The sequence below is a fragment of the Hordeum vulgare genome, chromosome 5H (assembly GCF_904849725.1).
Source record: "Hordeum vulgare subsp. vulgare chromosome 5H, MorexV3_pseudomolecules_assembly, whole genome shotgun sequence".
In the NCBI taxonomy this organism is placed as follows: Eukaryota; Viridiplantae; Streptophyta; class Magnoliopsida; order Poales; family Poaceae; genus Hordeum; species Hordeum vulgare.
Window position 1 is genome coordinate 542,836,433 of NC_058522.1, and position 72,089 is coordinate 542,908,521.

General features: G+C 44.2%; 3 protein-coding genes across 6 annotated transcripts; 2 read left to right on the forward strand and 1 right to left on the reverse strand.

The window, feature by feature from the left end:
• Window positions 1–23,564: 23,564 nt before the first annotated feature.
• LOC123398713 (putative RING-H2 finger protein ATL71) lies at window positions 23,565–24,747 on the forward strand. Its single transcript, XM_045093162.1, has one exon. The coding sequence runs from the start codon at window positions 23,856–23,858 to the stop codon at window positions 24,465–24,467; it is 612 nt and encodes a 203-aa protein (XP_044949097.1). The 5' UTR covers window positions 23,565–23,855; the 3' UTR covers window positions 24,468–24,747.
• An 8,320-nt stretch (window positions 24,748–33,067) lies between these two features.
• Window positions 33,068–34,806, reverse strand: LOC123398717 (isopentenyl phosphate kinase-like). 4 transcript variants are annotated; one of them, XM_045093168.1, is made up of 5 exons: window positions 34,672–34,804; window positions 34,332–34,568; window positions 33,800–33,897; window positions 33,614–33,656; window positions 33,068–33,378 (listed from the first exon to the last, which is right to left on the reverse strand). In XM_045093168.1, the coding sequence occupies exons 1-5, from the start codon at window positions 34,739–34,741 to the stop codon at window positions 33,320–33,322; spliced, it is 507 nt and encodes a 168-aa protein (XP_044949103.1). In that variant the 5' UTR covers window positions 34,742–34,804; the 3' UTR covers window positions 33,068–33,319. The 4 variants fall into 4 exon arrangements, with proteins under 4 accessions (XP_044949103.1, XP_044949104.1, XP_044949100.1 ...); XM_045093169.1 differs by lacking the exon at window positions 33,614–33,656 and having other exon boundaries at window positions 34,672–34,803; XM_045093165.1 differs by lacking the exon at window positions 33,068–33,378 and having other exon boundaries at window positions 33,397–33,656; window positions 34,672–34,806.
• A 5,895-nt stretch (window positions 34,807–40,701) lies between these two features.
• On the forward strand, window positions 40,702–42,625 carry LOC123452600 (MD-2-related lipid-recognition protein ROSY1-like). The gene is made up of 4 exons (XM_045129279.1): window positions 40,702–40,878; window positions 40,988–41,089; window positions 42,042–42,199; window positions 42,346–42,625. The coding sequence occupies exons 1-4, from the start codon at window positions 40,782–40,784 to the stop codon at window positions 42,451–42,453; spliced, it is 465 nt and encodes a 154-aa protein (XP_044985214.1). The 5' UTR covers window positions 40,702–40,781; the 3' UTR covers window positions 42,454–42,625.
• The last annotated feature ends 29,464 nt before the right edge of the window (window positions 42,626–72,089 follow it).

Here is a 72,089-nt window from a genome sequence, read left to right on the forward strand (position 1 = left end):
ACCGAAAAAGTTTCGGGCTCATCGGTAGTGTACCGGGAGTGCCGGGAGGGGTGCCGGGGACCATCGGGAGGGGTGTCACGCCCCAAGGGGTCTCATGGGCTATGGGAAGAGATAAACCAGCCCCTAGTGGGCTGGAATAAGTTCCCACTAAGGCCCATAAGGTTTGAGAAGGAAAAAACACAAGGTGGAAAGAGTTTCCAAGTGGGAAGGTGGAATCCTACTCCAAGTAGGATTGGAGTAGGACTCCTCCACCTCCAATTTCGGCCAAACCTTCAGGTTTTGAGGCTGCCTCCTCCCCTCCCTCCCACCTATATATACGGAGGTTTTAGGGCTGATTTGAGACGACTTTTCCACGGCAGCCCGACCACATACCTCCACGGTTTTTCCTCTAGATCGCGTTTCTGCGGAGCTCGGGCGGAGCCCTGCTGAGACAAGGTCATCACCAACCTCCAGAGCGCCGTCACGCTGCCGGAGAACTCTTCTACCTCTCCGTCTCTCTTGCTGGATCAAGAAGGCCGAGATCATCGTCGAGCTGTACGTGTGCTGAACGCGGAGGTGCCGTCCGTTCGGTACTAGATCGTGGGACTGATCGCAGGATTGTTCGCGGGGCGGATCGAGGGACGTGAGGACGTTCCACTACATCAACCGCGTTCACTAACGCTTCTGTTGTACGGTCTACAAGGGTACGTAGATCTCTCATCCCCTCTCGTAGATGGACATCACCATGATAGGTCTTCGTGTGCGTAGGAAATTTTTTGTTTCCCATGCGACGTTCCCCAACACTCGCATCATGAGCTAGGTTCATGCGTAGATGTCTTCTCGAGTAGAACACAAAAGTTTTTGTGGGCGGTGATGTGCGTTTTGCTGCCCTCCTTAGTCTTTTCTTGATTCCGCGGTATTGTTGGATTGAAGCGGCTTGGACCGACATTACTCGTACGCTTACGAGAGACTGGTTTCATCGCTACGAGTAACCCCGTTGCTCAAAGATGACTGGCAAGTGTCGGTTTCTCCAACTTTAGTTGAATCAGATTTGACCGAGGAGGTCCTTGGATGAGGTTAAATAGCAACTCATATATCTCCGTTGTGGTGTTTGCGTAAGTAAGATGCGATCCTACTAGATACCCATGGTCACCACGTAAAACATGCAACAACAAAATTAGAGGACGTCTAACTTGTTTTTGCAGGGTATGCTTGTGATGTGATATGGCCAACGATGTGATGTGATATATTGGATGTATGAGATGATCATGTTGTAATAGATAATATCGACTTGCACGTCGATGGTACGGCAACCGGCAGGAGCCATAGGGTTGTCTTTATAACTAACGTTTGTGCTTGCAGATGCGTTTACTATTTTGCTAGGACGTAGCTTTAGTAGTAATAGCATGAGTAGCATGACAACCCCGATGGCGACACGTTGATGGAGATCATAATGATGGAGATCATGGTGTGACGCCGGTGACAAGAAGATCGTGTCGGTGCTTTGGTGATGGAGATCAAGAAGCACGTGATGATGGCCATATCATGTCACTTATCAATTGCATGTGATGTTAATCCTTTTATGCACCTTATTTTGCTTAGAACGACGGTAGCATTATGAGGTGATCTCTCACTAAAATTTCAAGACGAAATTGTGTTCTCCCCGACTGTGCACCGTTGCTACAGTTCGTCGTTTCGAGACACCACGTGATGATCGGGTGTGATAGACTCAACGTTCACATACAACGGGTGCAAAACAGTTGCGCACGCGGAACACTCGGGTTAAGCTTGACGAGCCTAGCATGTGCAGACATGGCCTCGGAACACATGAGACCGAAAGGTCGAGCATGAATCGTATAGTTGATATGATTAGCATAGAGATGCTTACCACTGAAACTATTCTCGACTCACGTGATGATCGGACTTGAGATAGTGGATTTGGATCATGTACAACTCAAATGACTAGAGAGATGTACTTTCTTAGTGGGAGTTCTTAAGTAATATGATTAATTGAACTAATTGTCATGAACATAGTCTAATGGTCTTTGCGAACTACGATGTAGCTTGCGCTATAGCTCTACTGTTTTATATGTTCCTAGAGAAAATTTAGTTGAAACTTCATAGTAGCAAACTTTGCAGACTGAGTCTGTAAAACCGAGGATTGTCCTCGTTGCTGCACAGAAGGCTTATGTCCTTAATGCACCACTCGGTGTGCTGCACCTCGAGCGTCGTCTGTGGATGCTGTGAACATCCTACATACACGTTTCTGATGACTACACGATAGTTCAGTACAAAATACTTAATGGCTTAGAAGCAAGGCGCCGAAAACGTTGTAAAACGTCACGGAACATAAGTGATGTTCTAAAGAGATGAAACTGTGATTTCATGCTTGTGCCCTTGTTAAGAGGTACGAGACCTCCGACAAGATTCTTTGTCCACAAAGCACAGGAGAAAAGGCTCAATCGTTGAGCATGTGCTCAGATTGTCTGAGTACGACAATCGCTTGAATCAAGTGGGAGTTAATCTTCCAGATGAGATAGTGATAGTTCTCCAAAGTCACTGCCACCAAGCTGTGAGAGCTTCGTGATGAACTATAACATATCAAGGATACATACAATGATCCTTGAGCGATTCGCGATGTTTGACACTGCGAAAGTAGAAATCAAGAAGGAGCATCAATAGTTGATGGTTTGTAAAACCACTAAGTTTCAAGAAAGGCAAGGGCTAGAAGGGATACTTCATGAAACGGCAAAACAGTTGATGCACTAATGAAGAGACCCAAGATTAAACCCAAACCCGAGACTAAGTGCTTCTGTAATGAGGGGAACAATCACTGAGGCGGAGCAACTCAAGATACTTGGTAGATAAGAAGGCTGGCAAAAGTCGAAAGAAGTGTATTTGATATACATGATGTTGATGTGTACTTTACTAGTACTCCTAGTAGCACGAGGGTATTGGATACCGGTTCGGTTGCTAAGTGATTAGTGACGCGAAATGAAAGCTACGGCATAAACGGAGACTAGCTAAAGGCGAGGTGACGATACGTGTTGGAAGTGTTTCCAAGATTGATATGATCAAACGTCGCACGCTCCCTCTACCATCGGGATTGGTGTTAAACCTAAATAATTGTTATTTGGTGCTTGCGTTAAGCATGAACATGATTGGATCGTGTTTATTGCAATACGATTATTCATTTAATGAGAATAATGGTTACTCTATTTTCTTGAATAATCACCTTCAATGGTTTATTGAATCTCGATCGTAGTGTTACACATGTTCATGATATTGGTGCCAAAAGATACGAGTTGATGATGATAGTACCACTTACTTGTGGCACTGCCGCTTGAGTCATGTTAGTATAAATTGCATGAAGAGGCTCCATGCTGATGGATCTTTGTACTCACCTGATTTCGAATCACTAGTGACATGCGAATCATACCACATGAGCAAGGCCTTGTTTTCATTGAGATGAAATAAGATAGTAACTTGTTGGAAGTGATACATTTTGATGTATGCAGTCCAATGGGTGCTGAGGCACGCAGTGGATATCATTATGTTCTTACTTCACTGACGATTTGAGTAGATACAGGGGTATTTACTTAATGAATCACAAGTCTAAAATGTTGAAAAGTTCAATTCCGTTTCAAAGTGAAGTTCGTCGTAACAAGAGGATAAACTGTCTACGATATGATCATGGAAATGAATATCTGAGTTACGAGTTTTGGTACACAGTTAAGACAATGTGGAAATTGTTTCGCAGTTCATGCCACCTGGAACATCATAGTGTGATGATGTGTCTGAACGTCATAGCCACGCACTATTTGGTATGGTGCATACTATGATGTCTCTTATCGAAATTACCACTATCGTTTATGGGTTATGCATTAGAGACAACCGCACTCACTTTAAATAGGGCACCGCGTATTTCCATTGAGATGACACAGTATAGACTGAGGTTTAGAGAAATCTAAACTGTCATTTCTTGAAAGTTTAGGGTTTCGACACTTATGTGAAAAAGTTTCAGTCTGATAAGCTCGAACCCAAAGCGGATAAATGCATCTTCATAGGATATCCAAAACAGTTGGGTACATCTCCTATCTCAGATCCGAAAGCAAAGTGTTTGTTTCTAGAAACGGATCCTTTCTCGAGGAAAGGTTTCTCTCGAAAGAATTGAGTGGGAGGGTAGTAGAACTTGATGAGGTTATTGAACCATCACTTCAACCAGTGTGTAGCAGGGCACAGGAAGTTGTTCATGTGGCGCCTACACCAATTGAAGTGGAAGCTGATGATGATGATCATTGAGCTTCGAATCAAGTTACTACAAACCTCGTAGGTCGACAAGGTCGCGTACTGCTGCAGAGTAGTACGGTAACCCTGTCTTGGAGGTCATGTTGTTGAGCAACAGTGAACCTACGAGTTATGGAGAAAGCGATGGTGGGCCCAGATTCCGACAAATGGCTGGAAGCCATGAAATCCGAGAGAGGATCCATGTGTGAAAACAAAGTGTAGACTTTGGTAGAACTACTTGATGGTCATAGGACTATTGAGTAAAAATGGATCTTTAAAAGAAGACAGACAATGATGGTGATAAGTCACTATTAAGAAAAGCTCGACTTGTCGCAAAGATGTTTTCGATAAGATCAAACAGTTGACTATGATGAGACTTTCTCACTCGTAGCGATGCTAAAAGTCTGTTAGAATTATGTTAGTTGTTGATGCATTATTTATGAAATATTGCATGTAGGATGTCAAAACATTATTTTCTCGACAGTTTCCTTGAGCAAACATTGTATGTGATACAACCAGAAGGTTTTGTCGATCCTAAAGATACTAGCAAGTATGCAAGCTCCAGTGATCCTTCAATGGACTGGTGCAAGCATCTCGGAGTTGGAATATACACTTTGATGAGATGATCAAAGATTTTGGGTTTGTACAAGGTTTATGAGAAACTTGTATTTCCAAAGAAGTGAGTGGGAGCACTATAGAATTTCTGATAGGTATATGTGGTTGACATATTGTGGATCAGAAGTAATGTAGAATTTCTGTAAAGCATACAAGGTTGTTTGAAAGAAGTTTTCAAAGGAGTACCTGGATTACGCTACTTGAACGTTGAGCATCAAAGATCTATGGAGATAGATCGAAAGCGCTTAATAGAAGTTTCAACAAGATGCATGCCTTGACAAGTTTTTGAAAGAGTTCAAAATAGACCAGCAAAGAAGGAGTTCTTGGTTGCGTTGTGAGGTGTGAATTTGAGTAAGACTCAAAACCCGACCACGGCAGAACAAAGAGAATAGACGAAGGTCGTCTTCTATGCCTTAGCCGTAGAATCTAAAGTATGCCATGTTGTGTACCGCACCTGAAGTGTGCCTTGACTCAAAGTATGTTGAGAGGTACAGAGAGTGATCCATGATTGAATCACTAGCAGCGGTTGAAATTTATCCTTAGTAACTAATGGACTAAGGAATTTTTCTCGATTATGGAGGTGGTTAAAGAGTTTGTCGTAAAGGGTTACGTCAATGCAAGCTTTGACACTAATCCGGATAACTATGAGTAGTGAAACGGATTCGTATAGTAGAGTAGATATTTGGAGCATTTCCGAATAGCACGTAGTAGCAGCATCTATAAGATGACATAAAGATTTGTAAAGAACGCACGAATCTAAAAGTTTCAGAACCGTTGACTAAAACCTCTCTCACGAGCAAGACGTGATCAGACCCCATGACTATATGGGTATTGGATTCGTTGGAATCACATGGTGATGTAAACTAGATTATTGACTCTAGTGCAAGTGGGAGACTGTTGGAAATATGCCCTAGAGGCAATAATAAATTAGTTATTATTATATTTCTTAGTTCATGATAATCGTTTATTATCCATGCTATAATTGTATTGATTGGAAACACAATACTTGTGTGGATACATAGACAAAACACTGTCCCTAGTAAGCCTCTAGTTGACTAGCTCGTTGATCAAAGATGGTCAAGGTTTCCTGGCCATAGGCAAGTGTTGTCACTTGATAACGGGATCACATCATTAGGAGAATCATGTGATGGACTAGACCCAAACTAATAGACGTAGCATGTTGATCGTGTCATTTTGTTGCTACTCTTTTCTGCGTGTCAAGTATTTGTTCCTATGACCATGAGATCATATAACTCACGGACACCGGAGGAATTCTTTGTGTGTATCAAACGTCGCAACGTAACTGGGTGACTATAAAGATGCTCTACAGGTATCTCCGAAGGTGTTCGTTGAGTTAGTATAGATCGAGACTGGGATTTGTCACTCCGTGTGACGGAGAGGTATCTCGGGGCCCACTCGGTAATACAACATCACACACAAGCCTTGCAAGCAATGTAACTTAATGTAAGTTGCGGGATCTTGTATTACGGAACGAGTAAAGAGACTTGCCGGTAAACGAGATTGAAATAGGTATGCGGATACTAACGATCGAATCTCGGGCAAGTAACATACCGAAGGACAAAGGGAACTACATACGGGATTATATGAATCCCTCGCACTGAGGTTCAAACGATAAGATCTTCGTAGAATATGTAGGATCCAATATGGGCATCCAGGTCCCGCTATTGGATATTGACCGAGGAGTCTCTCGGGTCATGTCTACATAGTTCTCGAACCCGCAGGGTCTGCACACTTAAGGTTTGACGTTGTTTTATGCGTATTTGAGTTATATGGTTGGTTACCGAATGTTGTTCGGAGTCCCAGATGAGATCACGAATGTCACGAGGGTTTCCGGAATGGTCCGGAAATGAAGATTGATATATAGGATGACCTCATTTGGTTACCGGAAGGTTTTCGTGCATTACCGAAAAAGTTTCGGGCTCATCGGTAGTGTACCGGGAGTGCCGGGAGGGGTGCCGGGGACCATCGGGAGGGGTGTCACGCCCCAAGGGGTCTCATGGGCTATGGGAAGAGATAAACCAGCCCCTAGTGGGCTGGAATAAGTTCCCACTAAGGCCCATAAGGTTTGAGAAGGAAAAAACACAAGGTGGAAAGAGTTTCCAAGTGGGAAGGTGGAATCCTACTCCAAGTAGGATTGGAGTAGGACTCCTCCACCTCCAATTTCGGCCAAACCTTCAGGTTTTGAGGCTGCCTCCTCCCCTCCTCCCACCTATATATACGGAGGTTTTAGGGCTGATTTGAGACGACTTTTCCACGGCAGCCCGACCACATACCTCCACGGTTTTTCCTCTAGATCGCGTTTCTGCGGAGCTCGGGCGGAGCCCTGCTGAGACAAGGTCATCACCAACCTCCGGAGCGCCGTCACGCTGCCGGAGAACTCTTCTACCTCTCCGTCTCTCTTGCTGGATCAAGAAGGCCGAGATCATCGTCGAGCTGTACGTGTGCTGAACGCGGAGGTGCCGTCCGTTCGGTACTAGATCGTGGGACTGATCGCAGGATTGTTCGCGGGGCGGATCGAGGGACGTGAGGACGTTCCACTACATCAACCGCGTTCACTAACGCTTCTGCTGTACGGTCTACAAGGGTACGTAGATCTCTCATCCCCTCTCGTAGATGGACATCACCATGATAGGTCTTCGTGTGCGTAGGAAATTTTTTGTTTCCCATGCGACGTTTCCCAACAATTTGATCATCAGTAGACACGTCCGTTATGCGTAGATCTTCCCTCTCTTATTTCTTGTACTCGTAAGTTTAGCCACCAAATATATGCTTAGCCGCTGCTGCAACCTCACCACTTAACCATGCCTCGCCCATTAAGCTTTGCTAGTCTCGATACCTTTGGAAATGAGATTGCTGAGTCCCCTGTGGCTCATAGATTACTACAACACCAGTTGCAGGTACAGGTAAAGGTTACTGGACGCGAGCGCGATGATTGTTCATTTGGAGTTGCTTCTTCTTCTTCTTCTTCTTCTTCTTCTTCTTCTTTTTCTTCTTCTTCTTCTTCTTCTTCATCGATCTAGGATGGGTTCCAGGCCGGCAGCCTGGGATAGCAAGAATGGACGTCGTTCTTATTTTTCTCGTTTGTTTTTCGTCCGTAGTCGGACCCTGCTCTTACTCGTGATGATTATGTAATGTACTGAAGTGACTCTGATGTAGCTTGTGGCGAGTGTAAGCCAACTCTTTATATATCTCTTCTTTTCAGTACATGTACTTGTAACGATTTCCATTCTTGCGACACGACGAGATGCGCTTCTATCCCTGACGAGGCCTTCATGCCAAATTGAGGATAGGGTCGCATCTTGGGCGTGACATCTCAATAGAAGTGTAGGTGGTTCTCTCTCAGAAAATGGATATGGGAAGTGGTAGCTTCATTTTAATTGTTATATTGGAGCTGGTGGAGCGGGTGGGGTATATATAGCCATCACCAAGAATCTGACCGTTACACAACTTCAGCACTACTCGGTGGGACTAAATGAAACAACTCGATGATACCGATTACTACAGAAGTCCTGAACATTAAACTTTTTGGTGAGACCGGATGAAACATCTCGGAGGGAGCAATGAGTGATGACCTAAGAACATTCCGCACTTCAGTGAGACCGATCGATTTCACTCGGTAGTTCCAAAATAAAATCGATAAGTAACACAAGGTTGACAAGTGCACTTCGGTGTCACCAATCGGCTTACTCGAAAATTCCAAGGTGAAGTCAATGGGTAACAAAATGTCGGCACGGTCACTTCAGTGATACCGAAGGGTCATCTTGATACGACCAATTTGTTAGGGTTTAGGCAAAGTATTTGTCACGTGTATCTCGATAGGTCTAGGTGTATGAGTTTCGGTGAGTCCGAGATATGCTTTAGGTTTTGTACAGATAGGATCTGGAGGGTGTGGTTGAGGGTTTTGGAGTAATATCAACAAGCACTTGAGAAAATGACTCATGGTCAAAACCTCACCCCCTTCTAATGGTGTCGACTTTCCTATGGACTCAATGTGATCTTGGATCACTTCACCAAAAATGCAGAGTCTTGGAGCTTTTGTCAATTCATCTCCTTCGCATTTTGAGGGATCCCCAATCTCATCCATTGCCATACCTAATTAAACTTCCCTAAAATATGCTTTAAATAGGCATTAGTTCAATGTGTTGGGAAACGTCGCATGGGAAACAAAAATTTTCCTACGCGCACGAAGACCTATCATGGTGATGTCCATCTACGAGAGGGGATGAGTGATCTACGTACCCTTGTAGATCGTACAGCAGAAGCGTTAGAGAACGCGGTTGATGTAGTGGAACGTCCTCACGTCCCTCGATCCGCCCCGCGAACAATCCCGCGATCAGTCCCACGATCTAGTACCGAACGGACGGCACCTCCGCGTTCAGCACACGTACAGCTCGACGATGATCTCGGCCTTCTTGATCCAGCAAGAGAGACGGAGAGGTAGAAGAGTTCTCCGGTAGCGTGAAGGCGCTCCGGAGGTTGGTGATGATCTCGTCTCAGCAGGGCTCCGCCCGAGCTCCGCAGAAACGCGATCTAGAGGAAAAACTACGGAGGTATGTGGTCGGGCAGCCGTGAGAAAGTCGTCTCAAATCAGCCCTAATTGCTCCATATATATAGGAGGAGGGAGGGGGACCTTGCCTTGGGGTCCAAGGGCCCTCAAGGGGTCGACCGAGCCAAGGGGGGAGGACTGCCCCCCCAAACCGAGTTGGACTTGGTTTGGTGGGAGGAGTCCCCCTCCCTTCCCACTTCCTCCCTCTTTTTTTTTCTTTTCCTTTGATTTCTTTTTCTTGGCGCATAGGCCCCCTTAGGGATGTCCCACCAGCCCACTAAGGGCTGGTGTGTCTCCCCAAAGCCTATGGGCTTCCCCGGGGTGGGTTGCCGCCCCCCCCCCCCCCCCCCCCGGTGAACTCCCGGAACCCATTCGTCATTCCCGGTACATTCCCGATAACTCCGAAAACCTTCCGGTAATCAAATGAGGTCATCCTATATATCAATCTTCGTTTCCGGACCATTCCGAAAACCCTCGTAACGTCCGTGATCTCATCCGGGACTCCGAGCAACATTCGGCAACCAACCATATAACTCAAATACGCATAAAACAACGTCGAACCTTAAGTGTGCAGACCCTGCGGGTTCGAGAACTATGTAAACATGACCCGAGAGACTCCTCGGTCAATATCCAATAGCGGGACCTGGATGCCCATATTGGATCCTACATATTCTACGAAGATCTTATCGTTTGAACCTCAGTGCCAAGGATTCGTATAATCCCGTATGTCATTCCCTTTGTCCTTTGGTATGTTACTTGCCCGAGATTCGATCGTCAGTATCCGCATACCTATTTCAATCTCGTTTACCGGCAAGTCTCTTTACTCATTCCGTAATACAAGATCCCGCAACTTACACTAAGTTACATTGCTTGCAAGGCTTGTGTGTGATGTTGTATTACCGAGTGGGCCCCGAGATACCTCTCTGACATATGGAGTGACAAATCCCAGTCTTGATCCATACTAACTCAACTAACACCTTTGGAGATACCTGTAGAGCATCTTTATAGTCACCCAGTTACGTTGCGACGTTTGATACACACAAAGCATTCCTCCGGTGTCAGTGAGTTATATGATCTCATGGTCATAGGAATAAATACTTGACATGCAGAAAATAGTAGCAACAAAATGACACGATCAACATGCTACATCTATTAGTTTGGGTCTAGTCCATCACGTGATTCTCCCAATGACGTGATCCAGTTATCAAGCAACAACACCTTGTTCATAATCAGAAGACACTGACTATCATCGATCAACTGGCTAGCCAACTAGAGGCATGCTAGGGACGGTGTTTTGTCTATGTATCCACACATGTAAATGAGTCTTCATTCAATACAATTATAGCATGGATAATAAACTATTATCTTATTACAGGAATTATAATAATAACTATACATTTATTATTGCCTCTAGGGCATAATTCCAACGGTCTCCCACTTGCACTAGAGTCAATAATCTAGCCCTCACATCACCATGTGAATTACATTGTAATAAATCTAACACCCATAAAGTTCTGGTGTCGATCATGTTTTGGCCGTGGAAGAGGTTTAGTCAGCGGGTCTGCTACATTCAGATCCGTGTGCACTTTGCATATATTTACGTCCTCCTCCTCGACGTAGTCGCGGATGAGGTTGAAGCGTCGTTTGATGTGTCTGGTCTTCTTGTGAAACCTTGGCTCCTTTGCTAAGGCAATGGCACCAGTGTTGTCACAGAACAAGGTTATTGGATCCAGTGCACTTGGCACCACTCCAAGATCCGTCATGAACTGCTTCATCCAGACACCCTCCTCAGCCGCCTCCGAGGCAGCCATGTACTCCGCTTCACATGTAGAATCTGCTACGACGCTTTGCTTGGAACTGCACCAGCTTACTGCACCCCCATTAAGAATAAATACGTATCCGGTTTGCGACTTAGAGTCGTCCGGATCTGTGTCAAAGCTTGCATCGACGTAACCTTTTACGGCGAGCTCTTCGTCACCTCCATACACGAGAAACATATCCTTAGTCCTTTTCAGGTACTTCAGGATATTCTTGACCGCTGTCCAGTGATCCACTCCTGGATTACTCTGGAACCTACCTGCCATACTTATGGCCAGGCTAACATCCGGTCTAGTGCACAGCATCGCATACATGATAGAACCTATGGCTGAAGCATAGGGGACGGAGTGCATATGCTCTCTATCTTCATCAGTTGCTGGGCACTGAGTCTTACTCAATCTCGTACCTTGTAACACTGGCAAGAACCCTTTCTTGGACTGTTCAATTTTGAACCTCTTCAAAACTTTATCAAGGTATGTGCTTTGTGAAAGTCCTATCAGGCGTTTTGATCTATCCCTATAGATCTTAATGCCTAGAATGTAAGCAGCTTCTCCTAGGTCCTTCATAGAGAAACTTTTATTCAAGTAACCTTTTATGCTCTCCAAAAGCTCTACGTTGTTTCCAATCAGTAATATGTCATCCACATATAATATTAGAAACGCCACAGAGCTCCCACTCACTTTCTTGTAAATACAAGATTCTCCAACCACTTGTATAAACCCAAATGCTTTGATCACCTCATCAAAGCGTTTGTTCCAACTCCGAGATGCTTGCACCAGTCCATAAATGGATCGCTGGAGCTTGCACACCTTGTCAGCATTTTTAGGATCGACAAAACCTTCGGGTTGCATCATATACAACTCTTCCTTAAGGAAACCGTTAAGGAACGCCGTTTTGACATCCATCTGCCAGATTTCATAATGGAAAAATGCAGCTATTGCTAACATGATTCTGACGGACTTAAGCATTGCCACGGGAGAGAAAGTCTCATCGTAGTCAATCCCTGGAACTTGTGAAAAACCCTTTGCCACAAGTCGAGCTTTATAAACGGTCACATTACCGTCAGCGTCCGTCCTTTTCTTAAAGATCCATTTGTTCTGAATAGCCTTGCGGCCTTCAGGTAGTATCTCCAAAGTCCACACTTTGTTCTCATACATGGATCCTATCTCAGATTTCATGGCTTCTGGAATCTGGGCCCACCATTGCTTCTTCATAGTTCGCAGGTTCATTGTTGTCTAACAACATGATTGATAAGACGGGATTACCGTACCACTCTGGAGCAGCGCGTGATCTCGTCGACCTGCGTGGTTCAACAGAAACTTGAACTGGAGTTTCATGATCATCATCATTTAACTTCCTCCTCAACCGGCGTCGCAACGACAGAGGTTTCCCCTTGCCCTGCGCCACCATCCAGAGGGATGAGAGGTTCGACAACCTCGTCAAGTTCTATCTTCCTCCCACTCAATTCTCTCGAGAGAAACTCCTTCTCGAGAAAAGTTCCGTTCTTAGAAACAAACACTTTGCCCTCGGATTTGAGATACAAGGTGTACCCAACTGTCTCTTTTGGGTAGCCTATGAAGACGCATTTTTCCGTTTTGGGTTCCAGCTTTTCAGGCTGAAGCTTTTTGACATAAGCATCACATCCCCAAACTTTAAGAAACGACAACTTTGGTCTTTTGCCATACCACAGTTCGTATGGTGTCGTCTCAACGGATTTTGATGGTGCCCTATTTAAAGTGAATACAGCTGTTTCTAATGCATAACCCCAAAATGATAACGGCAAATCAGTAAGAGACATCATAGATCGCACCATCTCTAACAAAGTACGATTACGACGTTCGGACACACCATTACGCTGTGGTGTTCCAGGCGGTGTTAACTGCGAAACAATTCCACATTGTCTTAAGTGAGCACCAAACTCGAAACTCAGATATTCACCCCCACGATTAGACCGTAGGAACTTGATCTTCTTATTACGATGATTTTCCACTTCACTCTGAAATTGCTTGAACTTTTCAAATGTTTCAGACTTGTGCTTCATCAAGTAGACATAACCATATCTACTTAAATCGTCAGTGAAGGTGAGGAAATAACGATATCCGCCGCGTGCCTCCACGCTCACTGGACCACACACATCGGTATGTATGATTTCCAATAAGTCACTTGCACGCTCCATTATTCCGGAGAACGGAGTCTTAGTCATCTTGCCCATGAGGCATGGTTCGCACGTGTCAAGTGAATCAAAGTCAAGTGACTCCAAAAGTCCATCACCATGGAGTTTCTTCATGCGCTTTACACCAATATGACCTAAGCGGCAGTGCCACAAAAATATGGCGCTATCATTGTTTACTCTAACTCTTTTGGTCTCAATGTTATGTATATGCGTATCGCTATCAAGATTCAATATGAACAATCCTCTCACATTCGGTGCATGACCATAAAAGATGTTACTCATAGAAATAGAACAACCATTATTCTCAGACTTAAAAGAGTAACCGTCTCGCAATAAACAAGATCTAGATATAATGTTCATGCTCAACGCAGGCACTAAATAACAATGATTTAAGTTCATCACTAATCCCGATGGTAGCTGAAGTGATACTGTGCCGACGGCGATTGCATCAACCTTGGAACCGTTTCCTACGCGCATCGTCACTTCGTCTTTCGCCAGCCTTCGTCTATTCCGCAGTTCCTGTTTCGAGTTGCAAATATGAGCAACAGAACCGGTATCAAATACCCAGGCACTACTACGAGAGCCGGTTAAGTACACATCAATAACATGTATATCAAATATACCTGATTTTTCTTTGCCCGCCTTCTTATCTGCCACATACTTGGGGCAATTGCGCTTCCAGTGACCCATACCCTTGCAATAGAAGCACTCTGTTTCAGGCTTAGGTCCTGCCTTGGGTTTCTTCGGCGGATTGGCAACAGGCTTGCCGCTCTTCTTTGAATTGCCCTTCTTGCCTTTGCCGTTTCTCTTGAAACTAGTGGTCTTGCTTACCATCAACACTTGATGCTCTTTACGGAGTTCAGACTCTGCGACTTTCAGCATCGCAAACAACTCGCCGGGAGACTTGTTCATCCCTTGCATGTTGTAGTTCAACACAAAGCCTTTATAGCTTGGCGGCAGTGATTGAAGGATTTTGTCAGTGATAGCTTCTTGCGGGAGTTCAATCCCCAGTTCAGCTAGATGGTTTGAGTACCCAGACATTTTGAGCACATGTTCACTGACAGACGAGTTTTCCTCCATCTTGCAAGCATAGAATTTATCGAAGGTCTCATACCTCTCGATCCGGGCGTTCTTCTGAAAGATAAACTCCAACTCCTGGAACATCTCAAATGCTCCATGACGCTCAAAGCGACATTGAAGTCCCGGTTCTAAGCCATACAAGACTGCACATTGAACTATTGAGTAGTCCTCCTTACGTGTTAACCAAGCGTTCTTAACATCCTGATCAGCCGTAGCGGGTGGTTCATCTCCTAGCGCAGCATTAAGGACATAATCCTTCTTCCCAGCTTGTAAGATTAGCTTAAGATTATGAGCCCAGTCTACAAAGTTGCTTCCATCATCTTTCAACTTAGCTTTCTCTAGGAACGTATTAAAATTCAGGATGACTCTCGCGTGAGCCATGATCTACAACACAAATATATTCAAAGTGGACTTAGACTATGTTCAAGATAATTAGAGTTCAACTTAATCAAATTATATGCTAAACTCCCACTCAAAAAGTACATCTCTCTAGTCATTTGAGTGGTTCATGATCCACTTACACTATCCCAAGTCCGATCATCACGTGAGTCGAGAGTAGTTTCAGTGGTAAGCATCCCTATGCTAATCATATCAACTATATGATTCATGATCGACCTTTCGGTCTCATGTGTTCCGAGGCCATGTCTGCACATGCTAGGCTCGTCAAGCTTAACCCGAGTGTTCCGCGTGCGCAACTGTTTTGCACCCGTTGTATGTGAACGTTGAGTCTATCACACCCGATCATCACGTGGTGTCTCGAAACGACGAACTGTAGCAACGGTGCACAGTCGGGGAGAAAACAATTTCGTCTTGAAATTTTAGTGAGAGATCACCTCATAATGTTACCGTCGTTCTAAGCAAAATAAGGTGCATAAAAGGATTAACATCACATGCAATTCATAAGTGACATGATATGGCCATCATCACGTGCTTCTTGATCTCCATCACCAAAGCACCGGCACGATCTTCTTGTCACCGGCGCCACACCATGATCATCCATCAACGTGTTGCCATCGAGGTTGTCGTGCTAATTATGCTATTACTACTAAAGCTACATCCTAGCAAAATAGTAAACGCATCTGCAAGCACATATGTTAGTATAAAGACAACCCTATGGCTCCTGCCGGTTGCCGTACCATCGACGTGCAAGTCGATATTTCTATTACAACATGATCATCTCATACATCCAATATATCACATCACATCGTTGGCCATATCACATCACAATCATACCCTGCAAAAACAAGTTAGACGTCCTCTAATTTTGTTGTTGCATGTTTTACGTGGTGACCAAGGGTATCTAGTAGGATCGCCTTACTTACGCAAACACCACAACGGAGATATATGAGTTGCTATTTAACCTCATCCAAGGACCTCCTCGGTCAAATCCGATTCAACTAAAGTTGGAGAAACCGTCACTTGCCAGTCATCTTTGAGCAAAGGGGGTTACTCGTAACGATGAAACCAGTCTCTCGTAAGCGTACGAGTAATGTCGGTCCAAGCCGCTTCAATCCAACAATACCGCGGAATCAAGAAAAGACTAAGGAGGGCAGCAAAACGCACATCACCGCCCACAAAAACTTTTGTGTTCTACTCGAGAAGACATCTACGCATGAACCTAGCTCATGATGCCACTGTTGGGAAACGTCGCATGGGAAACAAAAATTTTCCTACGCGCACGAAGACCTATCATGGTGATGTCCATCTACGAGAGGGGATGAGTGATCTACGTACCCTTGTAGATCGTACAGCAGAAGCGTTAGAGAACGCGGTTGATGTAGTGGAACGTCCTCACGTCCCTCGATCCGCCCCGCGAACAATCCCGCGATCAGTCCCACGATTTAGTACCGAACGGACGGCACCTCCGCGTTCAGCACACGTACAGCTCGACAATGATCTCGGCCTTCTTGATCCAGCAAGAGAGACGGAGAGGTAGAAGAGTTCTCCGGCAGCGTGACGGCGCTCCGGAGGTTGGTGATGATCTTGTCTCAGCAGGGCTCCGCCCGAGCTCCGCAGAAACGCGATCTAGAGGAAAAACTATGGAGGTATGTGGTCGGGCAGCCGTGAGAAAGTCGTCTCAAATCAGCCCTAATTGCTCCATATATATAGGAGGAGGGAGGGGGACCTTGCCTTGGGGTCCAAGGGACCCTCAAGGGGTCGGCCGAGCCAAGGGGGGGAGGACTCCCCCCCCCCCCAAACCGAGTTGGACTTGGTTTGGTGGGAGGAGTCCCCCTCCCTTCCCACTTCCTCCCTCTTTTTTTTCTTTTCCTTTGATTTCTTTTTCTTGGCGCATAGGCCCCCTTGGGGCTGTCCCACCAGCCCACTAAGGGCTGGTGTGTCTCCCCAAAGCCTATGGGCTTCCCCGGGGTGGGTTGCCCCCCCCCCCCTCGGTGAACTCCCGGAACCCATTCGTCATTCCCGGTACATTCCCGGTAACTCCGAAAACCTTCCGGTAATCAAATGAGGTCATCCTATATATCAATCTTCGTTTCCGGACCATTCCAGAAACCCTCGTAACGTCCGTGATCTCATCCGGGACTCCGAGCAACATTCGGCAACCAACCATATAACTCAAATACGCATAAAACAACGTCGAACCTTAAGTGTGCAGACCCTGCGGGTTCGAGAACTATGTAGACATGACCCGAGAGACTCCTCGGTCAATATCCAATAGCGGGACCTGGATGCCCATAGTGGATCCTACATATTCTACGAAGATCTTATCGTTTGAACCTCAGTGCCAAGGATTCGTATAATCCCGTATGTCATTCCCTTTGTCCTTTGGTATGTTACTTGCCCGAGATTCGATCGTCAGTATCCGCATACCTATTTCAATCTCGTTTACCGGCAAGTCTCTTTACTCGTTCCGTAATACAAGATCCCGCAACTTACACTAAGTTACATTGCTTGCAAGGCTTGTGTGTGATGTTGTATTACCGAGTGGGCCCCGAGATACCTCTCTGACATATGGAGTGACAAATCCCAGTCTTGATCCATACTAACTCAACTAACACCTTTGGAGATACCTGTAGAGCATCTTTATAGTCACCCAGTTACGTTGCGACGTTTGATACACACAAAGCATTCCTTCGGTGTCAGTGAGTTATATGATCTCATGGTCATAGGAATAAATACTTGACATGCAGAAAACAGTAGCAACAAAATGACACGATCAACATGCTACGTCTATTAGTTTGGGTCTAGTCCATCACGTGATTCTCCCAATGACGTGATCCAGTTATCAAGCAACAACACCTTGTTCATAATCAGAAGACACTGACTATCATCGATCAACTGGCTAGCCAACTAGAGGCATGCTAGGGACGGTGTTTTGTCTATGTATCCACACATGTAACTGAGTCTTCATTCAATACAATTATAGCATGGATAATAAACTATTATCTTGTTACAGGAATTATAATAATAACTATACATTTATTATTGCCTCTAGGGCATAATTCCAACACAATGATGTATATGTTGTTATTAATTATCAAAACCACCCGGGGGTTAGTTGCACTTTCACCATGGGAACTAATATTCATGGTTTGAATGTGTACCAAATTGTATGTGCATCTAGTGCCACCCCCTGTTGGTTTTGGAGTATTGAAGAAAAACATGATTAAGGCACCAATGTGTATGTGAGAGTTCACAGGTTAACACAGATATAAGTCCATGGAGATTCGGTTTAACTGTCGAAGACGACCCCTATAAATATCTGAAGACATTGATGATGGCCGAAGCCATTGGTCTAGAGCCTCCAAGAGTCATTGTGGATTGTCGGGTGACCTAATTTGTATGGGTTTCGGAAGTCTCCCCTGAAGACTTACCTGCGTGATTGAGCGTGGTCTAAGTAACCTCGGCTCAAGGGGAACAAGGTGAATACGAGGTCTTGAGAGTTCAATCTCAGCCTCCCCAACCAGACGTACAGTTGTCACAACAACTGGAAATGGTCCAACAAATCATGTGTCTTCGTCAAGCTACTAGTCTATTCTTCACTCTCTTACTTTCTGTATTGAACTGTGAAGCCATTGCTTGATCATATCAATTCAAAGATATAAACAGAAGACATTCCTTAACTGTCATTTATCTTCATTCTACCTAAGTTTATCTTCGATACATCTTAGTGTGCATGATGACTATGCTATACCCGCCTGAATGTCATCATAGTATTTCATGCTTTGCTTAGATCCTTGATTGACATCCCTACTTGAGCCTTTTTCGCATCCACATACTTTGAATACATTTACTGCTTCGAAGCTTTTCATAAAAATCGCATATTCACCCCCCCCCCCCCCCCCCTCTAGTCGATAACTAGCATTTTCAATTGGTACTAGAGCTAGGTACTCCCTTGTTCTATGTTCCAGTTTAACCACTTGGAGTTTTAGCTACGTCGATTGCAGGGATAATCAAGGTCTCCTCTTCATGACATGCAGTCGATGGCACTGATTACCCATACTGGTAGAAGACGATGCGCATGCATCTCGAAGCCATTGATAATGACCTCTGGTATGTCGTCATGGCTAGCATTTCAAAGGTTGGCAAAGGTGTCACTGCTGCTCGTGTGAAAATATTTTCTCAACTAGACTCAACCGCCAAGAACATCATCTATGGTCATCTGACCAGAGGACAGTATGGCCGTGTGAATGATCTTGACATTGCGAAGGAAATCTGGGAATGGATGTCCAAAGTCAATGAAGGTGTTTCATCTCAGAGAGACTCATGTGTAGATGTGCTCCGCAACACGTTCAGCCACTTCAAGTGACTTGACAATGAAAATGTCCAGCTCACGTTTGATAGACTTACTGATATCACCTGACATGAAGTTGTGAAGAAGCTATGGAGATCACTTGACATTTCCTTTCACACTCTTGCCCTCATGATCCAAGAACGCCAAGACTTCAAGGAATTGGACCTTATTGATATCCTTGAGAGGTTGAACACCCATGCATTGCAACAAGGTGAGAAGAGGGAAATCTATGGTTCCAGTTATGGTTGCTCTCGTGCCCTGACGGGAAAGTTGTGTCTTCATCTGAAGAAGATGAATCTGAATGCAGTTTCAATGGTACCAAAGACATTGGCAAAGAAATTGCTTTGCTCGTAAGGAAGTTTAGAAGTTCGCCAAATCAAAAAGCTTTGGAAAATCTTCAAGGCAGGACTCTAAGAAGTCTAAGAAATGTCTTCGCGTGACAACAAGAAGCAAACTTGTCACAAGTGCAAAAATTAGGTCACTTTATCGCTGATTGTCCTCGATGGGAGAAGGAATCAAAGAAGAAGAGGAAGCATTGTGATTCTGATGACAACAACAACAAGAAGAAGAAGCATCACAAGTTTTCATCCAAGTCTTCATCGCATAAGAAGAGCTCCTCTGACAAAGCATGCATTCATTGGCAAGGAATTGACTCCCAGGCTGAATCTGAGTCTAAAGCTGAAGAAGAATCTGAGGAGGAGTTTGATTCAAAAGTTGCTGGTTTGGCCATGGCTTCTGCATTCGCTGCATCATCTGTCGAAAATGCCCCCTCATCAACACTGAAGCCAGTGACGACGACTATGCTCCAGGGTACTGCTTCATGGCAGAAGGCTCCAAGGTATCTTCAAAATATTCACGTCATGACTCTGATAAGCGAAGATGAATCTGATGATGACTTGAAACATAACTATTCTAAACTTGTCAATATAGCCACTAAACAACAAAATGCCATGGAGAAAATGCAAAAATCGCTAGAGAAACTCGATGACCTGTTACACGACGAGATGAGTCTGAACGAAACTATGGTTGAAGACATGCAAAGTCTTCGTCCAAGGTTTGAGGATCTTCAAAGTCGTCCTGATATTCTCACAACTCATCATGAGAAGCTTTCTTATGAATATCTTCAAAGAAAGCAAGATCTAGAAAAGTTGAGAGAAGCTCATGAAGACCTACGAAAGGAAAATGCCTCACTCCTAGCATAAAAGATCATACTGCTCAGGATGAATTTAATTATCCATGCTTAAAAAGCCTTACTCCTGAAGCAAATGATTCTACTGCTGAATGTTCAGAGGCTTCTGAAAATGCATCATCTTCGACTGTATATGTGGTATCTAACCCCTCATCTGAGGAAACCACTGCTATCATTAATGGCAATGATATGTTGAAGATATTGCTTGAAACATACATGTAAAAAAGTGTGAAGGGCCATCAAATTTTGTGTGATGTCCTCAAGAAGACAATGTTGAACAAAAACCCTAGGAAATAGGGTGTTGGTTTTGAAAGTAACATCAATGTCGATGGATCTTACTGGAAGCCTGAGCGGTACCCCAAAACTACATGGGTAATCCAGCGGAAGTAGGGCGGTAGTAGGGCGCGGTAGTACCGCTCTGATGATTCTACGGCCCGACCAGTAGCCCCTATGCACATAGACTAAGCGGAAGTACCGCTCCAATAGAGTCGTAGTACTGCTCCGGTGATACTACCGTGGTGTTCTGCCGTTGGACTACCACTTATTTTTTTGCTGTGTCGATAGCTAGCCTTTCTCAGCGGAAGTTATGCGGCTGTAGCAGACGGTAGTACCGCTCCGGGTTGTACTATCATGCTGCCCCACTCCACTACCGCCAGTCCTCCCGCTATTGCGGCACTAAGCGAAGGTTTCGTTGGTGGGAGCGGTAGTACCGCTCCGGTGGCACTCCAGCGGTACTACCGCTTATGCACGTGCACAATGGCATAATGGTTGGATCTTTCTTCCCACTATATAAGTGTGTCCTCTTCCCCAAGTTGACACACCTCTTTTTTCCCCAAAGGTCCATTATTGCTCCTAAGCTCATTTTCGCCTAATCTCCCTCCCTAGCCATCAAATCTTGTTGATGTTCTAGGGTTTGGAGGAGAAGGCCTTGATCTACACTTCCACCAAGAGAAATTTGATTCCCCCACTAATCTCTTGCAGATCTTGTTACTCTTGGGAGTTTCAGCACGCTCGATTGAAGAGGTCACCTCGAAGCCCCATTCCATTGTGGTGAAGCTTCGTGGTGTTGTTGGGAACCTTCAATTAAGTTGTGGAGATTGCTCCAACCATGTTTGTAAAGGTTTGGTCGCCGTCTTCAATGGCATCACTAGTGAAATCATGGCATCTCGCATTGTGTGAGGGCGTGAGGAAAATACAGTGGCCCTAGTGGCTTCTTGGGGAGCATTGTGCCTTCACACCGCTCCAACGGAGACGTACTACCCATCAAAGGGAAGGAACTTCGGTAATAAATCCTCGTCTCCACCGGTTTCATTTGTGGTTATTTCTTACCTTTAGTTTGTCCAAGTTGTACTTATGTTGTGTCCTTTGCTTGCCTGTATTGTTGTTGTTGCTAGCATCATATATGTTGTTCACCTAGTTGCATATCTAGACAACCTATTTGTTGCTAAACCTAACATGTTAAGAAAAGCTAAAAAATTGTAGTTGTCTATTAACCCCCCCCCCCCCTCCTCTAGTCAATCATATCGATCCTTTTAATTTTAATGCATAAAATCGTGTCCGCTGAAATATGTTTTCTATATTCGCGTGTGCAAGTCGATCCCACATGTACTTGATTCAGCCTTTAGAAAGTGCACATAGGGTGTGTCTGTGTTCATACGTGTTCTGCATCTACCGTGTTTCTAAAGAAAGATATCCTAATCGGTGCATATATTTTACTAATTAGTGCATATGTTTTACTATGATATATTATCAAATCTAATTGAGCACCACTGATGTGTTCTCATGTGAAAAGCCTAATGTATTTTCATGTGATTTTACCTTCATCAGTGGAGAAATATTTGTAGGCCAAATTAAGGGATATCTTTTTGGAAGAAATCTCAGCTTCCCATTGTATTTATGAAATATATGGTATAGACGTAGTCATTTCCTCTCAATTCTTTTATGTGTTATTAAATATTGTAAAACCAACAACTACCGAGAGTGGATTTTTTGCTCTTGGACTCCATGAAGTCCAAAATACTTTTTAAGTTTTTTTCTGAAAATCTGAAAACAGATACATAAGAAATTATATATGTATACTAGATGTGCATAAAATTTCATCACAAAATACGTTTTGATGTGGGCGGTAAAAAAAAGCATGTACTTTTATACTGAATAGTACATGTGCTAGAAATACGTGGTTTGGTCATTTTTGCGTAATTGATGTATAAATGTGTTTCATCATATAACTTTGCAGACAGGTAGTATACATCCATATGTATGCGTGTATTTTTCTGATTTTTTAAGATAAAAAATGATTTATTTTCAACTTTTGCAAATAAATGGTCCCATAGAGCTCGAACTTCAGTAAGCATTTCTGACAACTACTATGTTATTAAACATTTATATGTCTTCATTTTCCTGTAAGCATTTGCCATTGCCGTGTTATTCATTTTCTACATGTTTTTCCCACTCCCATGATCATAGATGTCCTATTAGCTTTTTATTTTTAACACAGTATGTACACAAATGCTCATACATACGCATATACATTCATTCATATAAACACATTCACACACATCCTATCTTTATGATTATCTTCGAAAGATTAAACCGGCACATCAAGATTGATGAAGTTGCCATCTCTCATTCAACGCACATTGTCGAAAGATCTATGATTAATTCAGAAAGTACGAACATTAGTATCAAGTTTAAGAATTCAGCTCTGATAGGTTAGAAATAATGTTGTTTTTCTAACCACCCAACCATTGGTTCGCAATGTCCTACTAGCTCAGAAAATGAATATCAAACAATTTGACATCTTACCAATATGTAATAATAATATAAAAACATGCCGGTATACATGGTTCGCAGAAGTTGGGAAACAAAATTGGATAGAAACGCAACCGAAGAAGCTGCAAAAGTCAGCCCGTGAACCATGATTTGCATTGACCATGGCGGAACTGACAAACAAGCAGAAATCAACAGCAAAAACAAGCAGAAAAGAGCGCACCAGATCAAACCGAAGGAGCATTTTAAAAATCGCCCAACGCAGCATTGACCTCGATCGACCGCATCCAATTAATACTACAGCTCTCCCGCACTACTCGTAGTAGGAGTACTCCTACATGGTAATGGTGTTCGCTCCCCTAGTCGTCGTCTCCCCGTCCCGCTCCCCGCAACATGCAAAGCGTTGACGTCCCCCTCGCAGCAACCTCCCCATCTCCGTCCGCTGGATCCGACCTCCCTCCCCCCCTTCCTTCCACCCCAAACAAAAACCCCACCGAACGATCAAGAATCGCTCTCCCATCTCCACCTCCACCATTCCACCAACGACTCGTCACCTTCACCTCTCCTAGCTAGCAGCTAGCTAGCCAACCTCCGTTCGCTTCGGTCCAGCGACGAGCGCGGCGTTGGGATGAACGCCGGTGCCCCGCCGGCGCCCGGCCGGTTCACCCCGGGCGACGGCAACTCCGTGGGCATGTTCAGCTCCGACCGCATCGGCGGCTTCGGCTACGGCGTCGGCGTCTCCGTCGGTATCCTCCTGCTCATCACCACCATCACGCTCGCCTCCTACTTCTGCACCCGCGTGCCGCCGCCCGGCCCGGAGGCCGCCGCCGACGCGGCGGACGGGACGGCGCGGCGGAGGCGGAGGCGGCGCCGCCTCGAGGGCGGCGGCGACAGCGATGGCGGCGGGGGAGCCGGCGACGACGTCGACGTGGAGCTCGGCATCGACGAGGCCACGCTCAAGGGGTACCCGGAGGTGGTGTACGGCGAGGCGCGGAAGAGCAAGAACAGGAAGCTGGGCACCACGTGCACCTGCTGCTCCGTATGCCTCGACAACTACGGCGACGGCGACGTGCTCCGCATGCTGCCGGACTGCGGCCACCTGTTCCACCGGGAGTGCGTCGACCCCTGGCTCCGGAAGCACCCGACCTGCCCCGTCTGCCGGACCTCGCCGCTGCCCAGCCCCTTGCCCACGCCGCTCGCCGAGGTCACGCCGCTGGCCATGACGAGGCTCTCCTCCTGACACCACACCGAGGTTCTTGGTCGGTTTTAATTTTCTTTCTCTTTTTTTTTCTTAATTTGGAAAACTGATATCGGAGGAAGAAAAATTGATCGGGTTAGGAATTAGAACCTTCTTTTGTTGGTCTGGGTACAAATTTGGTTTCAGCTTAGTTTCACGAAGTCAGCCTAGCATTCTGTCCTGATACAAATGGTTGAGAATTCCCCGATCAAAAGTTCAGAACATATGGTCAACGAGGGATCATTACTTGATACTATTAGCAAGTTGGGTGTAGAATTGTAAATCTCTGTTTGGCAAATGATCAACGTTAATATTACAATGTAGAGTAGGTTGTTTCGAATATACTGAATCAAAAGGTGGGTTTCCAGCTCGAAATGCAAATGCATTCTCTCATCGTCATACACTGATTCGTAAATGCAGCAGCCAAGTTCAGAATCAGCGCTTTTGGCTGATTCGATATTCCTGACTTCCAGCGTCAGTTAGAACTTAATTAGAACAGCGATAGTTCGGTATTCAATTTCAAACTCTTCCTGCAAGTTGATCAATTTACAATTCCGGCAACCCCCCAAACTGAATCTTTAATGTAGGCATGGTCTCTACGCAAGGTACATGCAGCCCCCTTCCCCCCAGGTTTGCAGGGTCAATCATGCGAAACCCGTAGTGGTTTTCATCGTGCTTTGGAGTAACACGGACACCGATGCGGCTTCATGTTCTACGAGACAAGATATATAGCAAAATGACAGGCCCCTTCGATTCCATGGCACGCCACTTCTGCCTTGATCCGAACAAAACAATGACCATCCACGTGAATTTTAACTTGTTTTCGTGCGCTGATCAGCTGAGAATCTGGGGACTGGGAGCTCGTTGAATCGTAGGTACAACCCTGTTTGGAACCAACCAGATTATATAATCTAGTTTTTATAATGTATTTTGTTTCCAAACAGAACAGATCATGGTGTAGATTATAAAAACTAGATGGACAGATTATTAAAAACTCATAATCTACTCTACACCAACTAAAATCAGATTATGAATTGCTAATGACCCATTACCCTTATAAAGTTGAAGATAATTATATTCTAACCACCGCCATCCTTCTTTTTTTTCAAAAAAATAAAACAGAGGGCAGACATGTCATTATGCAATGTAAAACCTGGATTACAGTTTATATAATCTGGCCTCCAAACATGTCCACCTAAATTATTTTTATATACCAGATTATATAATCTATCTTTATAATCCAGATTATCATAATCTATTGTGGTTCCAAACAAGGCCTTATTACTGCATTATGCTCGGTTTTTATCGGCTGATGGAGGGAAGAAAGGTCAGTTGATTTCATTTCAAACGCATGGATGAAACACGGCAGAAAATGGTAGCGGTACTCCTGCATCAGGATTTGGGCTGGGCATCTGTGGTTTTATGGTCTGTGCTAGTACAGCGTTCAAGAGCCGGATACGGTGCTTACGGTTGATGATTTACATGGAGACGACTTTCTGCTCTCTGTACTGTTAGGCTGCTCATAGTGGGGAGTAACATATAGTAGTATCATGCATATGTTACTATTGTATGATACTATCTTCATAGTGCATAGTATCATAAACTAGTATCATAGGTGTTCTCATTTATTGACATGCATGACACATAGTAGCATAGCATTTAACATGATACGGTATCTACCTATGTTACTATAACCCTCTCTCTCTTCTTTAATTACTTGACACATCACCATGTTTGCTAGTCCCAAGACTATGTTACTAGCTATGATACCCCCACTATGGCCAGCCTTAAGTGGCATCGTAGGCTTGTGGTACTATTACTGTCAGTGGTCCAGTTTATCGCAGCCAGTGATTTTATTTCACCAGCTGACGGTTTACTCCTACAGGTAAAAGACGGTAAAAAAAAGACCCGATAAGCTCACGTCTGAATTAAAAGACGGTAAAAAAAAGACCAAGTAAGCTCACGTCTGAATTCGAAATTGAACGTCTACATTTTTGTCTCTGTCTATTGCAAGTTTCAGTACTTGGTTCAGCTGGTACCATTTTCTGTAAATTTGTCGCAAAAAAGACCAGTCGATATATCTTTATGAGCCTTTCAAGAAACGTGGAAATCAAATGCCACAGTTGTATCACTTTGAAGTTCGAACAAGGTGTCATTTTCCTTCCCTGCCTGCAACCAAGGTTTTTGATTCCCTGCCTGAGTTAGAGATTTTTTGCTCGGCAAGGCAATTTCTTGTGGGGTAAGGGGATTCACGTTACCGGGCAATAACCAAGTTTTCCGCCTGGTAACCAAATACATGCTTGTAACTACATTTTGTAATGTGATCTCCTCTAGTCTATTGGATAAAAACATTTTTTTTATCAACATTTCATGTGGAATCTAATTACCATTAAAATTCATTTATCTGCTACTATAAAAGAGTATGTTGGTGATTATGTTGTGTATGCTAGTCAACTATCCGATCTACACCTAATATGACGCATGCGAGACAAGATGTGGTATTTCTGCAAAATAACCCCGTGACTCTGTGCCACATTTGCAAAAAAAAAAAAATATTGTATTTTCAGACCAGGCTCGCCCTCCCCCCATCTCATCCAAGCAAATAAGAAAAATAAAAATTGGACAAACCCTAACATAATTTTAGGGATTTTCTTTCGATTTTATGAACATGTGTTCATCTCTTTTAGATCTACTAAAAGCACGCACACTTTGGTAGTAAGCCATAAAATAGCCAGAAAACCAGCATTAGCGCCAAAGATCATTCTAATGAAAAACAAGTGGTCTTGTACTAAACGGAATAAATAGAGAATTGGTCCATAACCTATTGCTCTATTCAGAACCCCATTAAGCCTTGGGATGTGAAGGTGGTTATATTTCCGATAAAAAAAAATGGTTATATTTAGTTATTTGGTGTTTTCCTAGGTATGGTGTGCTAGAATTTGATCAATATATTGGCTAACTCAATAGAATTTTCAGAATTTTTAATATATCCTAAAAGCTCACGCAGCCCATACATGCAAGGTAAAAGGTGGGGTTAAAGTTTAGTCTCATACTGCTCACTTAGTAGGAGTTGGACCTCTTATAAGGAAGGTCGTTTTCTCACATGTACGAGCATGAGAACAAGAAAATCATTCACGCGCGCTCCTTCTCCGCCGCCCGCCTCGTCATGACGCGCCACGGGTTGCGGGAATGAGCCGATCCGTTGTCTGAATTTTTGTCACGCATGATTGATATGTGAAAGGTTGCACAGGAGCTGAAACATTTATGTTGTAGTGAAGATAGAATATCAACGCTGCACTCTTTGGCTGCTGGTTGTTCGCTTCATCTCCCGTCCTTTCGTTTCCTTCTTCGGTGCCTATAAAAAGAGGTCGCTCCTCTCCAAAGAGAGACACCAGACTGTTGGAAATATGCCCTAGAGGCAATAATAAATTAGGTATTATTACATTTCCTCGTTCGTAATAATCGTTTATTATCCATGCTAGAATTGTATTGATTGGAAACTCAAATACATGTGTGGTTACATAGATAACACACTGTCCCTAGTGAGCCTCTAGTTGACTAGTTCGTTGATCAAATATGGTCAAGGTTTCCTGGCCATAGCAAGTGTTGTCACTTGATAACGCGATCACATCATTAGGAGAATCATGTGATGGACAAGATCCAAATTATGAACTAGCATGTGATCGTGTTAGTTTGTTGCTATTGTTTTCTGCGTGTCAAGTATTTATTTCTATGACCATGAGATCCTATAACTCACTGTCATCGGAGGAATACCTTGTGTGTATCAAACGTCACAACGTAACTGGGTGACTATAAAGGTGCTCTACAGGTATCTCCGAATGTGTCCTTTGAGTTAGTATGGATCAAGACTGGGATTTGTCACTCTGTGTGACGAAGAGGTATCTCGGGGCCCACTCGGTAATACAACATCATAAACAAGCCTTGCAAGCAATGTGACTAAGTGTAAGTCACGGGATCTTGTATTACGGAACAAGTAAAGAGACTTGCCGGTAACGAGGTTGAAATAGGTATAGGGATGCTGACGATCAAATCTCGGGCAAGTAACATACCGAAGGACAAAGGGAATGCTATACGGGATTACATGAATCCTTGTCACAGAGGTTCAACCGACATGATCTTCGTAGAATATGTAGGATCCAATATGGGCATCCAGGTCCCACTATTGGATATTGACCGAGAAGTGTCTCTGGTCATGTCTGCATAGTTATCGAACCCGCGGGGTCTGCACACTTAAGGTTCGATGATGTTTTAGTATATTTGAGTTATATATGTGGTTACCGAATGTTGCTCGGAGTCCCGGATGAGATCACGGACATCAGAGGGTATCCGGAATGGTCCGGAAATGAAGACTGATATATAGGATGGTTTCATTTGGTCACCGAAAAGTTTCGGGCAATTTCGGCAGTTTACCCGGAGTGACGAATGGGTTCCGGGAGTTCACCAGGAGGGGCCAACCCACCCTAGACTGAGCCCAGAGCACTAAGGTGGCGCCCCAAGTCCTTAGTGGGTTGGTGGAGTCAGCCCAAGGGGCCCATGACGCCACATAAGAAAATACCAAAAGAAAATAAAAGAAAAAGGAAAAGAGGGAGGTGGGAGGGAAGAGGAGGACTCCTCCTTCCCAAACCGAATTGGAGGAGGAGGAGTCCTCCTCCCTTGGCCGGCGCACCCTTGAGGCCTTGTGCCTCAAGGCTAGCCCTCCCCCTCCCTCCTATATATTTTGGTGGTTTAGGGTTGATTTGAGACACAACTTTGCCACGTGCAACTCAAACCTATACCACGTAGTTTTACCTCTAGATCGGATTTCTGCAGAGCTCGGGCGGAGCCCTGCATGAGTAGATCATTACCACCACCGGAGCGTCGTCATGCTGCCAGAGAACTTATCTACTTCTCTGTCTTAATTGCTGGATCAAGAAGGCCGAGATCATCGTGGAGTTGTATGTGTGCTGAACGCGGAGGTGTCGTCCGTTCGGCGCTAGATCGGAACGGATCGTGGGACGGATCGCGGGACGGTTCGAGGGACATGAAGATGTTCCACTACATCAACCGCGTTTCTTAACGCTTCCTGTTGTGCGATCTACAAGGGTGCGTAGATCCAAATATCCACTCGTAGATGGGCATCGTCATGAGAGGTCTTCGTGTGGGTAGGAATTTCTTTTGTTTCCGATACAACGTTCCCCAACACAGACCACCACCTTCCTCATGCCATACAGTTCCAAAGCTCTGAGCTACTGCTAGGCTTGCGGCATGCACCGCAACTCAAGATAGTAGGCCTCTGAAACCACACCTCTATGAGTCATGTACGGGAGAAGGGTGATAAGTTTTTTGGGGAGTGTTCTGCATGACTACTGACCTGTTTATCACGGGCGTCGTGAACGGCGACGACCACTTCCCCAACGACGACTTCTTCCCTGACGTCGACAACCTCTTCAACGACATGGAGGACAACAATGTCAACGCCAATGCCAATGCTACAATCGTTATTTACTATGTAATCGTGACTTTTTTGTTCGAGATCCTACTAGAGTTTCTTGGTCTATTTTTATATTGTTCTAACACACATGTTCAAATAATATTTGACTACTCTCCTTTAGTTTGCATGCCAAGTCTTGCCTCTGTTATATATTGTGGCCTACTTTCCTCAAAATTGCATCACTAGTCTTGTCTTTGTTACAATTATCATGTTCTATCTATTATTTATTTGTTTTAAATAATTCGATAAATTGCTCATATTTCCAACATGGCATTCATGAAAAGACTCTATTGTTTGTTTGGGCAGCCTGCACGCGTCTCTCTACTTAATTCATGGTAAAAGTAGCATGATTAACAGATGATCGCAAACCAACTTATTATAGGATGGTTAGGAGAATAGTGGTATCCCTAGCCAATCAAGGTTCAAGTCCTAGACTTGACAATGGTGTTTACATTTTATGGATTTATTTCAGGTCTTTCGGTTTGTGTATCCAGTGGGAGGAGATGTTTCCGTCGACTACGAAGACGTGTGCGACGACATCGTTAATTTCAAGATGATGTGCCGATTCAATCTCTCGGAGGTGGTAGTGGGCGCTTGTTCCATACTTGTTCATGGCATGGAACCAAATTCAGTTTCCAATAAACAATTGAAACAACATATATAGTTACTAACAAGAGGGCTCGTGCATATATAGTTACTAGCAAGAGGTCAGTGCGTTGTAACGGAAAAAAAATATCATAATCTTCAATGATCTTGACCACATTATGTTGCTACACTATCACTCTAAATTTCACGAAATCATGAACAGTTTTCTAAACTCATGCACATATTTGAAATTGTGAACGTTTTTCGAATTTGTGAACCTTTTTACAAAAATTTAAGCATTTTCTATAATCAAGAACATTTTTTGAAGTCATGAACATTTTATGCTATTTACAAACATTTTTTACAATTGTGAACATTTTTCCTGAATTGGCGAACATTTCTAGAATGGACGAACATTTTTTAATATTAATGATATATTTTTTAAATTCACAAACATTTTTTTGATTCGATGAGCATTTTTCTGATTTAACAAAGAATTTTGGAAATACATGATCATTTTTTGAAATAGTGAACATTTATGAATGAATAAACAATTATGTAAGTCATGAAAAGTTTTTCAATTTTTTGGATATTTTTCAATTCTTGAACAGTTTTGAATTGGCAAAATGTTATTCAAATTCATTAACGTTTTTATTACACTAGCTTTAAAAAATGAACACTTTTTATTTCCCTATTCCCTAACATTTATTTTCAAAATTTCGAACATATTTTAAATAGACAAAAAAATACAAAAACATGAATATTGTTTAAATGCATGAACTTTTATGATTTATTAAACATTTTATTTTTAAAATTCTCATTTTTTTTCTAAGTTTTCGAAAAAATTTAACTCCTAAATTATTTAAAGGAGAAAAAACAAAAATAGAAAATGAAAAATGAAATTTAGAAAACCTAACGCCCAAACATGGACCGGCCCAAACCGGCGCACTCCATCTTCTCCGAGCGCGTAGAGTGCGGTGTAGGACAACTACTTCATGGGCCGACTCGGTCATGAGATTTTTTTGTGTGAAACGTTTTTTTGTGACTTAACGGTGGCATGGTTGATAATTATCGACAACTTTAGGGATAATTTAAATGATGAACGATCAGAAATAGTTCATGCTTTATTATTAGGTGGCTCCTAATTTCTTCAAATTAGTCGGCTTGCTGATCGCTCGTTCTATTTTGATCTCCGCGCGTTCAATCGTTGGATATGCCAACACACTAGACGGATGCTTCGCCCTCCTTGCCTCGCGACCAAAAACGCAAAGAAATCCCCTTGCAGCTCACTCCCACCACGTCCAAGCGGAAATGGCGGACCCCAAGAGCGGCTAGCTCAAGTGAGTGATTCGGCAATGTCCCCCATAGCCTCCCTTGCTATGGCGCAGCTCCAAGACCGCCGACGACTGCTACAATGCAGCACCAGGACTCCACGAGCCACCGGGGAGATACTTCCTCGCAACACTGAGCACCGCAAAAAATCTTCAAACACAGCACAAACGATGCCTCTGGCAACACTTTCGTGTAGCTCAGACGACGCTTCACTACAGCTCCGACGACGCTTTAGTGCAGCTCCCCGGCACTCCATTCCAGTCCCAGGCGGCACTTCATTGCAACTCCATCGGCGTGGAAAAAGCTCCAATGCAGCATCGACGCGAGTAGCCCAACCTCCTCCCCGTGTGTTGCGGTGCATCATCAGCAACGAGCGGCGCTCGACTACACTCTGGCCTTCGTGCTGCGTTGCAACACCAGAAGCGGGTAGCCTGACCTCTCCAGCGTGATGTCTCGCAACACCGATGACAACGAGCGTCCTGTCGCCACGCCTGCAACATCGTCGAGTTGTCGAGTCGCAGCACCACACGCTGGCAGGACCATCGAGTTGTCGGGTCGCAACACCGGCAACATCCAAGTTAATGACGAGGTTGCGTTGCAGCACTAGCTTTGCTCGACAAAATCACCGTTTCACAGCGTCGTCGTGTGGACCTTGAGCAGCAGGTGGTGGAGCTTGGGCGCAGACCACGACGAATGGGACTTGGACGGGGGGACCTTGAGCAGGAGGTGGTGGAGCTTAGGGGTAGGCCATGGCGGACGTGACTTGGACGAGAGACCTTGAGCAGCAGCAGGTGGAGTTTGGGGGCGGGCCATGACGGACGGGACTTGAACGGGAGGCCATGGCGAAGGGGATCTAGCTCAGTGGAGTTTGACTCGTTCTTGTTCGAGATGAAGAGATAAGGATGGGAAGGTCGACGGTCCACAAGGACACGTGACAGCCGTAGCGCGCGGTTTAAGCGAGAGAAAGGTCATTTGTACGAAAATAAATGTTTTCCTTATTATTAGGTAAAGATTGTACAATGTACACATAAATTTTGAATATGATCCTTCAATTTGCTGCATCTATGGCAAATCTAAGCGTTACTCGCCATTGGATCAACTATGTGATGCACTTGACTATGCAATAGTGATGCACTTGACTATACAATATCACGTTTCTAGATGATTTCCCGTCAGGATTATTCCTTTATCAAAATAGATGCCAAGAGAGGGTGCCGTTTTATATAAATATACGATATTCTATTTCATTTGGAGGCACAAGAAAATAACCAACTAACTTAGGCATAACTAGCAAAAGAGCCCGTGCGTTGCAACGGGAGAATGCAAGGTCTGAGAATCGGACTCGAAGGCATAGATATTCTAATGATGCAGTATTATCAAACATGTCAAATATGCACCCTTAGGATCTTTATGCAGGTCAGATAGCATTACGGATTTTTGTTCACGTTTAACTCACTTTTCTTCTTCTTACTCCACCCGTTATCTTTGTCTTCCTTGCTTGGATATCTAGGAACATAAAAAATACAGTATAGTTTAGAATTTATCGAGATGCATTAAATCCTTTAACAAAGGACCACATCACTGTAATGAGAAAAACTCATGCAGTCAACCTTGTCATTTCATCTGCATTAACTGAAGTGTGAATCAAATCCTCTAGTTAACCATAAAAGGTTACCATAACAAAAGCATGCATATGTATTATTAGCATAAAGCGCAATATCCTCGTTTCTTTGTAGTGTACCTCTTGCCAAGGTTCTAACAATTTCCTGGTTGAGAGAAGTCACCTATGTTACAATATAAATATTATTAAAAGATTGTTTAAGCATTGCATCAAGGAAGCATGGCGTACATCGACGAGATCCTGAAAAATATTTATGTGGAAGTTACGATATCCACATGACAGTGAAATTTTAAAAGTGCACCGTACTGAAATTCTTGTAGCCATAAAGCCAGCTTTCACCAGTGTTGAATGCAACCCTCCTTTATGTACTCCAGATCTACATGCTTGGAAGTGACCAAAAGAACCTGAAGTAGTAAATTCAGGTTAGGGGACTATTATAATCTTGATACCATGAACACTAATTTACCAACTCAATCTCTAACAGCGCAATTATAGTTACAGGAATTCCAGGTGCCATGGAGCATTAAAACTGACCAATTCCCCTGGTTGTTCAGCACTATCCTCCAAACAGACCGTAGAGACTATCATTCAGACCCATGGCATGCTAAATACTATCTTCCAAGCAGGTTGTTTGCATTTTATAATCTGAACTTGTTTACTGAGAGGCATTTCACGGGTACTTGGTAGTTAGCATCGATTCTGACATCACATAACATCCCAAACCATGTTCATCAGTTCATGTGGATTCTACACCCCAAATCACCCAGTTCAGCACATCAGCAAGCCTGAGACAGGGAACCAGTGCCCAGAGGCAACACAGGTTCCGAGCTATATATACCGGCGTCGTGGACGACTACGAAGTTGCTGTCGAGGCCCAGCCCTGCCATGCCCGCGAACCCCTCCGCGTCCATGCCCGGGTCCGCCGGATCGCCGGGCCTCCTGCTCCAGTCCATCCCCATAACCTTCTCCGAGGAGGTGCCGTCGGACATGGCCTGTCGCAGCTGCGCGCACGCCGACCGCAGGCTCTCCTCGTCGATGCTCTCCAGCTCCTCCTTGTTCGTGATGGCCGCTCCGCCTGCGACGACACAGGGTTCGTCGAATCAGCACCGGCCGGAGAGGCGTACGCCGGTACAGAAGCACTCAATGAAAGGAAAGGAAAATACGGCTGGAGGGAGCACCTAGCTTCACGATGCAGCGGACGGGGCGCGGCGCGGCGGGGCTCCGCTGCTTCCGTGCCGCCTCCGCCATGGGAGCTCCTCTCCTCGTCCTCGCCGGGGGGAGTTGGTGGAGATTGGAGAAAGAGGCCCCTGAACTGCGGGTTAGTTTGGATTAAATATAGGGGGGTTTGTGTAAAATGTAAAAAACGATTCGTTTTCTGACTTAAATACGGACCGCGGGTTGATTTCAGTATACGTCGGGAACGTTTTTGTAAAAGTGGCACGACGAAACGTTTTCCTCGCTTAAGAAAGGACCGCGGGTTGATTAACTGAAAAAGAGGGACTTTTTCAAAACATACCACGACTGACAACGAAAAACTGTATTTACTTTATTATTAATTAATTAAGGAGAGATATGAACTAAGTGTAGTGAGTAAACTAGTATAATATGATCAACAATTATCTATTGATTTGCACTTGGTTTGAATATATAATGTTACAGGTTGTAAATAATTTTGAATATATTATATAGTATACCATCAATATAATAAGATTAATTACTCATTTACATTCATGTGTATCGATGCACAGATACTTTAAGATGGAATTATATTAATAGAAGTCAAGTAACAATATTCAAGCCCATGTAAATTTATAAAATATATCCTAAATTTTGTTTCAAGGTAGATATCTAAGAAATTGTGGTCATAGAATAAATATGGCATATGTCATTTATTTATTACACCGACGTGCAAACACATCTACAACTTATTATTAACCATTTTCGTTCAAGGTTGTGATAGTAAGCTTGTACCATAGCCAAATTAACTTTGATTGCCCACGGAAAAATAAAGAAAAAGGTAATAATTTGGATAAGTAGGTTTTAGTGAAGATGAACGTCGAAGCCGGGCCGGCAAAATACAGGGCCCTGTGCCAAACTCTAAAATATGATTTATTTTTTTAAAGAAATTAAAATTATAATCAATTTATCTACAACCCCTTCACCATATTGAATTAAATCCTCTAATTTTTTTACTCTTTTGTTATGTTTCTACTTTAGGTAGATTTTAGAGGACACAACTTAGATTTTGAAACACAAGTCGTCTAGTCCAATTAATAGAAAAGTACCCAAATGACTGATTTTTAAAGGAATACACATTAAACAGTTAACAACAAACTATTTTTTAAAACTGAGATGCAGAATTCATGGACCTGAAACTTGCCTGGCTGAATTGTTCCGGGACGAGGCAAGATGGACTAAAGGAGTGTCGAGTAGCCTGGAGGCGAGACGCAATCATGCCCAGATTGATTTGACAAAGACGACGCACCTTGATTAGTATTTCTATGATTGAAAAAAGAAGAAAGCAAGTAGCAACGAGCAATTTAGCATCTGTCCTGAAGGATGTAGTCACTCCAGATTAGTTAATTTAAAGATTGATTTGGTTAAGTTGATTTCGTCGCCCGAACACAGCCGTGTGCCTGTCCTACTCACCTGCTGTAGTTGTTGCCGTGCCTCCTAGTGTTGCGCGTCGTGTCGTCGGTCCTCTGCTGCATAGTCAGAGTGTAGCTACGGGCTGGTTGCTGTGCAGTTAGGGTTAGTATTGTAGATCGGGGCCCTACTCTTGCGCTCACGCCTGTAGATCGTGAGGACGATCGGTATTATCTCATCGAGCGATAAACGAACAAGTAATAGAGCTAGGCGTGCTTCGCTATCCGGGCCTTTCGGCTGTTGGCTTAACTAGGCCTATAAAAAATATTGGGGCCCTAAATTTTATGGGCCCTGTGCGGGCCGCACAATCTATACAACTATGGGCCCGGCCCTGATCAACGTGTTGCAATTCTTGAGAATAGTTTTCCCGACAAATATATTATTTTGGTTTCACATCCAATGAATTGATGTTTGTCAATATCATATTTTTATGTGTATATCATGTTCATTTTATAAATATCTCTTATTTGAAAATTTGTATTTTGCTGTGAGTTTTTTGTACTTGAAAAATCACACACAACCGGGTCTAAACCAAGACCGTGTGTCAATCTTTCATCATTCATCACAACTTTTGGTGACATCAATGATATATTTCTCATTAGGTGGGATGGATGTTTTAAATAGGATGTTTGAGCCATCTTATTTTGAGGTTCTTGTAGTGGTAGACACCACATATTGAAAGAACTTCGATGCAAGGCAAGGTTTCAACCGAGGATGAGGGGTTGGCCTCAATCTCGATAGGAGATGTTGTTAGAACATTGTGCCCTCATGTTTGGTTTTGTTAACTGATAAAAAATCTCTATGGACTAATGTTTTCCTTGAGTTATATGCGAAGGATTTGTCCATATGCATTTCTTGAATTTCATTTGTTGTTTTCAAGAAGTTTATATGATGATCAAGGTGGTATTCAAGGATTTATCCAAAGATTGATCATGTGAGAGTTTAGCTTATTGCAAGCATGTCTTAAAGAAGAAGATTGTGTGAACATTCATGCTTACCTTCAAGACATCACCTATGTAAAGAGAGAAGATAACATGCAAGGTTGATAAAGACTATGGCAAAGAGCGATTCAAGTTGATCAACACACACAGCGTAGAAGATGTACCAAGTGGTATCAAGTGATCTCATGGTATGGTAAGTATTGTCCATTACACTTTGTATACTAACCATGATCTTTGTGAGTGTTACTTGTGGGATTAGGTATGTTTCAATGGGCATGCATCAAAAGAAAGATCACGTACAAGCCATGGTGGATGACATCAAGTGGTGATAGTCATCAAGGTTGGGGTGTGCAAGTTAAAGTGAAGCATCACAAAGATACCACTTGCTTGTAGCTTGTCATCCATTAGGTGATAATGGACATGTCAAGATGTGTCGAGGAGAGGCTCATCCATAGTGGAGTATCGGGAAAAATTTACTAGTCTTCATCGAGTCGGCGCAATAAAAAAAGGTGGTCCATCTTGAGGAGGACAAGATCGTCATCATCTAGCCCAAGTGGACTATGCGCAAGGTAAATGTTTGCCCTTGATAGATTTCCTATTTTACCGGTCTCACGGTGTTAGTTGGGAGACCAGGTTATGGGATCGATTGCCGTACTATCAATAGTTGCAGCATGACTAATGTCATTTGAATATGGACCAACAATAGTTGCAGCATGACTAATGTCATTTGAATATGGACCAAAGCGGCTTTGCGAGGGCGAGTCACTTGCATCATCGTCGTAGAGGAACTTCTTGCAGTTGTCGACTTAAGACTCGAATCTCGTAAGATAGCACATCGTTGTTATTCTGTTTGACAAGATTTTGTAAATGTCAAATTTAACTAGTTGAGAGTGCAACGGGTATGGTTTGATCAGGCCAAGAAAAATCCTATACGGCAGCATTGACAAAAAAAAGAGATCATTTGTATGCACATGTGACTAAATTAACACAGAACAAAGTTGGCTTGTCATAATTCATGAAAGGTGTTAAAACCAATTCGTTATACAACCATGATTCCCTCGCAAGATACACGTGGAATCTCAATTTGTAGTAACAAACAACTTGATTTTATTGTCGTGTATTCTTCGGATGAGCTGTAATGCCTTTTTACCTACACTTTTCCAAACACTTTTGCTCTTATTTTGAGGTCTAATTTGCATGATTTGAATGAAACTAATCCGTACTAAAGTTGCTTTGAGCAGAATTTCCATAGTTTTGTTGTTGTGCCGAAATAAAAAATCTTGGAATTGAATGAGTATTTTTGAAAATATACTTGGAATATAAAAATATGGAAACCAAAAAATATTGAAGGTGGGCCACCAAGGAGTCACATGGACAGGTGGTGCCGCGCCATGTGTTTGTGTGCCCCCCGATCACCTAATCTGGGTCTGTTTCTAACTCCATTATAATTTAAATAACACAATGATATTCATTTAAGTATTTATTTTTATCCACATGACATCTATCACAAAAAACAAGCAACACAATCTTGATGAATTTATTCAACATAGCAACTATTCCCTCTATTTGACAATAAAAGTAGTTTAGGATATTGTTATGGTCTTCGACATAGCACTTTAACCATAATTTTTCAAAAATACATATTGTTTAAATAATCACAATAAAATATATATTTCAGGATCAATCTACTAATATTATGGATAAAAGGAACCAAAATACAACTATGTAATATAGAAAAACAAATCAAGATCAAATCATGGGCTTATTACAATTTGAAGGTGACTAACGTGGAATGCACTTGCATCTCCCAGCACAAGTCAAGACAAAACTAGTATGGTTAACATATGTTCTAACTATTGTAATATTATTCTACACCCAACGCATGGCTTCAAATTAAACTTCAGATAGCTACATAAGAATCATGGGATATACAAAATGGTGTTAACCACAATCTCGTATACATCATAACTCCACAACTCAAGTTGAATCTGATTGAGAAAAAATCTTTAAAAAGTGACAACCTTTCTAAAAAGTATTAATTTGAAACTACCATAAGGCTATGGACATTTTAAGAGATGGTAAAAATATGATTTTATTTTTACCTCATTGCATTGAACTTTTAAACCACATATTTTTGTAGGGTGTAGAAACACAGATTTTTGTCTGTTTTGACTCTTTGAGCATGTTGAAAAACAACAAGCTTGTAAAAAAATCTTTAAAAAGTGTCAATCTTTCTGAAAAGTATGAATTCGAAACTACCATAAGGCCATGGCTCTTTTAAGAGATGGTAAAAACATGATTTTATTTTTACCTCATTGCATCGAACTTTTAAACCACAGATTTTTGTCCATTTTGAGCATGTCAAAAAACAGACAGGCTTGTAAAATAATCTTTAAAAAGTGGCAATCTTTCTACAAAGTATGAATTTGAAACTACCATATAGCCATGGATCTTTTAAGAGATGGTATAAACATGATTTTATTTTTACCTCGTTACATCGAACTTTTTATCCACAAATTTTTGTCCGTTTTGAGCATGTGAACAAACAGACGGGATTGTAAAAAAATCTTTAAAAGGTGAAAATCTTTCTAAAAAGTATGAATTTGAAACTACCATAAGACTATGAATCTTTTAAGAGATGGTAAAAACATGATTCTATTTTTACCTCACTGCAGCAAACTTTGAAACCACGTATTTTTGTCGGGTAAAACACACATATTTTTGTCTCTTTTGAGCATGTCGAAAAACTGACAGGCTTGTAAAAAAGATATTTAAAAAGTGATAATCTTTCTAAAAAGTATGAACTCGAAACTACCATAAGGCTATGGATCTTTTAAGAGATGGTAAAAAAATGATATTATTTTTACCTCAGTGCATCGAACTTCTAAACCACAGATTTTTGTCGGGTAAAACATACATTTTTTTTTCTGTTTTGAGCATGTCAAAAAAAAAGACAGGCTTGTAAAAGTCAACTGAAGGCCTCCACCCGGTCAAACCGAATCCCAACCAATTTGCACGCAAGAACAATGTCAAGGCCCAATCAGGCCTACACACACACGGCAAACCATATTTAACACCACAGACGTCGGTTACAGGTAAAATTGCTAACGAGTGCCTGCTGTGGGTCGGTCCGTATAAAGATCCTTAATGAACTTTTTTTAGCCTGTGAACTGTTTTAGCACGTGAACTTTTTTGAAATAGGAGAACTTTTTAAAAAAATTGATGTTTTAAAAAATGGTAATTTTTTCTGAAAATCGATGAACCTAATTTAAAATTTATGAACTTTTTTCAAAATCAGTGAGCTGTTTTTGAAAAATGATGAATTTTTTTTTTAAATCGGTGATTTTTTTTCGAATTCTGTGAATTTTTTGAAAATTCATGAACATATTTCAAAAGTAGTTGAAAAAAAAAATCATGATCATTGGAACTTTTTGGAAATCTGTACTTTTTCAATTTTTTAATGATCAACGCATTTTTACATTGATCGGTTCATGAGAAGGAGCGCTGCAAGCGCCGGTTCCCCGGAGCGGCGTTGAAGGCGCCGAATAGGAGTCCCCACGCACACTGCTGCCAACAACTCTCTCCTTGAATTGACCGGGCCCACTTCCTCAGCGACACGACTCGCGTCCACCTGCCTCTCTGCCTGCCTGCCTGCCTGCCGGTCTAGTCACGCCACACCACAGAGCTTTGCCTCCGCAGCGATGGCGACCAACCGCCGCCTCCGCGACCTGCTCCTCCTCGCCGCGGCGCTCCTGATCTCCGCCTCCTGCGCCGCCGCCGCCGACTTCGAGTACTGCAGTGAGCGCTCCGAACTCTCCTACCGCCGCCAAACCATCCCCGTTTTGACTTTTGAGATTCCGCGGATTGTGTGTGCGATGCGAGCTTCTGTTGGTGTTTGGTTCCGCAGATAAGGGCCGCCACTATCCGGTGAAGGTGAGCGGCGTGGAGATCTCCCCCGACCCCGTCGTGCGCGGCAAGCCCGCCACCTTCAAGATCTCCGCCTCCACGGGTAAGATTTCGTCGAATAGCCTGAACTCCTTGCGATTGGGCTGCTGAATTGCGACGCCGTGTGCTCATGACTGCTGTCGAGTAACTTGAATCTAGCTTGTTAGTAGAGTACTCCTTGTTATTGACTTGTTGCTGGTAGCAGCCTACTCCAGAAGTTAGATCGGTGGCTCCGTGTGTATGCAGTAGTCAACTCCTATCAAATCGATGCACTTTTGCTTTGCTTTTGAGGTATCAACTTTTTAGAGGAATCAAATTACTGCCCTGCTGAAGGTTTCGCAGGCGCTATCCATGTACTGTTATATGTGAATTAGTCATGTGCGCCGTCACATTTCAATTTTTCAACCATGAACTGGAGTTTGTGAAGGACCTACTGTGGCGTGTGACAGTGTTAGAAACTGTCTTTAGGTGTTTCTGCAAGACTGCTTTGGAGTTTGGACAAGGCAGCTGGTACTGTCATTCTATTTGCACCTGGATGTTTGGATTGTGGAGCGTCCAATATTTGTTGGCCGCAAATTCCAGTAATGTGTGCATGCTTATCGGCCTTACTTCCATCACTTCCCTCTGTTTGTCTATGCTTGTATTTGAGTTTGTCTATGCTTGTATTTGATAGCCAAGAGATGAAAGAAATGTGAGTTCTAACATGTAGTTCCTGCAAAACACTTTACAGATTCCACTTCATAGTTAGTACCATGCTCGCTATGGCTTAAATATTGAAATTATTAGGATTTCTGCTGAACTGTGGATTCTGTTTGTCTGCTGGATCTTCTTAGTAGTAGTACATTTTGAATCTGCTACTAGTATCTGCACACACACACAAGCATCAAGCATGGGCACACGCAGTCTACAATATTTCACTTCTTATGAGTATTTTTCTATAACTAGAATGCTTTTTCTAGCTGATTCCTTCCTCAGAATCCCCCTAATACATTGTTACTACTGTTTACACCTGACAGATAAAACCATCACCAAAGGGAAGCTGGTGGTAGATGTGTGGTACTTCTTCTTCCACGTCGATTCAGAAACTCATGACTTCTGTGCTGGGACTCCCTGTCCCGCAACCGGCGAATTCGTGCTAACCAGCGAACAGACTCTGCCATCTTTCACCCCACCAGTAAGCATACTCGCAGTGTACATTCAGTTTTGGTGCTGAACCTGTCAATATATTCTCTTGTAGTGCTGAGACGGACTAAGTAGGTTGATGTAAGTAATATCACATCCAGACATCCTGACGTTTTGTGCTGTTGTGATGTGCTTCAGGGCTCTTACAGTCTCCAGATGAAGCTGCTGGGGGACAAGAAAGAGGAACTGACCTGCATCTCCTTCGGCTTCAACATCGGGTTCATCGCGCCTGTCGCCACTATCTGAACCAAATATGTGCCGCGGACCAAACACGCCCTTGGTTGCAGTTGCAAAGAGCACACCACGTTTGTATGTATGTACCTGCAGAACTATGTGAACTCTGAATCACCCCGAGTGAGAGAGCATGTGTTGGACTGAGCCTTTTTATTCAGATTTGCTGCCGGTGCCAGTTTCCTGAGTGTCGAATGTCGGTTGTGCGTGTTTATACTTGTGTGGTTGGATTCGGCGGTTGCGTTCGACGAATCATGGGCGTTTTGGATGATTGTTAGTTGGGGCCGCTGCGGCATTCATCCTGTGATGGCCCGACAGGGGCGTCCATCCGTGGAGGACCTGTCCTGGGTTGCTGCTAGCGCGCTGTCCACCCAGGCAGCAGCACTGTCAAGAGGAGAAGATAGGGCCGCACTGTCAAGCACCTAAATGCTTTGTCCATTGTACTTTTATGAAAGCTCCTTTTTGTCTTGCTTTGATGGTTTTGTTATCTCTGGTGACTCAGCGATTAGTTATAATACGTGCAAATACATGTTAAGCATGTGTCCCTACTACGGCATCAGCGCTCGTATGCGACAAGAAAGGGTGTGACGTCGGCTCTGCTGTCGTCCTCGTATGTAGGTAAATACCTGTGCGTTCTAACGGAACAATAAATATAGTCTAATTTAAAATTTCACAACGAAAAAAGAGTTATTATTACTAGTAAAAGGGCTCATGCGTTGTAACGACAGAAAAAAAGACCACACGTTTTTAATCTTTTTATAATCATTTTGATTTATTAAAATAATAAGCTAACTAACTAATGTAGTCAGTCCTATCCTATTTTGTTGAGAAATCAACTCGTTCATTGTTAATTCCACCATGATGAGAAATTGAGCGGGACAAGCAAAGCAAAACAAAGAGGCTACGTGAATTGATCAGTGGACTATTATCTTATTTCACTCATGGTGTAGAGAATGTGGGATCAGAAGACAAACTGAAGGTGGTGTTCCATTCTCTATCTCTACAACAATATAATCTTACATTCAATACATTTATTCATCAGCAAACAAATTGCCATAAAATAAAATTTCTTGCTGGTGATTGGCACACGGTTGGAGGCATGGGGAGGGGATCTCACCAGATGATGAGTTCCTGTCGGAGGAGGGGATACGATGAGGGGAGCAAGGGTTAGGCGCCTCTATCTGGCCATAAGGAGTCGCCGTTGCCGCGCCATAACCTCGGAGTTCCCCCTGTGAGCCATGGAGGGCCGCCTCCACCTGCAAGTACTTCGCTCCGCCGCGCCTTATCCGCGCGCCGCCGTCGTTCTGCATCAAGCAGACGGATCATCCCCAGTCACTGCAGTTGTCGCGTTGATTTGATCCAGAAGCTGTGCTCGAGCGCCGAAACGGGGGCAGCAAGCGGGCAGAGGTACGGCCGCGGAGGCAGGTGGGTTGAGATCGACAACAATGGTGGTTGAGGTCGGCCGCGGCGGTGAGTGGTGTGGTAGCGGCTTGGGCACAGGCCAGGGTGGACCAGGGTCGACGCGATGCGCTCGAGCGCCGCAACAGGGGCAGTGAGCGGGGAGAGGTACGGCCGCGGAGGCGGGTGAGTTGAGATCGGCAGCGGTGGCGGTTGAGGTCGACCGCGGCGGCGAGTGGTGTAGCAGCGGCCTGGGCACAGGCCAGGGTGGCCCAGGGTCAACGGGAGGAGGCGATGCATACGGGTATAATTTTTGCAGCGAATCGTTTTTTCTTTTGCGTTGCAGATAAATGATGGAGCGCGGGTTGAATAACAAAAATTAGAGGGACTTTTTTATAAAAATACCACGGTGGGTTTTCCGACGAAAGCAATAGCCGCTTTATTATTAGGTATAGATATTTTGGAACCATGCTTGTTGAGCATGACTTGCTCTCGTGTGACGTCAAACACTTCGCGAGAAACACCGACATCTTCCACGAATTTCCTCTATTACAACAACCAAGCAAGCAATGAAAATTGAGGGAGTCTTAAACTTGATCAAATGACAGCAGCAATGTACTTTGACTGTAGCCTCGCATCGGAAATTCGATGGTAGGGGGCTTTATTAAGGGTTTGGGGCCCGGGAGGGGGGGGGGTTGTCAATAGCCTTCTCTCTTGCGACGGGTGGTGATACATTATTTATTGTTCTTCTTTTTGAAGAAAATAACACTGTAACATGATGCCGGTAAATTCGCAATGTGGGAGCAAACGTATGACTTACGGGAAAAAATAGGTTACGTGATGGTGATTCATAAAGGACATAATTTATAATCTTTGTTATTTATGAATGATACGTTGGTTTTGCAAAACAACTAATGTGGGTACCAAATACTGAAGATATATTTGTGATTTAGGAATGAGATGTTTTTTTACATTAAACCACATGCTTTATAAACTTGTAGTAATGGTCATATCATTACGGTTTTGCTATTTTACAGTCGAGTGTTTTTCAATTCGCTGTCATTCAATTTTTTGTTCGTCCGATCAGGCGCTAAGATTCGCGTTGAGAACTCTGGTTTTTAGGCGTTGTGTATGTAGTATGTATTTTTGGACTTCAATAACTATACTTTTTAGTATTTACATTGTACTTCTTGGTGATTTACACTGTACTTATTTGGTATTTACAGTGTAAATTCATCAGTTTTTACACTGTAAGTTCATCAGTTTTTGCAACTGTAATTCTAGGGGATTTGGAGTGTAATTCGTGGGATCTATGACTGTAATTTGTGGGTGTTTACAGTGTAACTTCATCAGTAAATACACTGTAACTTTATATGTTCCACTGTTTTGACCTAAGTTATTCTATTATTGTTTAGAAAACTTGACTGATGCCCAATTTATTTTCAGTCAAATGTCAAATAGACACTCCCTATCATTAATCAAAAATTGGAGAAGCTTCGCATGTGCTTCCTCCGTCCATTCACTACAAACATTCCTTCTACCATCCTCGCCAATTCATGTGCAACTTCGTTTGCCTCACGATAGCAGTGTCAAAATTAGTTGTATATAATAAACTCACATGACAAATGGAAACAATCATCAAAGATGGCAACAACTAACCCGCAAATCGACCTCCACCATTCATTGTATTAATTACCACAATGTTATCTGAGTTGATGATCACCCTATTACACCCAACGGCTTGTGCTAGCAACAAGCCAAATCACAAGGTTCCTCCTTCAGTCGAGAGAGCATCAACACAACTATCAATCTGCTTATTTTCTCAATTGATAAGTTGGCCATCTCCTCCTCTGAAACTATCAATCCTTGGAGTGAGTCAACATGAAAATCTCCATCAACATTGAACTTTATAAAATCTCACGTTCGTCGAGTTCATCCCCCTTCTTAATTGTTCCTTCTTAATCGAGATTGTCTGGGTGCTACGATTACTTGAATCGGGTGGAAGTTGATCTTCCAGATGAGATGGTGATTGACATAGTTCTCCAAAGCCACTGCCACTAAGCTATTGAGCTTCGTGATGAACAATAGCATACCAGGGATAGAGAAGATGATCCCTGATCTATTCACGATGTTCGACACCATGAAGGTAGAAATCAAGAAGGAGCATCAAGTGTTGATGGTTAGTAAAATCACTAGTTTCAAGAAGGGCAATGGAGAGAAGGGAAACTTTGAGAATGATAAATCAGTTGCCACTCCAAATAAAAAGCCCAAGGTTGAACCCAGACCCGAGACTTTGTGCTTCTATGATGAGGGGAATGATTAGTGAGGCGGAACTGCGCTAAACACTTGGTAGATAAGAAGGCTGGCATGTCAAGAGAAGTGTATTAGATATACGTGTTATTGATGTGTACTTTACTAGTACTCCTAGTAGCACATGGTGTTGGAATTATGCCCTAGAGGCAATAATAAATATAGTTATTATTATAATTCCTGTATCAAGATAATCATTTATTATCCATGCTATAATTGTATTGAATGAAGACTTATATACATGTGTGGATACATAGACAAAACACTATCCCTAGCAAGCCTCTAGTTGGCTAGCCAGTTGATCAAAGATAGTCAGGGTCTTCTGATTATGAACAAGGTGTTGTTGCTTGATAACTGGATCACGTCATTAGGAGAATCACGTGATGGACTAGACCCAAACTAATAGACGTAGCATATTGATCGTGTCATTTTGTTGCTATTGTTTTCTGCGTGTCAAGTATTTGTTCCTATGACCATGAGATCATATAACTCACTGACACCGGAGGAATGCTTTGTGTGTATCAAACGTCGCAACGTAACTGGGTGACTATAAAGATGCTCTACAGGTATCTCCGAAGGTGTTCGTTGAGTTAGTATGGATCGAGACTGGGATTTGTCACTCCGTGTGACGGAGAGGTATCTCGGGGCCCACTCGGTAATACAACATCACACACAAGCCTTGCAAGCAATATGACTTAGTGTAAGTTGCGGGATCTTGTATTACGGAACGAGTAAAGAGACTTGCCGGTAAACGAGATTGAAATAGGTATGCGGATACTGACGATCGAATCTCGGGCAAGTTACATACTGAAGGACAAAGGGAATGACATACGGGATTATATGAATCCTTGGCACTGAGGTTCAAAAGATAAGATCTTCGTAGAATATGTGGGATCCAATATGGGCATCCAGGTCCCGCTATTGAATATTGACCGAGGAGTCACTCGGGTCATGTCTGCATAGTTCTCGAACCCGCAGGGTCTGCACACTTAAGGTTTGACATTGTTTTATGCGTATTTGAGTTATATGGTTGGTTACCGAATGTTGTTCGGAGTCCCGGATGAGATCACGGACGTCACGAGGGTTTCCGGAATGGTCCGGAAACGAAGATTGATATATAGGATGACCTCATTTGATTACCGAAAGGTTTTCGGAGTTACCGGGAATGTACCGGGAATGTCGAATGGGTTCCGGGTGTTCACGGGGGGGGGGGGGGGCAACCCACCCCGGGGAAGCCCATAGGCCTTGGGGGTGGCGCACCAGCCCTTAGTGGGCTGGTGGGACAGCCCAAGAAGGCCCTATGCGCCATAGGAAGAAAATCAAAGAGAAAAAAAAGAGGAGGTGGGAAAAGGGGGAAGGACTCCTCCTTCCAAACCTAGTTGGACTCGGTTTGGAAGGGGAGGGTTGCCCCCCTTGGCTCGGCCGAACCCCTTGGGGGTCCTTGGACCCCAAGGCAAGGCTCCCCCTCTTCCCCCTATATATACGGAGGTTTTAGGGCTGATTTGAGACAACTTTGCCACGGCAGCCCGACAACATATCTCCACAGTTTTACCTCTAGATCGCGTTTCTGCGGAGCTCGGGCGGAGCCCTGCTGAGATAAGATCACCACCAACCTCCGGAGCGCCGTCACGCTGCCGGAGAACTCATCTACCTCTCCGTCTCTCTTGCTGGATCAAGAAGGCCGAGATCATCGTCGAGCTGTACGTGTGCTGAACGCGGAGGTGCCGTCCGTTCGGCACTAGATCGTGGGACTGATCGCGGGACGGTTCGCGGGGCGGATCGAGGGATGTGAGGACGTTCCACTACATCAACCGCGTTCACTAACGCTTCTGCTGTGCGGTCTACAAGGGTACGTAGATCGAATATCCCCTCTAGTAGATGGACATCACCATGATAGTGTTGGGGAACGTCGCATGGGAAACAAAAATTTTCCTACGCGCACGAAGACCTATCATGGTGATGTCCATCTACGAGAGGGGATGAGTGATCTACGTACCCTTGTAGATCGTACAGTAGAAGCGATTAGAGATCGCGGTTGATGTAGTGGAACGTCCTCACGTCCCTCGATCCGCCCCGCGAACAATCCCGCGATCAGTCCCACGATCTAGTACCGAACGGACGGCACCTCCGCGTTCAGCACACGTACAGCTCGACGATGATCTCGGCCTTCTTGATCCAGCAAGAGAGACGGAGAGGTAGAAGAGTTCTCCGGTAGCGTGAAGGCGCTCCGGAGGTTGGTGATGATCTCGTCTCAGCAGGGCTCCGCCCGAGCTCCGCAGAAACGCGATCTAGAGGAAAAACTATGGAGGTATGTGGTCGGGCAGCCGTGAGAAAGTCGTCTCAAATCTGCCCTAAAAGCCCCATATATATAGGAGGAGGGAGGGGGACCTTGCCTTGGGGTCCAAGGGATCCCCAAGGGGTCGGCCGAGCCAGGGGGGAGGACTCTCCCCCCCCAAACCGAGTCCTACTTGGTTTGGTGGGAGGGAGTCCTTCCCCCTTCCCACTTCCTCCTTTTTTTTTCTTCTTCCCTTTGATTTTCTATCTTGGCGCATAGGGGATTGGTGGGCTGTCCCACCAGCCCACTAAGGGCTGGTGTGACCCCCCCAAATGCCTATGGGCTTCCCCGGAGTGGGTTGCCCCCCTCCGGTGAACTCCCGGAACCCATTCGTCATTCCCGGTACATTCCCGGTAACTCCGAAAACCTTCCGATAATCAAATGAGGTCATCCTATATATCAATTTTCGTTTCCGGACCATTTCGGAAACCCTCGTGACGTCCGTGATCTCATCCGGGACTCCGAACAACATTCGGTAACCAACCATATAACTCAAATACGCATAAAACAACGTCGAACCTTAAGTGTGCAGACCCTGCGGGTTCGAGAACTATGTAGACATGACCCGAGAGACTCCTCGGTCAATATCCAATAGCGGGACCTGGATGCCCATATTGGATCCTACATATTCTACGAAGATCTTATCGTTTGAACCTCAGTGCCAAGGATTCGTATAATCCCGTATGTCATTCCCTTTGTCCTTCGGTATGTTACTTGCCCGAGATTCGATCGTCAGTATCCGCATACCTATTTCAATCTCGTTTACCAGCAAGTCTCTTTACTCGTTCCGTAATACAAGATCCTGCAACTTACACTAAGTTACATTGCTTGCAAGGCTTATGTGTGATGTTGTATTACCGAGTGGGCCCCGAGATACCTCTCCGTCACACGGAGTGACAAATCCCAGTCTTGATCCATACTAACTCAACTAACACCTTCGGAGATACCTGTAGAGCATCTTTATAGTCACCCAGTTACGTTGCGACGTTTGATACACACAAAGCATTCCTCCGGTGTCAGTGAGTTATATGATCTCATGGTCATAGGAATAAATACTTGACACGCAGAAAACAGTAGCAACAAAATGACACGATCAACATGCTACGTCTATTAGTTTGGGTCTAGTCCATCACGTGATTCTCCCAATGACGTGATCCAGTTATCAAGCAACAACACCTTGTTCATAATCAGAAGACACTGACTATCATCGATCAACTGGCTAGCCAACTAGAGGCATGCTAGGGACGGTGTTTTGTCTATGTATCCACACATGTAAATGAGTCTTCATTCAATACAACTATAGCATGGATAATAAACTATTATCTTGATACAGGAATTATAATAATAACTATACATTTATTATTGCCTCTAGGGCATAATTCCAACAGTCTCCCACTTGCACTAGAGTCAATAATCTAGCCCTCACATCACCATGTGAATTACATTGTAATAAATCTAACACCCATACAGTTCTGGTGTCGATCATGTTTTGGCCGTGGAAGAGGTTTAGTCAGCGGGTCTGCTACATTCAGATCCGTGTGCACTTTGCATATATTTACGTCCTCCTCCTCGACGTAGTCGCGGATGAGGTTGAAGCGTCGTTTGATGTGTCTGGTCTTTTTGTGAAACCTTGGTTCCTTTGCTAAGGCAATGGCACCAGTGTTGTCACAGAACAAGGTTATTGGATTCAGTGCGCTCGGCACCACTCCAAGATCCGTCATGAACTGCTTCATCCAGACACCCTCCTTAGCCGCCTCCGAGGCAGCCATGTACTCCGCTTCACATGTAGAATCTGCTACGACGCTTTGCTTGGAACTGCACCAGCTTACTGCACCCCCATTAAGAATAAATACGTATCCGGTTTGCGACTTAGAGTCGTCCGGATCTGTGTCAAAGCTTGCATCGACGTAACCTTTTACGGCGAGCTCTTCGTCACCTCCATACACGAGAAACATCTCCTTAGTCCTTTTCAGGTACTTCAGGATATTCTTGACCGCTGTCCAGTGATCCACTCCTGGATTACTCTGGAACCTACCTGCCATACTTATGGCCAGGCTAACATCCGGTCTAGTGCACATCATTGCATACATGATAGAGCCTATGGCTGAAGCATAGGGGACGGAGCGCATATGCTCTCTATCTTCATCAGTTGCTGGGCACTGAGTCTTACTCAATCTCGTACCTTGTAACACTGGCAAGAACCCTTTCTTGGACTGTTCCATTTTGAACCTCTTCAAAACTTTATCAAGGTATGTGCTTTGTGAAAGTCCTATCAGGCGTTTTGATCTATCCCTATAGATCTTAATGCCCAGAATGTAAGCAGCTTCTCCTAGGTCCTTCATAGAGAAACTTTCATTCAAGTAACCTTTTAAGCTCTCCAAAAGCTCTACGTTGTTTCTAATCAGTAATATGTCATCCACATATAATATTAGAAACGCCACAGAGCTCCCACTCACTTTCTTGTAAATACAAGATTCTCCAACCACTTGTATAAACCCAAATGCTTTGATCACCTCATCAAAGCGTTTGTTCCAACTCCGAGATGCTTGCACCAGTCCATAAATGGATCGCTGGAGCTTGCACACCTTGTCAGCATTTTTAGGATCGACAAAACCTTCGGGTTGCATCATATACAACTCTTCCTTAAGGAAACCGTTAAGGAACGCATTTTGACATCCATCTGCCAAATTTCATAATCGAAAAATGCAGCTATTGCTAACATGATTCTGACGGACTTAAGCATCGCTACGGGAGAGAAAGTCTCATCGTAGTCAACTCCTGGAACTTGTGAAAAACCCTTTGCCACAAGTCGAGCTTTATAAACGGTCACATTACCGTCAGCGTCCGTCTTCTTCTTAAAGATCCATTTGTTCTGAATAGCCTTGCGGCCCTCAGGCAGCATCTCCAAAGTCCACACTTTGTTCTCATACATGGATCCTATCTCGGATTTCATGGCTTCTAGCCATTTGTTGGAATCTGGGCCCACCATTGCTTCTTCATAATTTGCAGGTTCATTGTTGTCTAACAACATGATTGATAAGACGGGATTACCGTACCACTCTGGAGCAGCGCGTGATCTCGTCGACCTGCGTGGTTCAACAGAAACTTGAACTGGAGTTTCATGATCATCATCATTAACTTCCTCCTCAACCGGCGTCGCAATCACAGAGGTTTCCCCTTGCCCTGCGCCACCATCCAGAGGGATGAGAGGTTCGACAACCTCGTCAAGTTCTATCTTCCTCCCACTCAATTCTCTTGAGAGAAACTCCTTCTCGAGAAAAGTTCCGTTCTTAGCAACAAACACTTTGCCCTCGGATTTGAGATAGAAGGTGTACCCAACTGTCTCTTTTGGGTAACCTATGAAGACGCACTTTTCCGCTTTGGGTTCCAGCTTTTCAGGCTGAAGCTTTTTGACATAAGCATCACATCCCCAAACTTTAAGAAACGACAACTTTGGCCTTTTGCCATACCACAGTTCGTATGGTGTCGTCTCAACGGATTTTGATGGTGCCCTATTTAAAGTGAATGCAGCTGTTTCTAATGCATAACCCCAAAATGATAACGGCAAATCAGTAAGAGACATCATAGATCGCACCATTTCTAATAAAGTATGATTACGACGTTCGGACACACCATTACGCTGTGGTGTTCCAGGCGGTGTTAACTGCGAAACAATTCCACATTGTCTTAAGTGAGTACCAAACTCGAAACTCAGATATTCACCCCCACGATCAGACCGTGGGAACTTGATCTTCTTGTTACGATGATTTTCCACTTCACTCTGAAATTGCTTGAACTTTTCAAATGTTTCAGACTTGTGCTTCATCAAGTAGACATAACCATATCTACTTAGATCGTCAGTGAAGGTGAGAAAATAACGATATCCGCCGCGTGCCTCCACGCTCATTGGACCACACGCATCGGTATGTATGATTTCCAACAAGTCACTTGCACGCACCATTGTTCCGGAGAACGGAGTCTTAGTCATCTTGCCCATGAGGCACGGTTCGCACGTGTCAAGTGAATCAAAGTCAAGTGACTCCAAAAGTCCATCAGCATGGAGTTTCTTCATGCGCTTTACACCAATATGACCCAAGCGGCAGTGCCACAAAAATATGGCGCTATCATTGTTTACTCTAACTCTTTTGGTCTCAATGTTATGTATATGCGTATCTCTATCAAGATTCAATATGAACAATCCTCTCACATTCGGTGCATGACCATAAAAGATGTTACTCATAGAAATAGAACAACCATTATTCTCAGACTTAAAAGAGTAACCGTCTCGCAATAAACAAGATCCAGATATAATGTTCATGCTCAACGCAGGCACTAAATAACAATGATTTAAGTTCATCACTAATCCCGATGGTAGTTGAAGTGACACTGTGCCGACGGCGATTGCATCAACCTTGGAACCGTTTCCTACGCGCATCGTCACTTCGTCTTTCGCCAGCCTTCGTCTATTCCGCAGTTCCTGCTTCGAGTTGCAAATGTGAGCAACAGAACCGGTATCGAATACCCAGGCACTACTACGAGAGCTGGTTAAGTACACATCAATAACATGTATATCAAATATACCTGATTTTTCTTTGCCCGCCTTCTTATCTGCCAGATACTTGGGGCAATTGCGCTTCCAGTGACCCATACCCTTGCAATAGAAGCACTCTGTTTCAGGCTTAGGTCCAGCCTTGGGTTTCTTCGGCGGATTGGCAACAGGCTTGCCGCTCTTCTTCGAATTGCCCTTCTTGCCTTTGCCGTTTCTCTTGAAACTAGTGGTCTTGCTCACCATCAACACTTGATGCTCTTTACGGAGTTCAGACTCTGCGACTTTCAGCATCGCAAACAACTCGCCGGGAGACTTGTTCATCCCTTGCATGTTGTAGTTCAACACAAAGCCTTTATAGCTTGGCGGCAGTGATTGAAGGATTCTTTCAGTGATAGCTTCTTGCGGGAGTTCAATCCCCAGTTCAGCTAGACGGTTTGAGTACCCAGACATTTTGAGCACATGTTCACTGACAGACGAGTTTTCCTCCATCTTGCAAGCATAGAATTTATCGGAGGTCTCATACCTCTCGATCCGGGCGTTCTTCTGAAAGATAAACTTCAACTCCTGGAACATCTCAAATGCTCCATGACGCTCAAAGCGACGTTGAAGTCCCGGTTCTAAGCCATACAAGACTGCACATTGAACTATTGAGTAGTCCTCCTTACGCGCTAACCAAGCGTTCTTAACATCCTGATCAGCCGTAGCGGGTGGTTCATCTCCTAGCGCAGCATTAAGGACATAATCCTTCTTTCCAGCTTGTAAGATTAGCTTAAGATTACGAGCCCAGTCTACAAAGTTGCTTCCATCATCTTTCAACTTAGCTTTCTCTAGGAACGTATTAAAATTGAGGATGACACTTGCGTGAGCCATGATCTACAACACAAATATATTCAAAGTGTACTTAGACTATGTTCAAGATAATTAGAGTTCAACTTAATCAAATTATATGCTAAACTCCCACTCAAAAAGTACATCTCTCTAGTCATTTGAGTGGTTCATGATCCACTTACACTATCCCAAGTCCGATCATCACGTGAGTCGAGAGTAGTTTCAGTGGTAAGCATCCCTATGCTAATCATATCAACTATATGATTCATGATCGACCTTTCGGTCTCATGTGTTCCGTGGCCATGTCTGCACATGCTAGGCTCGTCAAGCTTAACCCGAGTGTTCCGCGTGCGCAACTGTTTTGCACCCGTTGTATGTGAACGTTGAGTCTATCACACCCGATCATCACGTGGTGTCTCGAAACGACGAACTGTAGCAACGGTGCACAGTCGGGGAGAACACAATTTCGTCTTGAAATTTTAGTGAGAGATCACCTCATAATGCTACCGTCGTTCTAAGCAAAATAAGGTGCATAAAAGGATTAACATCACATGCAATTCATAAGTGACATGATATGGCCATCATCACGTGCTTCTTGATCTCCATCACCAAAGCACCGGCACGATCTTCTTGTCACCGGCGCCACACCATGATCATCCATCAACGTGTTGCCATCGGGGTTGTCGTGCTAATTATGCTATTACTACTAAAGCTACATCCTAGCAAAATAGTAAACGCATCTGCAAGCACATATGTTAGTATAAAGACAACCCTATGGCTCCTGCCGGTTGCCGTACCATCGACGTGCAAGTCGATATTTCTATTACAACATGATCATCTCATACATCCAATATATCACATCACATCATTGGCCATATCACATCACAATCATACCCTGCAAAAACAAGTTAGACGTCCTCTAATTTTGTTGTTGCGTGTTTTACGTGGTGACCAAGGGTATCTAGTAGGATCGCATCTTACTTACGCAAACACCACAACGGAGATATATGAGTTGCTATTTAACCTCATCCAAGGACCTCCTCGGTCAAATCCGATTCAACTAAAGTTGGAGAAACCGTCACTTGCCAGTCATCTTTGAGCAAAGGGGGTTACTCGTAACGATGAAACCAGTCTCTCGTAAGCGTACGAGTAATGTCGGTCCAAGCCGCTTCAATCCAACAATACCGCGGAATCAAGAAAGGACTAAGGAGGGCAGCAAAACGCACATCACCGCCCACAAAACATTTTGTGTTCTACTCGAGAAGACATCTACGCATGAACCTAGCTCATGATGCCACTGTTGGGGAACGTCGCATGGGAAACAAAAATTTTCCTACGCGCACGAAGACCTATCATGGTGATGTCCATCTACGAGAGGGGATGAGTGATCTACGTACCCTTGTAGATCGTACAGCAGAAGCGATTAGAGATCGCGGTTGATGTAGTGGAACGTCCTCACGTCCCTCGATCCGCCCCGCGAACAATCCCACGATCAGTCCCACGATCTAGTACCGAACGGACGGCACCTCCGCGTTCAGCACACGTACAGCTCGACGATGATCTCGGCCTTCTTGATCCAGCAAGAGAGACGGAGAGGTAGAAGAGTTCTCCGGTAGCGTGACGGCGCTCCGGAGGTTGGTGATGATCTCGTCTCAGCAGGGCTCCGCCCGAGCTCCGCAGAAACGCGATCTAGAGGAAAAACTATGGAGGTATGTGGTCGGGCAGCCGTGAGAAAGTCGTCTCAAATCTGCCCTAAAAGCCCCATATATATAGGAGGAGGGAGGGGGACCTTGCCTTGGGGTCCAAGGGATCCCCAAGGGGTCGGCCGAGCCAGGGGGGAGGACTCTCCCCCCCCAAACCGAGTCCTACTTGGTTTGGTGGGAGGGAGTCCTTCCCCCTTCCCACTTCCTCCTTTTTTTTCTTCTTCCCTTTGATTTTCTATCTTGGCGCATAGGGGATTGGTGGGCTGTCCCACCAGCCCACTAAGGGCTGGTGTGACCCCCCCAAATGCCTATGGGCTTCCCCGGAGTGGGTTGCCCCCCTCCGGTGAACTCCCGGAACCCATTCGTCATTCCCGGTACATTCCCGGTAACTCCGAAAACCTTCCGATAATCAAATGAGGTCATCCTATATATCAATTTTCGTTTCCGGACCATTCCGGAAACCCTCGTGACGTCCGTGATCTCATCCGGGACTCCGAACAACATTCGGTAACCAACCATATAACTCAAATACGCATAAAACAACGTCGAACCTTAAGTGTGCAGACCCTGCGGGTTCGAGAACTATGTAGACATGACCCGAGAGACTCCTCGGTCAATATCCAATAGCGGGACCTGGATGCCCATATTGGATCCTACATATTCTACGAAGATCTTATCGTTTGAACCTTAGTGCCAAGGATTCGTATAATCCCGTATGTCATTCCCTTTGTCCTTCGGTATGTTACTTGCCCGAGATTCGATCGTCAGTATCCGCATACCTATTTCAATCTCGTTTACCAGCAAGTCTCTTTACTCGTTCCGTAATACAAGATCCCGCAACTTACACTAAGTTACATTGCTTGCAAGGCTTATGTGTGATGTTGTATTACCGAGTGGGCCCCGAGATACCTCTCCGTCACACGGAGTGACAAATCCCAGTCTTGATCCATACTAACTCAACTAACACTTTCGGAGATACCTGTAGAGCATCTTTATAGTCACCCAGTTACGTTGCGACGTTTGATACACACAAAGCATTCCTCCGGTGTCAGTGAGTTATATGATCTCATGGTCATAGGAATAAATACTTGACACGCAGAAAACAGTAGCAACAAAATGACACGATCAACATGCTACGTCTATTAGTTTGGGTCTAGTCCATCACGTGATTCTCCCAATGACGTGATCCAGTCATCAAGCAACAACACCTTGTTCATAATCAGAAGACACTGACTATCATCGATCAACTGGCTAGCCAACTAGAGGCATGCTAGGGACGGTGTTTTGTCTATGTATCCACACATGTAAATGAGTCTTCATTCAATACAATTATAGCATGGATAATAAACTATTATCTTGATACAGGAATTATAACAATAACTATACGTTTATTATTGCCTCTAGGGCATAATTCCAACAGATAGGTCTTCGTGCGCGTAGGAAATTTTTGTTTCCCATGCGACGTTCCCCGACAGTGGCATCATGAGCTAGGTTCATGCGTAGATGTCTTCTCGAGTAGAACACAATAGTTTTTGTGGGCGGTGATGTGCGTTTTGCTGCCCTCCTTAGTCTTTTCTTGATTCAACGGTATTATTGGATTGAAGCGGCTTGGACCGACATTACTCGTACGCTTACGAGAGACTGGTTTCATCGCTACGAGTAACCTCGTTGCTCAAAGATGATTGGCAAGTGTCAGTTTCTCCAACTTTAGTTGAATCGGATTTGACCGAGGAGGTCCTTGTATAAGGTTAAATAGCAATTCATATATCTCCGTTGTGGTGTTTGCGTAAGTAAGATGCGATCCTACTAGATACCCATGGTCACCACGTAAAACATGCAACAACAAAATTAGAGGACGTCTAACTTGTTTTTGCAGGGTATGCTTGTGATGTGATATGGCCAACGATGTGATGTGATATATTGGATGTATGAGATGATCATGTTGTAATAGATAATATCGACTTGCATGTCGATGGTACGGCAACCGGAAGGATCCATAGGGTTGTCTTTAAACTAACGTTTGTGCTTGCAGATACGTTTACTATTTTGCTAGGATGTAGCTTTAGTAGTAATAGCATGAGTAGCACGACAACCCCGATGGCGACACGTTGATGGAGATCATGGTGTGGCGCCGGTGCCAAGAAGATCGTGGCGGTGCTTTGGTGATGGAGATCAAGGAGCACGTGATGATGGCCATATCATGTCACTTATGAATTGCATGTGATGTTAATCCTTTTATGCACCTTATTTTGCTTAGAACGACGGTAGCATTATAAGGTGATCTCTCACTAAAATTTCAAGACGAAATTGTGTTCTCCCCGACTGTGCACCGTTGCTACAGTTCGTCGTTTCGAGACACCACGTGATGATCGGGTGTGATAGACTCAACGTTCACATACAACGGGTGCAAAACAGTTGCACACGCGGAACACTCGGGTTAAGCTTGACGAGCCTAGCATGTGCAGACATGGCCTCGGAACACATGAGACCGAAAGGTCTATCATGAATCATATAGATGATATGATTAGCATAGGGATGCTTACCACTGAAACTATACTCAACTCACGTGATGATCGGACTTGAGCTAGTGTAAGTGGATCATGAACCACTCAAATGACTAGAGAGATGTACTTTTTGAGTGGGAGTTTAGCGAGTAATTTGATTAAGTTAAACTCTAATTATCTTGAACATAGTCTAAGTCCACTTTGAATATATTTGTGTTGTAGATCATGGCTCACGCGACAGTCACCCTTAATTTTAATATGTTCCTAGAGAAAGCTAAGTTGAAAGATGATGGAAGCAACTTTGTAGACTGGGCTCGTAATCTTAAGCTAATCTTACAAGCTGGGAAGAAGGATTATGTCCTTAATTTTGCGCTAGGAGATGAACCACCCGCTACGGCTGACCAGGATGTTAAGAACGCTTGGTTAACACGTAAGGAGGACTACTCAGTAGTTCAATGTGCAGTCTTGTATGGCTTAGAACCGGGACTTCAACGTCACTTTGAGCATCATGGAGCATTTGAGATGTTCCAGGAGTTGAAGTTCATCTTTCAGAAGAACGCCCGGATCGAGAGGTATGAGACCTCCGATAAATTCTATGCTTGCAAGATGGAGGAGAACTCGTCTGTCAGTGAACATGTGCTCAAAATGTCTGGGTACTCAAACCGTCTAGCTGAGCTGGGGATTGAACTCCCGCAAGAGGCTATCACTGACTGAATCCTTCAATCACTGCCGCCAAGCTATAAAGGCTTTGTGTTGAACTACAACATGCAAGGGATGAACAAGTCACCCGGCGAGTTGTTTGCGATGCTGAAAGTCGCAGAGTCTGAACTCCGTAAAGAGCATCAAGTGTTGATGGTGAATAAGACCACCAGTTTCAAGAGAAACGGCAAAGGCAAGAAGGGTAATTCAAAGAAGAGCGGCAAGCCTGTTGCCAATCCGACGAAGAAACCCAAAGCTGGACCTAAGCCTGAAACAAAGTGTTACTATTGCAAGGGTATGGGTCACTGGAAGCACAACTGCCCCAAGTATCTGGCTGATAAGAAGGCAGCCAAAGAAAAATCAGGTATATTTGATATACATGTTATTGATGTGTACTTAACCGGCTCTCATAGTAGTGCCTGGGTATTCGATACCGGTTCTGTTGCTCATATTTGCAACTCGAAACAGGAACTGCGGAATAGACGAAGGCTGGCGAAAGATGAAGTGACGATGCGCGTAGGAAATGGTTCCAAGGTTGATGCAATCGCCGTCGGCACAGTTTCACTTCAGTTACCATCAGGATTAGTTATGAACTTGAATCATTGTTGTTTAGTGCCTGCGTTGAGCATGAACATTATATCTGGATCTTGTTTATTGCGAGACAATTACTCTTTTAAGTTAGAGAATAATGGTTGTTCTATTTCTATGAGTAACATCTTTTATGGTCATGCACCCAATGTGAGAGGATTGTTCATATTGAATCTTGATAGTGATACACACATACATAACATTGAGACCAAAAGAATTAGAGTTAACAATGATAGCGCCATATTTTTGTGGCACTGCCGCTTAGGTCATATTGGTGTAAAGCGCATGAAGAAACTCCATGCCGATGGACTTTTGGAGTCACTTGACTTTGATTCACTTGACACGTGCGAACCATGCCTCATGGGCAAGATGACTAAAACTCCGTTCTCCGGAACAATGGAGCGTGCAAGTGACTTGTTGGAAATCATACATACCGATGTGTGCGGTCCCATGAGCGTAGAGGCACGCGGCGGATATCGTTATTTTCTCACCTTCACTGACGATTTGAGTAGATATGGTTATGTCTACTTAATGAAGCACAAGTATGAAACATTTGAAAAGTTCAAGCAATTTCAGAGTGAAGTTGAAAATCATCGTAACAAGAAGATCAAGTTCCTACGGTCTGATCGTGGGGGTGAATATCTGAGTTTCGAGTTTGGTGCTCACTTAAGACAATGTGGAATTGTTTCACGGTTGACACCGCCTGGAACACCACAGCGTAATGGTGTGTTCGAACGTCGTAATCGTACTTTATTAGAGATGGTGCGATCTATGATGTCTCTTACCGATTTGTCGTTATCGTTTTGGGGTTATGCATTAGAAACAGCTGCATTCACTTTAAATAGGGCACCATCAAAATCCGTTGAGACGACACCATACGAACTGTGGTATGGCAAAATGCCAAAGTTGTCATTTCTTAAAGTTTGGGGATGTGATGCTTATGTCAAAAAGCTTCAGCTTGAAAAGCTGGAACCCAAAGCGGAAAAGTGCATCTTCATAGGTTACCCAAAAGAGACAGTTGGATACACCTTCTATCTCAAATCCGAGGGCAAAGTATTTGTTGCTAAAAACGGAGCTTTTCTCGAGAAGGAGTTTCTCTCGAGAGAATTGAGTGGGAGGAAGATAGAACTTGATGAGGTTGTCGAACCTCTCATCCCTCTAGATAGTGGCGCAGGGCAAGGGGAATCCTCTGTCATTGCGACGCCGGTTGAGGAGGAAGTTAATGATGATGATCATGAAACTCCGGTTCAAGTTCCTGTCGAACCACGCAGGTCGACGAGACCACGTGCTGCTCCAGAGTGGTACGGTAATCCCGTCATGTCAATCATGTTGTTAGACAATAATGAACCTGCAAATTATGAAGAAGCAATGGTGGGCCCAGATTCCAACAAATGGCTAGAGGCCATGAAGTCCGAGATAGGATCCATGTATGAGAACAAAGTATGGACTTTGGAAGTACTACCTGAGGGCCGCAAGGCTATTCAGAACAAATGGATCTTTAAGAAGAAGACGGATGCTGACGGCAATGTGACCGTTTATAAAGCTCGACTTGTGGCAAAGGGTTTTTCACAAGTTCAAGGAGTTGACTACGATGAGACATTGTCACCCGTAGCGATGCTTAAGTCCGTCAGAATCATGTTAGCAATAGCTGCATTTTTCGATTATGAAATCTGGCAGATGGATGTCAAAACGGCGTTCCTTAACGGTTTCCTTAAGGAATAGTTGTATATGATGCAACCCGAAGGTTTTGTCGATCCTAAGAATGCTAACAAGGTGTGCAAGCTCCAGCGATCCATTTATGGGCTGGTGCAACCATCTCGGAGTTGGAACAAGCGTTTTGATGAGGTGATCAAAGCATTTGGGTTTATACAAGTGGTTGGAGAATCTTGTATTTACAAGAAAGTGAGTGGGAGCTCTGTGGCGTTTCTAATATTATATGTGGATGACATATTGCTGATTGGAAACAACGTAGAGTTTTTGGAGAGCATAAAGGATTACTTGAATAAAAGTTTCTCTATGAAGGACCTAGGAGAAGATGCTTACATTCTAGGCATTAAGATCTACAGGGATAGATCGAAACGCCTGATAGGACTTTTACAAAGCACATACCTTGATAAAGTTTTGAAGAGGTTCAAAATGGAACAGTCCAAGAAAGGGTTCTTGCCAATTTTACAAGGTACGAGATTGAGTAAGACTCAGTGCCCAGCAACTTATGAAGATAGAGAGCATATGAGCACCGTCCCCTATGCTTCAGCCATAGGTTCTATCATGTATGCAATGGTGTGCACTAGACCGGACGTTAGCTTGGCCATAAGTATGGCAGGCAGGTTCCAGAGTAATCCAGGAGTGGATCAGTGGACGACGGTCAAGAATATCCTGAAGTACCTGAGAAGGACTAAGGATATGTTTCTCGTGTATGGAGGTGACGAAGAGCTCGCCGTAAAGGGTTACGTCGACGCAAGCTTTGACACACATCCGGACGACTCTAAGTCACAGACCGGATACGTATTTATTCTTAATGGGGGTGCGGTAAGCTGGTGCAGTTCCAAGCAAAGCGTCATAGCAGATTCCACATGTGAAGCGGAGTACATGGCTGCCTCGGAGGCGGCTAAGGAGGGTGTCTGGATGAAGCAGTTCATGACGGATCTTGGAGTAGTGCCAAGCGCACTGAATCCAATAACCTTGTTCTGTGACAACACGGGTGCCATTGCCCTAGCAAAGGAAACCACGGTTTCACAAGAAGTCCAGACACATCAAACGACGCTTCAACCTCATCCGCGACTACGTCGAAGGGGAGGACGTAAATATATGCAAAGCGCACACGGATCTGAATGTAGCAGACCCGCTGACTAAACCTCTTCCATGTTGGAAATATGCCCTAGAGGCAATAATAAAATGGTTATTATCATATTTTCTTGTTCATGATAATAGTCTATCGTTCATGCTATAATTGTATTAACAGGAAACACTAATACATGTGTGAATGAATAGATCACAATGTGTCCCTAGCAAGCCTCTAGTTAGCTAGCTCGTTAGTCAATAGATGATCATGGTTTCCTGATCATGGACACTGGATGTCATTGATAACGGGATCACATCATTGGGAGAATGATGTGGTGGACAAGACCCAATCCTAAGCCTAGCACTAGATCGTGTTGTTCGTATGCTAATGTTTTTCTAATGTCAAGTATCTTTTCCTTCGACCGTGAGATTGTGCAACTCCCGGATACCGTAGGAGTGCTTTGGGTGTATCAAACGTCACAACGTAATTGGGTGACTATAAAGGTTCACTACGGGTACCTCCGAAAGTGTCTGTTGGGTTGGCACGAATCGAGATCGGGATTTGTCACTCCGTGTGACGGAGAGGTATCTCTGGGCCCACTCGGTAGAACATCATCATGAGCTCAATGTGACTAACGAGTTAGTCACACGATGACGTGCTACGGAACGAGTAAAGAGACTTACCGGTAACGAGATTGAACAAGGTATAGGCATACCGACGATCGAATCTCGGGCAAGTTCTATACCGACAGACAAAGGGAATCGTATACGGGATTGATTGAATCCTTGACATCGTGGTTCATCCGATGAGATCATCGTGGAGCTAGTGGGAGCCACCATGGGTATCCAGACCCCGCTGATGGTTATTGGCCAGAGAGGTGTCTCGGTCATGTCTGCCTGTCTCCCGAACCCGTAGGGTCTACACACTTAAGGTTCGATGACGCTAGGGTTATAGGGAATTGTTATACGAGATTACCTAAAGTTGTTCGGAGTCCCGGATGAGATCCCGGACGTCACGAGGAGCTCCGGAATGGTCCGGAGGTAAAGATTGATATATAGGACGGATGGTTTCGGACACCGGAAGTGTTTCGGGCATCACCGGTAACGTACCGGGACCACCGGGGCCACCGGAGGTGGTCCCGGGGGACCACCGAAGGGGGGCTGCGACCCCAAGAGGTAAGATGGGCTAAGTGGTGGTGGGAACCAGCCCCTAGTTGGGCTGGTATGCCTCCCCACTCAGCCCATGGCGCAGGGGAAAGAAAAAGAGGGGGGGAACCCTAACTTAGGTGGGCCTTAGGCCCACCAGAGGGGTGCGCCACCCCCTCCTCCCCATCTGGCCGCCACAAACCCCATCTGGGAGGGCTGCCGCACCCCCTAGGGTGGGAACCCTAGGGGTGGCACCCCCTCTCCCCTTCCCCTATATATAGTGGGCACTTTTGGCCTTTGGAGGACACGGTTTTCCCTCTCCCTCGGCGCAGCCCTGCACTTCTTCCTCCTCCTCTCTGCCGGCGCTTGGCGAAGCCCTGCCGGGAGACCTCGTCTCTCCACCAACACCACGCCGTCGTGTTTCTGGTCTTCTTCCCCAACCTCTCCCTCCTCCTTGCTGGATCAAGGTGCGGGAGACGTCACCGGGCTGCACGTGTGTTGAACGCGGAGGTGCCGTTGTTCGGCACTAGATCGGAATCGCTGCGAGTACGACTCCATCAACCGCGTTCTAGCAACGCTTCCGCTTAGCGATCTTCAAAGGTACGAAGATGCTCTTACCCCTCTCTCGTTGCTGGTCTCTCCATAGGAAGATCTGAACATGCGTAGGAAATTTTTTGAATTTATGCTACGTTACCCAACATTCCACGGGCAAAGCATGATCAACACTAGAACTGTATGGGTGTTAGATTTATTACAATGTAATTCACATGATGATGTGAGGGTAGATTATTGACTCTAGTGCAAGTGGGAGACTGTTGGAATTATGCCCTAGAGGCAATAATAAATATAGTTATTATTATAATTCCTGTATCAAGATAATCGTTTATTATCCATGCTATAATTGTATTGAATGAAGACTTATATACATGTGTGGATACATAGACAAAACACTGTCCCTAGCAAGCCTCTACTTGGCTAGCTAGTTGATCAAAGATAGTCAGGGTCTTCTGATTATGAACAAGGTGTTGTTGCTTGATAACTGGATCACGTCATTAGGAGAATCACGTGATGGACTAGACCCAAACTAATAGACGTAGCATATTGGTCGTGTCATTTTGTTGCTACTGTTTTCTGCGTGTCAAGTATTTTTCCTATGACCATGAGATCATATAACTCACTGACACCGGAGGAATGCTTTGTGTGTATCAAACATCGCAACGTAACTGGGTGACTATAAAGATGCTCTACAGGTATCTCCGATGGTGTTCGTTGAGTTAGTATGGATCGAGACTGGGATTTGTCACTCCGTGTGACGGAGAGGTATCTCGGGGCCCACTCGGTAATACAACATCACACACAAGCCTTGCAAGCAATGTGACTTAGTGTAAGTTGCGGGATCTTGTATTACGGAACGAGTAAAGAGACTTGCCGGTAAACGAGATTGAAATAGGTATGCGGATACTGACGATCGAATCTCGGGCAAGTAACATACCGAAGGACAAAGGGAATGACATACGGGATTATATGAATCCTTGGCACTGAGGTTCAAACGATAAGATCTTCGTAGAATATGTAGGATCCAATATGGGCATCCAGGTCCCACTATTGGATATTGACCGAGGAGTCTCTCGGGTCATGTCTACATAGTTCTCGAACCCGCAGGGTCTGCACACTTAAGGTTCGACGTTGTTTTATGCGTATTTGAGTTATATGGTTGGTTACCGAATGTTGTTCGGAGTCCCGGATGAGATCACAGACGTCACGAGGATTTCCGGAATGGTCCGGAAACGAAGATTGATATATAGGATGACCTCATTTGATTACCGGAAGGTTTTCGGAGTTACCGGGAATGACGAATGGGTTCCGGGTGTTCACCGGGGGGGGGGAACCCACCCCGGGGAAGCCCATAGGCCTTGGGGGTGGCGCACCATCCCTTAGTGGGCTGGTGGGACAGTCCAAGAAGGCCCTATGCGCCATAGGAAGAAAATCAAAGAGAAAAAAAAAGAGGAGGTGGGAAAAGGGGGAAGGACTCCTCCTTCCAAACCTAGTTGGACTCGGTTTGGAAGGGGAGGGTTGCCCCCCTTGGCTCAGCCGAACCCCTTGGGGGTCCTTGGACCCCAAGGGAAGGCTCCCCCTCTTCCCCCTATATATACGGAGGTTTTAGGGCTGATTTGAGACAACTTTGCCACGGCAGCCCGACCACATATCTCCACGGTTTTACCTCTAGATCGCGTTTCTGCGGAGCTCGGGCGGAGCCCTGCTGAGATAAGATCATCACCAACCTCCGGAGCGCCGTCACGCTGCCAGAGAACTCATCTACCTCTCTGTCTCTCTTGCTGTATCAAGAAGGCCGAGATCATCGTCGAGCTGTACGTGTGCTGAACGCGGAGGTGCCGTCCGTTCGGCACTAGATCATGGGACTGATCGTGGGACGGTTCTCGGGGTGGATCGAGGGACGTGAGGACGTTCCACTACATCAACCGCGTTCACTAACGCTTCTGCTATGCGGTCTACAAGGTACGTAGATCGAATATCCCCTCTCGTAGATGGACATCACCATGATAGGTCTTCGTGCGCGTAGGAAAATTTTTGTTTCCCAGGCGACGTTCCCCAACACATGGGTATTAGATACCGGTTCAGTTGCTAAATGTTAGTAACTCGAAATAAAAGCTACGGAATAGACGGAGACTAGCTAAAAGCGAGGTGACGATGTGTGTTGGAAGTGTTTCCAAGGTTGATGTGATCACCATCGCACGCTCCCCTACTTTCGGGATTAGTGTTGGACCTAAATGTTGTTTGGTGTTTGCATTAAACATGAAAATGATTGGATTGTGTTTATTGTGACACGGTCACTCATTTAAGGTGAATAATAGTTACTCTGTTTACTTGAATAATACCTTTAATGGTCATGCACCTAATATGAATGGTTTATTGAATCTCGATCGTAGTGGTACGCATGTTCATAATATTGATGCGAAAAGATACAAAGTAGTAATAATAGTACCACTTATTTGTGGCAATGTCGCTTAAGTCATATTGGTATAAAATGCATGAAAAAGCTCCATGTTGATGGATATTTGGACTCACTCGTTTTTGAAGCGTTTGAGACATGTGAACCATGCCAATTGGTGTAAACGCATGAAGAAACTCCATGCACATGGATCTTTTGGACTCACTTGATTTTGAATCACTTGAGACGTGCAAATCATGCCACATGGGCAAGATGACTGAATGCCTCGTTTTCCAGTGAGATGGAACGAGCAAGTGACTTATTGGAAATAATACATTTTGATGTATGCAGTCCAATGAGTGTTAAAGCACACACTAGTATTGTTTTGTTCTTACTTCACAAATGATTTGAGTAGATACAGGTGTATTTACTTGATGAATCACGGGTCTGAATTGTCGAAAGGTTCAAGCAATTTCATTGTGAAGTTGAAGATCGTCCTGTCAAGAGGATGAAATGTCCACGATATGATCATAGAGATGAATATCTGAGTTGCGAGTTTGGTAGATGATACGTCTCCAACGTATCTATAATTTTTTATGGTTTCATGCTATTATCTTGTCAAACTTTGGATGTTTTGTATACCTTTTATATATTTTTTGGGACTAACTTATTAACTCGGTGCCAAGTGCCAGTTCCTGTTTTTTCCATGTTTTTGACCCCTTTCAAAGGAGGATTTTGAACGGAGTCCAAACGGAATAAAACTTTCGAAAAGATTTTTTCCAGAACGGAAGAAGATCGGGAGACTTGAGAGCCAAGGCAGGGGGTCCTCGGGGACCCCACAAGCCCTCATGGCGCGGTCAGGGGGGAGCCCGCGCCGTCCAGGCTTGTGGGCTCCCTGGGTCACCTCTGCCCTAGGTTTTTCGCCTATATATTCCCTAAAATCCCAGAAAAAATCAGGAACTTTTCCGCCGCCGCAAGCTTGTGTCTCCGCAAGGTCCCATCTGGGGCACGTTCCGGTGCCCTGCCGGAGGGGGGATTCGGATACAGAGGGCTTCTTCATCAACACCATGACCTCTCTGATGATGCGTGAGTAGTTCACCATAGACCTACGGGTCCATAGCTAGTAGGTAGATGGCTTCTTCTCTCTCTTGGATCTTGAATACAAAGTTCTCCATGATCTTCATGGAGATCTATCCGATGTAATCTTCTTTTGCGGTGTGTTTGTCGAGATCCGATGAATTGTGGATTTATGATCAGATTATCTATGAATCTTATTTGAGTTTCTTCCGATCTCTCTTATGCATGATTTCATATCCTTGTAATTCTCTTCGAGTTGTGGGTTTTGTTTGGCCAACTAGATCTATGATTCTTGCAATGGGAGAAGTGCTTGGTTTTGGGTTCATACCATGCGGTGACCTCACCCAGTGACACAAGGGGTAGCGAGGCACGCATCGTGTTGTTGCCATCAAGGGTAAAAAGATGGGATTTTCATCATTGGTTTGAGATTATCCCTCTACATCATGTCATCTTGCTTAAGGCGTTACTCTGTTCGTCATGAACTCAATACACTAGATGCATGCTGGATAGCGGTCGATGTGTGGAGTAATAGTAGTAGATATAGAAAGTATCGGTCTACTTGTCTCGGACGTGATGCCTATATGTATGATCATTGCCTTAGATATCGTCATGACTTTGCGCGGTTCTATCAATTGCTCGACAGTAATTTGTTCACCCACCATGATATTTGCTATTTTGAGAGAAGCCTCTAGTGAACACTATGGCCCCCGGGTCTACTCCACACCAAATTTTCGGCCTTACACTTTTTACTTCGTTGCACTTTCCGCCTTCAGATCTCAGTTTGCAAACAATCTAAAAGGGATTGACAACCCATTTACAGTGTTGGGCGCAAGCTCTTTTGTGTTTGTGCAGGTACTCTGGACTTGACGAGATTCTCCTACTAGATTGATACCTTGGTTCTCAAACTGAGGGAAATACTTACTGCTCATGTGCTGCATCACCCTTTCCTCTTCAAGGGAAAAACAACGCAAGCTCAAGAGGCGACAGAAGGATCTCTGGCACCATTGCGAGGGAAGTGCTTTTGTTGACGTAGCAGGGAGTAGCCTTGAGCCACCAATCTTGCCTTGTTTCGAATCACAATCCCATTGGCATCTTGCTTGTTTTTGAAGATCCATTTGGTCCCGATGACATTATGTTCCTCCTTTGGTCTTGCCATTAAATTCCAGACTTGATTACGCTCGAAGTTGTTGAGTTCTTCATGCATGGCCATAAGCCAATCCTCATCATCGAGCGCTTCCTGTACCTGTTGAGGTTCACAATACGAAACAAACGCGTGATGCTCACAATAATTCCAAATTTGTTGACGAGTGGATACCCCCTTTTCAAACTGCCAAGCACATTCTTTATAAGATGTGACTTGACTCTCAGCTTGTTCGCAATCTTGGCTGCGCGACGCTCCAAGAGTTCTGCATTGGATAACTGGGGAGCATCGACTTGATAACTTTGCTTGCCCTAGCGTTTTGATCCTCCCTTGGCACGAGTAGCCCTCTTAGGCGCTGCAGAAGGGAATTGAGAGACAGCATCCTGATCAACTTGGTTGTCGACTTGAGCAGGTTCACTGGTTTGTCCTTGTTCTTGTGGTTGCTCTTGATCTCGGTCTTGTGCTTCTATTTTGTCTGGATCTTGTAGTTGCACTTGATCTTGATCTTGAGCAGATTTGGAACCTTATGTAAGCGCTTGTACATCATGGGACACATCACCATCTTTGAGCAATTGATCTTGTCCTTGAGCTTGTTAACCTGGCTGAGGGTCTTCTCTTTGTTCATCGGAAGCGTGTGGGGCTTGTGAGGATGATGGCTCCACTTGAGTAGAGCATTGTCCTTCTCCTTCGGCCACAAGGGGTTCCTCAATGGGGAGTATTTGACCAATCCCCATTCTTCTTATGGCTTGGGGAGGAATTTCATCACTTACATCACATAGACCACTTTGCTCCACTTGGGAGCCATTATTTTCATCAAACTCCACGTTACACGTCTCCTCAATGATCCCGGTGGACTTGTTGAGGACACGGTAAGCATGAGAGTTTGTAGCATAACCAACAAAGATGCCCTCTTGTGCTCTAGAATCAAATTTAGCTAAACGTGCACCTTTCTTAAGAATGAAACACTTACACCCGAATACTCGAAAGTACTTGAGATTGGGTTTGTTTCCGGTTGGAATCTCATATGGGGTCTTGTTCAAGCCTTTGCGGATATAGAGGCGATTGGACGCATGACATGCTGTGTTGATGGCTTCGGCCCAAAAGTTATATGGAGATTTGAATTCCGCCATCATTGTTCTTGCAGCGTCCATCAACGCCCGGTTCTTCCTTTCCGCCACACCATTTTGTTGAATGCTATATGGTGCAGAATATTGATGTTTTATTCCCTCATCACCTAGAAACTCATCCAAGGTATAGTTCTTGAACTCAGTGCCGTTGTCACTTCTAATCATCAAAATCTTTGCTTCATGTTGACGTTGAGCTTCATTAGCAAAGTTGATGACAGTTTGTTGAGTCTCACTCTTCCTCTTGAAGAAATATACCCAGGTGTATCTTGAGTAGTCATCAACAATCACCAAGCAGTACTTTCTGCCCCCAAGACTATCAAATGATGGAGGACCGAAGAGATACATATGAAGGAGCTCCAACGGCCTCTTAGTGTAAATGAGAGTCGTTGGACGATGAGCAGTTTCATGAATCTTTCCTTCAATGCAGGCACTGCAAGCACGATCTCTGGCAAAACTCACATTCGTTAGTCCACGAATATGGTCCCCTTTGAGGAGACTTTGCAAAGATCTCATATTGACATGAGCTAGTCGGTGATGCCAAAGCCAGCCCACATCAACTTTAGCCATTAGACAAGTCGCATTATTGGTGGGTCTCTTTGAAAAGTTCACCACATAGAGACCATTTTCGACATATCCAACATAGGCTACTTTAAGAGTCTTGCTCCACAAAAGGACCACAGTATCAAGATTAAAGAATGTGGAAAAGCCCATAATTGCAAGTTGACGAACCGGAAGTAAATTGTAAGCAAGGGACTCAACAAGCATGACCTTCTCAATAGATAACTCTTGAGAGATGACCACCTTACCAAATCGCAATACCTTTGACGATGATGCATCGGCGAATTGGGCATGGGTGGGCATAGATGGGGAATGATGCACATCCACCACTAAGTCCTTGCTTCCGGTCATATGATTTGTTGCTCCACTATCGAGCAACCATGACACCCACCGGAAGCAAACTCCTGCAATAGATCAAGGCTTGGTTTAGGTACCCATTTTTGAATGGGTCCTTTAATGTTAGAGACAAGGGTCTTAGGAACCCAAATAGCCCATTCAATGGACTCATAGTAAGAACCAACAAATCTGGCATAAACATGCCCATCACCAGCACGACATAAAACATAGGAAGGATTGAGTTTGTCGGTTGTGTTGGTAGGAATGGTTTTGCCCTTCCTGACGCTACCATTCTCCACCTTGTTCCTGTTCACCTCTTGAGTCCCCTCGCCCTCTTTGACAAAGATGTCCATGAGGGTAGGGGATCGTTTGTTCCTGTTCTTCCTTTTTCTTTTTGACTTGGATGTAAGTCCAAGTCCCTCCTTTCCTACCACACCCTTTTGATTGCTCAAAAGGTCGTTCGGGTTGTTCTCGCCTTGGATGCATGACACAAGGCCCTTCTCAAGTTTATCCTTCAACTTGGCATTTTCCTCCACAAAATGTACATGCTCACAACAAGGGTTAGTTGTACAAGAATTATCAATTAAAACGAAAGGAGGACAAGTAGAGATTTCCTTGGTAAGCTTTGCTTGGAGTTGATCATGAGACTCTTTCAGGGAGAAATGAGCACCTTTCAAGACCTTGTGAGCCTTGTCAAGTGTGTCAAACTCCACTTTGAGTCTGTCATGGCCAACCCCAAGAGCATCCTTTTCAGACTTAAGCATACGAGTAAGAACAATAGCATGATCTAGTTCCTTTTGCAATTTAGCGCAGTCATCGTTGTATGACTCCTCAAGAGCCAAACGAAGAGTGCACTCCTTTTCTAGTGCAATAGATAGTTCAGCAATCTCTCCCGTGGTTTCAGATTTTTAGGGAATTTATAGGCGGAAGAACTAGGGCAGGGGAGCCACAGGGGGCCCGCAAGCCTGCTAGGCCCGGCCACCCCTAGGTCGGGCCTGGGTGGCTTGTGACCTCCTCCGAGGTCCCCCTGCCTTGGTTCTTAAGTTTCCTACGTGTCTTCTGTTATGGAAAAAATCATTCCACAGGTTTTATTTCGTTTGGACTCCGTTCAATATTCTCCTCTGAAAAAGGTCAAAAACACGGAAAAAACAGGAACTAGCACTTGGCACTGAGTTAATAGGTTAGTCCCAAAAAAGATATAAAATAGCATATTCATGCATACAAAACATCCAAAGTTGACAAGATAATAGCATGGAACCATAAAAAATTATTGATACGTTGGAGACGTATCAAGCATCCCCAAGCTCAACTCATGCTCGTCCTCGAGTAGGGAAGTGATAAAGACCGAATTTTTAATGTGGAATGCTACCTAACATACTTGTCCTTTGTAACTTCTTTCATGTGACATGAATGTTCAGATCCGTAAGATTCAAAACAATAGTTTGCTATTGACACGAAAACAATAATACTTCAAGCAAACTAGCAAAGTAATCATGAACTTTTGAAATAACAAGGCCAAAGAAAGTTATCCCTACAAAATAATATAGTCTGCCTATGCTCCATCATCCCCACACAACGAATTTAAATCATGCACAACCCCGGTATTGGCCAAGTAATTGTT

Coding starts and splice junctions, on each gene's coding strand:
- LOC123398713 (XM_045093162.1), top strand. CDS start 23,856: ATGAACGCCGGTGCCCCGCCGGCGCCCGGCCGGTTCACCCCGGGCGAC.
- LOC123398717 (XM_045093165.1), bottom strand. CDS start 34,741: ATGGCGGAGGCGGCACGGAAGCAGCGGAGCCCCGCCGCGCCGCGCCCC. Junction 34,569..34,671: donor CCGCTGCATCGTGAAGCTAG/GTGCTCCCTCCA, acceptor GTGTCGTCGCAG/GCGGAGCGGCCATCACGAAC. Junction 33,898..34,331: donor CGTAGTCGTCCACGACGCCG/GTATATATAGCT, acceptor TTACTACTTCAG/GTTCTTTTGGTCACTTCCAA.
- LOC123452600 (XM_045129279.1), top strand. CDS start 40,782: ATGGCGACCAACCGCCGCCTCCGCGACCTGCTCCTCCTCGCCGCGGCG. Junction 41,090..42,041: donor CAAGATCTCCGCCTCCACGG/GTAAGATTTCGT, acceptor TACACCTGACAG/ATAAAACCATCACCAAAGGG. Junction 42,200..42,345: donor TGCCATCTTTCACCCCACCA/GTAAGCATACTC, acceptor GATGTGCTTCAG/GGCTCTTACAGTCTCCAGAT.